This window comes from Antechinus flavipes, chromosome 2, assembly GCF_016432865.1.
Source record: "Antechinus flavipes isolate AdamAnt ecotype Samford, QLD, Australia chromosome 2, AdamAnt_v2, whole genome shotgun sequence".
NCBI lineage: Eukaryota > Metazoa > Chordata > Mammalia > Dasyuromorphia > Dasyuridae > Antechinus > Antechinus flavipes.
Window position 1 is genome coordinate 404,031,738 of NC_067399.1, and position 72,089 is coordinate 404,103,826.

A 72,089-nucleotide genomic window follows, 5' to 3' on the forward strand; every position below is an offset into this window, starting at 1 on the left:
GAATTAGCTAACCTGGGAGTCCTTGTATAAATCACATTTGGTGATTTACACAGAAAGCTCTGCCTAGCCCAGTACATACACAATGTCCCCCACAGAGAGCTGTTAGGGAGACAGGCCTCCTCAGGAAAGTGGAGATAAGACTGTTATATCCTTCTACTTACACAAGAGGAGAGGAGCCTGGGCAGGGGAAAACTGATCTGAATTCCTGATTGGAAGCCCCAGGAATTTACTCTCAAACTCAATTTAAAATCTTATTTAAAATATATTCAAAATTTAAAAGTTCCTTTATGGAACGAACTGGCATTCTTATGTAGACCTGAGTTCAAGTCTCACCTTAGCCACATACTAGCTGTATGAGGCAAATCACTTATCTTTTCGGTGCTCTGAGCAACTCACTAAGACTATGATTGGCATAGAAGGTGCCAATCAGGATCAATAAAGAGATTTTCCTCTCCTGGCATTTTCCTCTATCAATGAAATAACAAGTCTAGTCTCTTTCTCATTCATTCAACGTTAAGCCCTTCCTGTATACTAAGTACATAGAAACAGGGGAAGATGTTAAGTGAAGATAATATATAGTCCTGCCTTTATGCAGCTTACATTCCTGTAAAGGAATAATAAATGCACTCTAATCCATAAAAATTAAAATCCATGACTCTAACAGTATGTTGTAAGAACACTAGGGAAGTACAGAACAATATTTGGTCTGAGAAGACAGGTAATTTTTTAAAATGGGGAAATGAGGAAAACTTCAGAGAGGAGGTAACCAATGAGTTGAGTTTTAAAAGATGGATTGAACAATAAAGAAAGGAAAGTGGATCAGGAGCTGGAAGAAGGAAGGGTGTAGTGAGAAAAAGGGAGAGCAATTCAATTTGGCTAGAGCATAGGTTCTATGGAGGGGGATTGAATGAGATAAGGCTGAAAAGATAGTGTGATATAAGACTGTAAAGGCCCTTAAGCTTGAAGGAAGGGAAGCTGAACTTTAATAAGCCATAGGGAGCCACTGAAGATTTTTGAGCAAAGGAATAACATAACCAAATTTATGCTAGAGACAATAAGAAAGATATATTACAAGGAGGTAGAGACTAGAAGCAAGAAGACTTGTAAAGAGGCTATAATCATTGTCCAGATAGCTGGTAAGTGGGTTGGCTGTAAAATAATGACATTAGGAACAAAACACTGAGATGGAAAGGAGAGATACCACTAAACTAGAAATTAAGGAAGGACTGACTAGATTTAAGAAGTTAAGGAAATGGGAAAAATAAAAGATTTTTTCAGAAAGTGGTGCCATTGACTAAAAGATAAAATGAAAGGACAAGAGGTTTAGAAGGAAACATAATGACCTGACTTTTGAGTATACCAAGTTTGAGATCCTGGCTGGGTGTTCGCTTTTGAGCAGTTGGAGATGTGGGTCTGGATCTCAGAACAAGAGATAAAGATTTGGGAATTGTTTACATAAAGTCATCTGCAACAATTCACTTCTCAATTCCTTGAGAACTTCTGTCCCTCCCACTCAACTGAAACCCACTCTCTCCAAAGTTAAGTTTAACTTAGGAAATGTAATGGTCCTTCTTCATCTTTCTTAACTTCTTGGCAGCTTTTGACATGACCACCACCACTAATCCACGACCCCTCTCTCTTACACTCTCTTCAATGGCCTAGAAGATATGGTTCTCTCTGATGTCTTCTTTGAAGTCTCTTTCTGGATCACCATCCCATTTGCACTCGCTAAGTGTAGCCATGACCCCCAAACCCTATACAGGTTCATCTTTTTTTCTCAGTGATCTTATTAACTCCCATAGCTTTAATGATCATCTCCATAGATGTAACTCCTAAAGTCTATATGTCCAACTCTAATCTTTGTCTTTAAGCACCATTACTAATTGCTTTCTGGACATCTAGATAGCTCATCCTATCTCAATCATGCCTAAAATGGCATTAATGATATTTTTCCTAAACTCATTCCTCCTACAAATTTTCCTTTTTCTGTTGAAGGCATCACAACTTTTAGTCTCCCAGATTCTCAATCTTTGACTCTTCCTTGATTCTTTCCTTTTCCTCACCTCCTTTATCTAAGGAATAGGGACCTAACTTGTGATTTCATTGGTATAACAAATTCCTAGATGAGAACACTCCTTCTGGCAATGCAAATTGGCACCTCCTCAGCAACTAACTTACATTCTTAGAAAGTTTCCCAGAATGTTGAGAGGCCAAGTGAGTTGCTCAGGGTCAAAAAGCGCATATATGTCATAGGTGGAATGTGAACTCAGATCCTCCTGATTCTGAGGTTGGCTGGTTATCCACTACATCAGAAATGTCAAATTCACAGGCCAAAACTCTGCAGAGGGGCTAGAACTAGATCAAAATGTAAATTGGAAATGGCTAACAATAAATAAAAATACAATACAATAATACAATATAATATTAATACATAGTTCCCTATGTCAATATAAGACCCAAAAGAATCCACTTCTAATTGAGTCTGACACCCCTATACCACTCCATACTGTACGTAATAATAAGTTAACAAATCTGCTTGATTTTACTTCAACATTTTTTGTTCCTTTCTCCTACTCTTTTCTTATGTAGCTTCAACTTTGATTAAACCTTTTCACTTTCCCATTTGGCCTATTAAGGACAAAATAAAACAACTTTTGATCTGTTTTCTTTTTTCCATTGTCACTCCTCTCCTATCCAACTCCACACAGATGCCAAATTAGTATTCTTAAGCACAGACCGAATCATATCATTCATCACCCCCCCAAAAAAAAATCTTTCTTTACATGCTTCCTATTTGCCTCTAGACATCAAATAGACTCATCTTGGAACTTAGAGGCCTCCACAATTTGGCTCCCACCTACCTCCAGTTTTATTTCATATTACTTTCATTTACATGCTCTCTATTTTATTTTATTTTTTGCTGAGGCAATTGGGATTAAGTGACTTGCCCAGGATCACACAGCTAGGAAGTGTTAAGTGACTGAGGTCACATTTGAACTCAGGTCCTTCTGACTTCAGGGCTGGTGCTCTATCCACTACACCACCTAGATGCCCCACATGCTCTCTATTTTAATTAAATAGTCCTGTTGGCTGTCACCTATGTAAAACATTCCATTTGCTGTTTTGCTTAAAGATAAATGGTTCCATGTGTCTATAGCATATTCCCTTTTCACCTCTATCTTGTAGAATCTCTAGATTTTTTCAAAGCACAGTTCAGGTACTGTTTTCTACAAAGGGCTTCTTTTGGTCCCTCTTTCTCATGATACATTGTTAATATTCTCTCCCTCTTGGAAATATTTTGATTTTGTATTTGTATCTCTGGCACCTGTAATAGTATCTTATACAAAATAGGCTCTTAATAGTTTGTTGAATTTAATTAAAAGAGAGAAGCTGAAGTCATGATGGTGAATGGAATTACCAAGGCAGGGAGGATAAAGAGAGAAGAAAAGAGAATCAAGAAGAGTGCTTTGGCTAACAGCTTCCTAAGGTATCAGGAAGAGAATGAAGTCAGAAAAGTAGATAGAAAAGGAGCAGTTAGGAAAATATGGAGGAAAAAATAGGAGGAAAATATGTTTTACTTGACTTCACATGAATAAGTATCAAATTGCTTGCTTTTGCAAGATGGAGGTGGAGGAGGAAATAGAGAGGGAGAAAATTTGGAACTTAAAATTTTTTAAAGTAAAATGTTTTTACATGTAATTGGGAAATATTTAATGAAATAAAATATATTAAAAAGGAAAAAGGAGGAGAAATAAAGTTGAGGGGAAAGAAGATAGTCAACAGAATTTAAAACTACACAGAGGTCAAAGAAAATGAAGACTGAGAAAAGGTCTCTGAATTTGATGAATAAGAAGTTATTTGTGATTATTGGAAGAATAGTTTCAGGAAAGGTTGGAATGAAAGCCAGATTACAAGGAAATGAAGAGAGTACATAGTAAAGAAGTAGAGGAACCACGAATATGCAACTATTTCAGAAATTTAGCAGAAAAGGGAAGGAGAGAAATAGAATGAAGTGGATGAAGTCCAGCTCTGACATTACTAAAGGTATGCACATCGGGGCAAATAATTAACTTCTCCACACTTTATTTCTCTCATGTGTAAAAGGAAGGGATTGAATTAGATAACGCATAAGGTTTCTTCCAAAATCTTAATGTAATAGCCCTCTTTGGCCCATTCTCTAATCTCAATTTGAACTGGTAGACTGGGTCCCTATAATGGGACGTCTCTTTAAGGTACTAGGATTAATTAGGGTTCTAGAGATAAACCTGAGGGATCGGAGCTTCTAGTACTGTTGTTCATGAGCCCCCATCTGCTATGCTCTCTATTGGTTATTAATCAGATTTAACCAGTTTTTAGAAAAGCTATTTATTAGGCAGTATAGGAATGATAGCGATTATATAAATATTCCCCCATACCAAAGATTTATCCTTCTCTTGCCCACAAAGGTCCCTGGGAAGAATGGACTAAAACTTAGAAAGTAAATAAAACCAGAGGGTAAACTCATAGCTCCAAGCTTACTTTTCTATCTCCATGAAATCTTTATTAAGTTTCCTTTAAAAGTAGTTTTCAGCTGAGCATTGAAGGTTAGTGTCTTTGTTGAACAAGGCCTAAAACTACTTTTCCCAATGTGTCTAATTTGTCTTTGATGTGTCTCTCAGCAACTCAAGCAGATGCTGCCATCAACCATTGATGCTCTGGAAACGGTGCTACCAGCTTTGGGGAAACTCTAAATCTTCTGATCTTTTGAAGTTTGTAAAATCATCACCTAGTTAATGGCAGGAGGTGGGATACTGGAGCAAAAAACCTCGATCTTCCCCCAAGTCTCCATGAGTAGTTCCTCAGAGAAGTCTTTTAACACTAGATTAAACTACCATTCAACTCATGGCTATTAGAATACATAATTTTAAAATGATTTGCTGTGCTATGCTTGGGCCCAAATTCTTCCAAGCAATTACAAGATATTTTCTATAAGAATTCATTCAATAATCAAAGCACTTTGTTCCTCTCAAATTAAGGAACTTTTCATTTTTTATTGATTGAGTTGAGATGTCTGCACCTTCCATGATTCTATTAATTGTTGTGAGGGTTTCCATCCTCCACATTTATTCCCTTACACTATGATCCTATGTAAAAACAAAAAGCATATTACATTTTTATGACATCTTTTGGATTGAATGATCTCTCAGGTTCCTACAAGACAAGGTCTTGTCCTTCCCAAGTTCTTCCAAGTTTCATTCTGTTCTGATATTCTGTGACAGCATTCTAAGTTTCCTTCCAACACTGAGATTCTTGTTCTATGCTGGAATCCTAAGATTTCTTCTTTCATCTCTGGCATTTTTTAGTTTATCATTTTATATTCCAAGGATCCTTTCAGCTCTAATATTCTATAGTCTATATTGTAGCATTTATTCTACAACATACATAATAGATATTTAATATATGATAATAAATTAACACCTGTAGATCTCTTTAAAGTTCAGAAAATGTTTGCCTCAGGGCAAGTACATGTCACAAGTATTTTAATCTCCATCTTAAAAATGGGAAAAAACAATACTTTAAGAGGCTGTGACATGTTCACATAGCAGGTGAATAGCCAAAGCAAGATTTGAACCCAAGTCTCCTGACTTTATGTCCTACGCTCTGTTACTAAATTGTATGTGAGAATTTAAAAAACTAATTTCACTGGATCCTCAAAATATACCCTATGAGATAAACAGGAAAGAAATTATTACTGCTACTTGGCAAGATGGATAATTAAAAAAAGGAATTGATTTATCCAAGCTCACTCCATGAATGACAGAGACAGGATTAGAACTCAAGTACCCTGAGATTTTATCTCTGTTCTCACTGAGGATCTGCAATCCAAACCAGTTCTTCTTCCCCTCCCTGGACTGACAAGTTTTCCAGTTTAGGATTCCTGCATGGATTTTGCCTATTGACCTCATTCTTAATTGGTCCAACAAATTATCTAAAACAGGAATTCTTAACCTGGGATCCAGGAGATAGAAAGATATTGATATAAATACACACACACACACACGTATACATACACACATACATGTGTGTATATATGTATATATACATATACAAAAGTTATATGTGTATATATGCACATACGTATTTGTTTATATTTCTGTATAATGTGCATGTGTGTACACATATACATTTGTATATGTACACACATGTATGTGCATGTGCACATTGTGTGTACCTGTGTGTAACCAAATTTCAATATAATTAGTTCCTTTGTAATCCTACATATTTTACTTTATGCACTTTAAAACAGATACTGAGAAGAGATCCATAGATAATACCATACTGCCAAAAGGTACAGGAAACAAAGTCAAGAATGCTTAATATAAAATAAGCATTTATTACTGTTCCACCTATATCTTGTTAGGAATGTACAAAGGTCATCCCTGCCCTCTGTGAGCTGTAAAACCAGAGCAGTAGAGGAAGTACCTGAGTATTCTGGGAAAAAAAGTCAGAAAGCCTGTGGTAGGGTCCTGATTTTACTACCGACTAGTTTTGGGTGACTTTAGCAAATTCCATCACCTCTCTGGGATATTAGTGAGAAAGAAGACTCAGTCTGATGCCAGAATTATACTCAAAGACTCCTGTTGTTTGTAAAAACTAAAGATTTGTGCAGATAGGTGGTACAAGAAACAGCAAACTGGATCTGCTATCGGGAATATCTGAGTTCAGCTTCTTCCTTGAACACTTACTGTCTGTGTGATTGTGGGCAAATCACTTGATTTCTCTTGGCCTCAGTTTCCTCATTTGTTAAACAGGAATAATAATACTATTTATCTCACAGGAAGACCAAATAGTATAACTTATGTAAAGTGCTTTGAAAACCTTAAAGTGCCATATAAATACTACCAAACTATGCTAACTTAAAATGAATTTAAAATTTAAATAAATATGTTGAAATAAAAAGATATTCATTCATTGGGGATTATATTAGGCTAAATGGCTCTCAGTAGACCCTTCCAATAATAAAATTCTAGAATCCCTTGAAAATATAGTCTTCAATAGTACAAACAATGACTAAATTATCAATATGAATCTAGAAAGAGGAGGAGATGGCCTTCATGAATCTAGAACAAAGTATATGAACCTTGAGCCAAAATGACTATCAAGAAGCTGATGCCCAAGAGAAGAAATATAGTTTTTAAAAAAAAGTACCAAGTGACTTAAAATCACTTGACTTGTACCTCTGGTACTATGAAAATCTGGATATGATTGTTGAGCTGCTGTGCATGACATTTGAAAAACTCTAGAGAATGGGGAAAATAGCACAAGGCTAAAGAAAGGAAAATATCTCAATATTTTAAAAAGGGGAAGAGAATGAACTCTGCAGAATGCAAGAAGTTTGCCTTCTATACATTGGAAAATTCTGCAGAGAAATGATTAGTAAATGTATAGGAAATGAAGTGATTTTAAAAAGCCAGTGGGGCTTCATTAAGAACAGTTTACCTAGGAAGATTCAAGATGGGGAGAAGAAAGTTGCTGCTTGTGTAAACAACTCTAAAGGAAAAAAGATAATAAAATTTTAAAAAAATAGGTTATTGCAGACTAACTTTTCTGTCTTCCTTTTGTTCTTTTTTTCTTTCCTTCCTTCCTACGTACTAATCTGGTAGATCAAGGGAATATTATAGATTGTTTACCTAGATTTTAACAAAGATTTTGATAAAGTATCTCATGGTATTTTTTTTTAAATGGAGAGATGTAGGCTAGACCATGAGGGATGGACTCAAAGAGTCATCATTAATGAATCAATGTCAACCTGGGAGGAGGTATCCATTGAAATACCTCTGGGATCTATGTTTGGCCCTATGATTTTTAACATTTTTTTCATCAAAGACATAAATAAAGGCATGTATCGTTCATAACAAGCATTTATTACATTCCTACTATGTGCCAGGCACTATGATGGAATGTTTTTCAAATTTGCAGATGACATGAAGCCAGGAGAGATAACTAATATACTGGATGTCAGAAAGGATCTACAAGGACTTTGATAGAGGGAAACATTGGTCTTAATCTCTTTAGGTGAAAAGAGACAGTAAAATTTTTACACTTGGACTCAAAAAATCAATTTCACAAGTACAATATTAGGGAGACATGATTAGAAAGTAGCTTGTTTCAAAAGGATCTTTTGTATTTAGTTCTGGAAAAACCTCACAGAATAATCAGGATAGTGAAGAATTGAAGGAAATGGAAATGTTTCAACTGAAGAAGAGAAGACTTAGGGTTAACATGATAACTGCCTTAAAGTAGATGAAGGGAATTTAAGGCATTATCCTAAGAGCTTTACAAATGTTATTTCATTTGATTCTTGAAACAACCCTGGGAAGTGGGTGCCATTATTATTCCCTTTTTTACAGTTTAGGGCCAGAAAATGGCACCATGAAAAGAGCTCTTTAAAATTTAAATAAATATATTGAAATAAAAAGATATTCATTTATTGGGGATTATATTGGGCTAAATAGCTCTCAGTAGTCCCTTCCAATAACATAATTCTAGAATCCTATGAAAATATAAAGTCTTGAATAGTACAAAAACTGAATTATCAATATGAATCTAGAAAGTGGAGGAGATAGATGATCTGAATTCAAGTCTGACCTCAGATATTTTACTAGTTGTGTGAACCCGGACAAGTCATTTAACTCTGTTGGCTTCAGTTTATTCATCTGAAAATTAGTTAAAGCAGGAAATGGCAAACCACTCCAGTACCTGTCTCTGCTAAAAAAAAAAATCCCAAATGAGGTCATAAAAAGTCAGACATGACTGAAACAACCAAACAACAACTATTTACATCTATGGTTGTATAGATAGAGACATATCTCCCTGCAACAATTATCTATGTCTTCATCTATATATGTATGTCTATATCTATATCTATATTTATTTATGTATATATGGATGTGTATGTATATATATAAAACTATACATGGGTGTACATTCCTCTATGCCTTAATCCAAGTTGTTGATAAAAATGCTAAATAGTAGTAGATGCCCAAATACAAATCACTGGGGCTCTCCATAGAGCTAAGTTGGTATTCAACAATTTTTATTTATGTATTTATTTATTTTTGCTGAGGCAATTGGGGTTAAGTGACTTGCCCAGAATCACATAGTTAGGAAGTGTTAAGTATCTGAGTCTAAATTTGAACTCAAGTCTTCCTGACTTCAGGGCTAGTGCTCTATCCACTGCATCACCTACTGCCCCGTTTCACCTATCTGCCCCCATTCAACAAATTTTCAAAAGAAAACTTGTAAATTACAAATACCCATATGAAAACATGTTCCAAATCACTAAGAGAAATACAAAGAAAAACAATTCCAAAGTTTCATTTAATTCTATGAAAATAGACAAAGATAGGAGCAGCTAGGTGGCACAGTGGATTGAGCGCCAGCCCTGAAGTCAGGAGAACCTGAGTTCAAATCTGGTCTCAGACACTTAACACTTCCTAGCTATGTGACTCTGGGCAAATCACTTAACCTCAATTGCCTCAATAAATAAATAAATAAATAAATAAAGGAAAATAGGCAAAGGTAAAAAACAAGAATGGAAACAGTCACTTTTGAAGAAACAATGGGAAGACAGTCATACTAATGCACTGCTGGTATAATTAGGAAGTAGACAATCCATTTGGTATTTCAGTTTAGAATTTTTTTTAAAAAGACTTAATTGTCCATATCTTTTGATCTATCCATTTTGTTATGGATATAGACTCCAATAAAATCAAACAGCAACAAGTGCTGGCATATGCCAAAATATTCATAGCAACATTTTCTGTGGCAGCCAAAAAAAAAAAATAAAAGGAAATAAAATAGGTACCCATTGATTGGAGAATGACTAAAAAAATTATGGCAGATAAGTGTAATATTATGCAGCAAGAAATTTCTAAATGTGAAAATTCAGGAAAGGGTGGAGAAGATTTATGTGAATAGCAGTAGAGCAAATAACCAAAGCTAAGAAAATATACATAAGTACAATGCAAATGAAAAAAACATTAAAAAAAAAAAAAAAGTCAAACTGAGGAATGGGAAAATAGACCAGGAGTAATAGTGCTTGCCTGTGATCCCTGCTACTGGAGAGGGGGTGGGCACAGAGACTGGTGGATTGCTTGACTTAGTTCTGAGCTGCATTAAGACTAAAGCTTATCCGGTGTCTGCAATATATCCAAAATGGTGAGCCTTGGAGATCAGGGGGATACCAGGCTCCATAGGAGGGAGGAACCAGCCCAGGTTAAAAATAGAGAAGCTCAAAATTTTAGTGCTGATCAGGAGTGAAATCAAACCTGTAAGCAGTTGCTGTACTCCCAGCCCAGGTAATATAGGAAGAGTGAACTTCTAAAATGTGTATGTGGGGGAAAAAGTGAAGATATTAGAGATGAGCTTATGAAAGATGGAATTATGATTTTAAAACTAAAAGATACCAAATGAAGACTCTCAAGGATATTGTGTTTTTCCCAAGATCACAAAGGTAGTGAGTATTAGAGGCAAGATTTGAAGTTAGTCTTCTGACTCCAAAACTACTGGTCTTTTTACTGTACTCCACTTCCTTCCCTCCCATATTACAAAGAGATGGGAGACTACAAAGACAGAAAAGGGTATACCTTAGCAGATAAGGTTCCTGTCCATAGTATTGTCTTTTTGTTTTGTATTGTTTTTGTTAACTTTGTCATAAGGGAAGTTAAGTCTGGGATGGGCAGTCAATAAATATTCATTAAGGATCTTTTATGTGCCTGGCACTGTACAAAATGCTGAGGTTGTAAAAAGAGGCAAAAGATAGCCCCTGTCCTCTAGGGACTCGAAATTGAATGAGGGAGGAGGGAAGAGAACAAACAAGCATGCATAAGCAAGTTATATATAGGATAAGAAAAGGAGGTTCCAGAATTCAATGGGGTTGAGAAAGGTTTTCTGTAGAAAATGGAATTTTAGTCCAGTTGAGATGTGAAGAAAGCAAAGGAAGCCAGCAAGCAGAACAAAGGAGGGGGAGCATTCCAGGCATGGGGAAAATGCCCAGAGCAGAGAGATGGAATGTCTTGTTTGTGGAACCGCCAAGACGGCAGTGGTGGATTGAATAACAGTGATAGGGAGAAAGTATAAGAAGACTGAAAAGGTAGGAGAGGGTGAGGTTCTGAAAGGTTTTGAATAGCAAGCAGAAAACTGTATTTGATCCTGAAGGCAAGAGGGATCTGCAGGAGTTTGAGTGTGGGCTGGGGCAGGGTGGGGAGGGAAGGGGAGGGAATGGGGGATGGGAGACAAAGGGGCGGGGCAGGGACATGGTTGAACCTGGATATTAGGAAAATCACTTTGATGGTTGAGTGAAGTGGGGAGAAGACCTGAATCAGGCAGATCCACCATTGGGCTATTGCAGTCGTCCAGCTGTGAAGTGATAAGGGCCTGCGCCAGATTGGTGGCCGTTTCAGAGGAGAGAAGGGGACATATTTGAGAGATGTTAAAAGATGAAATATATAATTTTGGCAACAGATTGGACATAGTAGGAAAGAGCACTCTGTGAAAATTAGTAAGGAGTCAAGGATGATACTTAGGTTTCCAGCCTGAGAGACTAGAAGGATCAACACTATCCCAAGACATCAAGAAAACATTGTTGTTGTTTTTTTAATTCTGTCTAACCATTCAGCAAATATTCCTAAATTTTGTAATTCAAAAAACCTAACCAGGAGGATATTCTAAAAGTTTATATATGAAAAAAAAAAAAGGAGGATGGGAAACTAGGTGAATGCAATGATTCTGAAATTTTTGTTCTCGATAGCTTTATACTATTAAAAATTATTGAGGATCTATCCAAAGAGGTTTTGTTTATGTGGGTTATATTCATAAATATTTATCATATCAGAAATAAAAACTAATTTTGAATTTGTGAGCCCTCTGAAAGGACTTCAGAGATCTTCCAGTATTCTTTGTACCATAGTTTGAGAACCACTAGAATAGAGAGCACTAGTCCTATAATCAGAAGGACCTGAATTCAAATTTGCCTTTAAACACATACTAGTTGTGTGACTCTGGGCAAGCCACTTATCCCAGATTCATCCAAAAAAAAGAAAGAAAAGAAAAGAAAAGTTTATGTACTCTAGTTATGTAATGGAGATGTAATCTCATCTCCCATTAACTATGCTTTCTTAATAAGTCAAACATTTGAAAATATCTAACACTATGGGGGGGAAAAGGGGGGAGGAATATTGTCATTAAAAGCTCAAATTTTTAGAGAAAAAAGTCACACTTTTCATTTAAAATAAAGCACCTTCTTTCTCTTTCAGGCCCCTTGCACCAGGTAGCAAGCAGTAATAGGTAGGAGAGAGCTTCTAAGGAACAAGAAAGATGAACAAATTTTTTTCCTCAAGCAATTTTTATCAGAATCTTTGTGAGAACATGTCTGTCCCTTGGAGTCCCAAGAAACAAAATCTCAGTAAATCTTCGTAGATACAGTATCGTTTAAGAGAAACAGTGTACTTTAAAAAAAGTAAATAAACAAACAAACAAAAAAAAAAAAACAGCAGAAGTAGATTTGGAAGCAAAAGGCCTGAGCCTGAGTCCCTGCTAGTTCTGTAACAATCTTTGGAGGATTCTGGGAAGCCACTTTGACTCTCAGTCTCAGTTCCCTCATTTATCAAATGGAAGGGATATTAGGGGCTGGGATGGAGATGAACCATTACACTCCCTGATTCATTTCCCCCAACTTTCTGTAAGGAACTTTGGTATATTCTGCCATTTTTAAGTTCCAAGAATGGCAGGGCTGGAGACTGGAACAGTGAACTGAATAAATTAGTTGAGACCAATTCCTAAGTGCAGGGGCACAAGCCAGAGAGTAATAGCAAGAACCAGGGATTGGTAATAACTAAGTCATTGTATGACTTTAGGCAAATAACATCCTCTTCCATTTCTCTTCTATGTCAAATGAGATAGATTAAACTGGATCAGTGGTTCTCAACTTTTTTCTTTCTTTCTTTTTTGGGGGGTGTGGGAGGTGGGAGGTAGGGGAGTGGGGCTCATGGCACAGTGTTATTTGCTCTTTACACTCATGTATAAATTCCATATAATATATGACTCTTCTGCCCAGGCACACCCTTTGATTACTACTAAACTAGATAATCTCTAAAGTCTCTTCAAGATCTAACATTTTGTGATCAGCAATGAGGTAATATAAGGAATGAGTTTCAGTGGAAGTCTGCAAATAGAGGCTGAGTGAACACTTAAATGTTATAGGTAAGATTTCTACTTAGTGCTTGGTTCATTCTACCTCAGATAATCTATGATTTTAGAGTCTTATATAATTTTATTATTATAGTTATTGTTGATGATTATTATAACTATTGTTGTTGCTTGTTTATTATTATAATTCTTACCATTATTATTATTACTCCCATTCCATTTCCTTTTTCTTTTCTGAAGTACAGTGTTAGTATGAACCTTGGGACATGCTAAGGGTCATGGGGAACCACAGTTGTGCTTTGTTCCAGAATGTGAGGGGCACTGGAGAGATCCTAGACCTTCCACCTCTCACTCAGGCTCAGCTGAGTCAGAGGGAGGGAGGGACAAATGCTTTTCCTCCTCCTCCCGGTTTAGAAGTACCCACCCCATCAGGCCCTTGATGAATGTCCAGGCCCCCTGGGTTATGACTGGCTGCCAGATTTGACGCTAACCATCATGCCCCCGCCTGGGTGTTTGAAGAAAGTGGGTAAATGCCGCTGGGGCTGATTTGGGAGATAGCAGGCTGAGGAGACCTCGCTCTCTCTGGCCTTTGAAAGCACTAGGCTCAGGCCGGTTCCAGCTGTTTAGTCTACCAATCACAATGGTGACAGGGAGTCTGGGACACCCATTTTGGCTGCCTGCGGCTGGGGAGGGGACCATGGGCCTGGACTAGGGGAGCAGCTGAGCTCACCCCCTGAGCTCCCATGGGGTATTTTCTTTTCTTCTCCCCTCCCTATTGCTTTTTCGATGGGAGGAAAGGACTGTAGTTCTGGAGGGGAGGATGGAATGGGATAGTTGGTGTTGTGAAGAGATTATTGCTAATAATGATCATTTCTTCCATTTATAAAATAGTTTATCACATAGGATTTGAAAATAGTGGGGCTTAGCAATCACCTGGTTAGCAATCAATCATCTGGTAAGGGATGGATTATCTGTTTCAACTATCTCATTTTAGAGAAGAGGAAACAAAACCCTAGGAAGTTTAAATGGTCTGCCCAGAATCATATAAAGTTGCAAAAATAGGATTGAAGCTGAGATCCTGTGACCTCAAATCAAAGGCTCTTTATATTACCCTACCCCCATGACTCCCTTTAATGCTTCAAATAATTACTCATTTCATTGTTGTGGGCAGTTTCTTCACTGGATATCTGCATTTCCCTTCACCCCCTGGTGAATGGTGTTCATGAGAGACTATGGCCAAAACATTTGTCACCAAATGGTCAGCTCTCTTTGTAGATGACAAACTATTGCAGGGCCTGTTTGTTAAATGATAGTACACTATCTCATGAGTCTATAAGGACTCAAAATTCACAAGAACTTTCTTTATAGAGTTCTTTGAGGTGTGTAGCTGCAAATATTGTAAATCTTAATTTATAGATGCTAAAACCAAGAAAGAAGGTTTCTCAAATGTACATGATATATATAGAGCTGATAGAAGCGACTCCCAAAAACCAGTGTCTTGGATTTTTTGGTTTTAGTTGTTGTTGCTCTTTTTTCTTACCATGTAATATATAGAATGCAAGATTTAAAGTCAGAAAGATCCGGATTCAAATTCCAGGTTAACTGAGAGATTCTGACACTTATACAATCCCAGCCTCACTTTCCTTAAATTGGAAGAAACAGTGAAGCAGTCAAGTGGATGGAATGCAGTCCCTGAACTCAGGAACACTCAACTTCCTAAATTCAAATCTGACCTCAAACACTTATTAGCTGTGTGACCCTGAGCAAATCACTTAACCCTATTTGCCTCAGTTTCCTCATTTATAAAATGAGTTGGAGAAGGAAAGGTCACAATCACTCCAGTATCTTTGCCAAGAAAATCTCAAATGAAGTCATAGACAATCAGACAAGACTGAAATGACTGAACATCAAAAAGGCAGATTGGAAGATTGAAAGAGAAAAAATATATATAAAGAAATTTGCAAATCTTAAAGACATATATATAATATCATTATTTTCCATTGTTCCATGATATTTATTTCATAGCTAAGTTTCTTAACTTTTGGCCCAGTGTTCTTTCTCTTTTTAAAATGTTTTCTTAATAGTTTTGGTCTTTGCACTAGTCATTTCCCCATCTCTCTAGACTCAACCCTCCCATGTGACAAACCAAAAACATTCTGATACTATATACAATATTCTACCCTATGTTTAACTATCTCTTCTTGATGGCCTTTCTGGATTTCTCCATTGCTCAGAGTTAGTTTAGTGATCTTTTCATTCCAATATTCCTTCCAATCATCTTTCCCACAGTCTTTTTGGTTCCCCACCCCATCACTTGCCACCACTAAAGGGCTTTAGAATAATGGTTTGGAGCACCTGGAAAGTGGCAACAAAAAGAGGATCTACCAAACTGACTCGGGTTAGTAAATTGATCTCTCTCTGGAGAGATAAATAGCCTATACGAGAATCATCCTAGTTCTCATGCCAGAAATTTCCATGTCCAGAAACATCTGGATATGATCCATTCTGACCATGATGCTATATGATAGGTATCCATTAGGGGAAAAGTAAGGTTAGACTCCCTTACCAGGTGAAAATACCTAAAGTGAACCTTTTGTCAAGAAGAATTTTTTAAAGTTTTGATCAGATTGAAAGATATAATTTTCCAAAGTTCCAACAGCATGAGATAATCATAGAATGATAAAAGTCATAGAATTTTTAGATCTGAAAAGAGCAATAAGCATCAAATATCAGAGCTAGAAGGGAGCTTAAAGCCCACAATCTAAAATGTCAGCTGGAAGGAAAAAATATAGACTGTTAGAATTATAAGGGGTCTTAGAATATAGATTAATAAGAACTAGAAAATGTTAAAAAAAATTAAACCATCTAGGCTCAATTTTTTATTTTACAGAGTAGAAAACTGAGATCCATTCCTAAGCTTCCATATTCTCAAAGATTTGCTCTCTTGCTATTTCTTGCTTGCAGTAACTCTTCTAGGTCTCCTCTCCACCCACATAGCTTCCATCTAGAAACAGATGCTCATCATCTCAATCTTGGAATATTGCCATGGGCTTCTGTTTGCTCTTCAGCCCCAAATCTCTCTTCATTCTAATCCATCTTTCCACATTCTTGCCCAAGTGATTTTTTGAAAGCATACTGACCATGTCACTTATCAATTCAAAGAAGTCCATTGTCTTGCTATTGCTTCTAGCATCGATCTCCCCAGTTGAGCATGCATAGCCTTCACAATCCTGTTCCAACCTACCTTTATTATCTTAATCTACATTTCTCCTTTTCTCTTCACTCCAGTTTTGTTCACACCTGGAATAAACTCCTTCATCCTCTTGGGATCTTGTGTTTTCTTCAAAATTCTGTTTCCTTCAAAATTCTGCTCAAGTTCTAACTTCAGCATGAAACCTTCCCTGATTCATTATGCTACTCCCCCCTTCATAATAAACTTCTATTTTACATATATTTACTTATGTGTATGTGTTATGTGTATATTTCCTTTATATGAATTTTTGCTTGTTATCTGTCTAAATAGTAGAAGATTCTTAAGGATCTGAGGGGAATGTTTTCATTTTTGCTTTGAAAATCTTTAGACCAGTGCCTGGAGTAACATAAATACTTAATGAATGCTTATTTATTGATTGAGCTGTGGATTGTTTTCTCCTTTTTTTGATGGGAAAATTGTGCCTCTGAGAAGGGAAAGGACTTCCTTTGAGGCTTCCCACTCTAAGACCCAGACTCTCATGTGAGTTGCCACTCATCACACCAGAGAATTGTCTGGAAACTTCAGATCATGTCCAGAAGTTGTTGAAAATTCAGGGATTCCCACTACATACATCTCAGATTAGCTAAAATGATGGGATATTTTATTTTGAGAGTGTACCATGAAAGCACAGTAGTCCCTCTATTCTATTTTTGATTGTTTGGATTTTGAACTTATTTTAAAAGATGGAAATAGAATTAACTAAAATTTGTAGTCAGATTAGCTAAAATGATAGGAAAAGATAATAATAAATGTTGGAGGGGATGTTGGAAAACTTGAATACTAATACATTGTTGGAGGAGTTGTGAACTAATCCAACCATTCTGCAGAGCAATTTGGAACTATGCCCAAAGGGATAGCCCTTTGTTCATACTAGTAGTATCTCTATAGGATCTGTAGAGCAAAGATATATAAAAGGGGAAAAGATCCACATGTGCAAAAATGTAGCATCCCTTTTAGTGGCATCTCTCAAATGGTGACAAGGAATTCAGAAGCTAAGGAGATGCCCATCAGTTGGGGAATGGCTGAACAAATTATGGTATATGAATATAATGGAATATTTTTGTTCTATAAGAAACGATCATCAGGCTGATTTCAGAGATACCTGGAAAAACTTACATGAACTGATGCTAAGTGAAATGAGTAAAACCAAGAGAAAATTGTACAGAATAACAACAAAATTATGTGATGATCAACTGTGATGGACTTGGCTCTTTTCAACAATGAAGTGATTCAGGTCAATTCCAATAGACTTGTGATGGAAAGAGCTATCTATCTGCATCCAGAAAGAGGACTATGGAGACTGAATATGGATCACAAAATAATATTTTCACCTTTTTGTTGTTGTTTGCTTGCTTTTTTTTCTTTCTCATTTTTTTCTTTTTTATCTGATTTTTCTTGTACAGCATGATAAATGTGGAAATGTATTTAGAAGAATTGCTCATGTTTAACTTATATTGGATTACTTGCTGTTTAGGGGAGGGTGATGGGGGAAGGGAAGGGGAAATTTTGGAACATAAGATTTTGCAAGGGTGAATGTTGAAAACTCTCTTTGCACGTATTTTGAAAATAAAAAGCTATTATCAAAAAAAAAAAGAAAGAAAGAAAATTCAGGGGTTCTCCATCTAATCTGGAGTCAGATTGGTATTCCCATTTGTATTCCGACTTCCCCCAAAGTAAAACTGCCCCAGCAACTCTCCCTGCCAGAGCAAAAAGACACTATATAAATGCAGCAGATGGTGATCTATCTCTCTTCCATATTCATACCACCTCTTTTCCCATCCAGTCTAATCCACCCAACTGGAACTTCCTCCATACAACTGGTTAAGAACCTTTGATTTCTCCAGACATTCCCCCTTTAGGTTTTAGAGTCTGAGGCCTCTTCCTGGATGAGCTGGGAGTGGCAAAGACTGTTCATCAAAGGACTGAGATAGGCAAAGGGAGATTAACCCTAAAGATCCTAGATTTCTTCAGTCAGCCATCTCAGCTCAATCAGCTTGTTTCTCACTGGGTTTCTGATCTGTAAGGGCAGCTGGGAGGCAGGCAGTCCCCAAACCCCAATGGAGAAATCTGGAGACTCTTCTGGGGATTCAACTCCAGCTAATCACCTCAGTACCAGATTAATGGAATGTTAAAGTTGGAAGGAAATTTAGAACATAGAATGTCAAATCTAGAAGGACCGGGCCTTAGAATAGAGTTTGTTAAAGATAGGAGGACCTTGGAACACAGAATGTTAGAAGTAGAGGGACTGATAAGAGTAATGAAAATTAGAGTTGAAAGGAATGTTAGACTCCATCTAACTAAATACTTGCATTTCACAAAGGAAAAGGAAGGAGGGAATAAACATTAATTAAGCACATAAAGGGTTCCATGAAAGAAGCAGCCAGGTGGATCAATGGAATGGACCTGGAGTTAGGAAGATCTGAGTTCAAATATGGCCTCAAGACACTTACTATCTGACCAAACCATTCCAACATCTTTGCCAAGAAAACCCCTTGTGCAATCCACAAAGTCATGAAAAGTAGGGACGCAACTAAATGAAAACAATGTGCTAATATATTGTGCTAAGCACTCTACAAATATCTCATTTGATTCTCACAACAACCCTGAGGCCAGATTAGAAATCATTGTTCACTGTGATCAAGCCACCTAACTTATTCAGGCAACTGAGACACAATGAAGTGAATAGAACTTAGGTCTTCCAATTCAGTTCAGAACTGTTTTTCTACCATATTAGTAATCTCTTATATTATATCATTAATCAAATGCTGTGTGGAAAGAGAGTACAAAGAAATAGGATCACAAAATAGATTCTCAAATCTTATCCAGCTCTGCCCCTTTCTATCATGAACTTGAGGGGGGGAAGTACTTTATTTCCTTGAACCTCCATTTCCTTAGCTGTTAAATATGGGGGAAAGGCTATTGCACTTCTTTGAGAATTCTCTGATTAATTTTTCCTCCATATCTCTGAAATCTCATCATTAGGAAAAACCTATCATCAGGTAAGATCTCATAAGCCTTATTACTCTACCCCACTACTACTAATTCCTCTCTGGTTCTATGGGAAGCTGAGACCATGAACTCCAAAACTCTGTTTAAAGATAGAGTTCAGTTCAGATAAATCATCTTTCTCAGCGGCTTGAACTACTTTGGGATTTCTCTGATTGACTTTTCCATGGTAGCCCTTTGCTTTTTCCTTTGCCTTTTTTTCCTCCTCACACTACTATCCTTTATAGATTTTTGTGTTTGACATCCCTCTATTAGATTGTAAGCCCTTTGAGAGCAGCAGCTATTTCTTCTTCGTCCTCCTCTTTCTGCTTTTCCTTCCTTTTCTTTCCCCAGAGCTTAGTATTGTACATTGCACATAATTAGAAATTTAATGAATATTTATTGACTAGTACTAAAATATTCTTTGCAATACTTTCTGTTGCAGGAAAAAGAAAAGAAGCAAAATACATGCCCATTCATTAGGAAATGGCTGAACCAGCTCATTGCACTATGAGAAAGGAGTACAATAAAACAACCTGGGGAAACTTATACAACTGATGAAGAATGAATCAAAGCTGATAGAACAATACAATAGTATTTACTAGATTATCTTTAAGATTCCCTGTCAGCTCTAAATTCTAAGATCTGGGCCAAAGCCAAGTGTGACCTAGGAAAAATTACCTCTTCAAGACTCCAATTCCACAGATAAAATGGGATTTGAGGATCACAGAACCAGATTTGAAAGGCCATCTAGGCCTATATTTTTATAGCTGAGAAAATTGAGGCCCAAGAGATTAAGTAATTTGCCCTCAGTCACAATGGGAGTAAGCATTGAAGTTGGGATTTGAACTCAGGTCCTCTAACTCCTGAGTATGTCTTCCCACTATACCCACTGTTTGTTTTACTCTCATCACAAAGGTTCATGAGGCAAATACTTTACAAACAGCAAATCAATATAGAAATGTAAGTTGATGTTATTATTACATGTAAAGCATTATACCTTAAAAAAAAAAAAAAGCATCCCCCCTAGGACCTTGAAAAGAGTAGTAGGAATCTAGTAATCAAACCCCTGTGAAATTTGGGACAGTTATCCCAGAGGGTGTAAGACAACAGTGTAAGTGCCTTGACTGACCTTACTGTGGGGCTTAAAATGAAATAACATAAATAAAGTGCTATAAACTAAACTCTATATAAAACCAGATATTAATATTATTATTGATGAAAGAGATAAAAGCAGAGAAAAACATGCATAGGTAACTTGAGTGCTACACTGGTATCTGAGAAATTTTGAAAGAATGAGAGAAAGACTTTTAGCATAGTAGGTAAACCCTTTATGATAGATTTGTGCAAGTGACCAGGATTAGAAGGTGTTTGATCAACAATAGTCTGTACTGTTGGAGAGGGACAATCCATCAAAAAATATATAGCATTTCCAACTTTTAAGAATCCTTCTAATAATGGAGAAAATTAGGGTTGTCTATTTTTCTCTTATACTGGTAATCAATTTGAATGGAATTGATTTACTTCAGTGTTTAACAGTTGTTTTTTCTTTTAATAATAACTGTCAAGCACTGGTAGAGATACAAAATTGGAAAGAAAGGGATAGCAAGGTGAAGTGGTGACCTTTGAACTGCTGTGCATTTCTGTGTTTGGAACTCTCAGAGAATTCTACATTTAAGTCCTTGAGATTAACTTGCAAATTAACTAAAATTTTTAAGTAATTTTTTTCTATTGTAAATATTTCTGTAAATACTATCAACTGGAAATTAGAACAGTAGAGTACTTTTCTGAATCTAATCCTATTTTTATTTTATACAGTATTTCTCAGCTATGATTTTTGGAGCAAAAGCCAACAGCAGGAAAAAAAAATTTGTACCATGAAAAAAGTTTCATGAAGTATGTCTTTGGGTTTTTGTATATAATTTTAGCTCAAATAAAATTGCTACTTTCAGTTAAAAATAAAAGAATTCTTCAATGTACATTGACTCATTTGATCTTTGTACCACTCAGTAAAATAGGTAGAGCAGGGATGTTGTTTGACAGATGAGAAAACTGGGATGGGGACAGGTGGAGTATATTGCCCCATTGCTGGTACATGGGGAGGACAGCATTAGGACTCTGCCCTGCTGTCCCGGGATGGTTTTAGGGAACCTCGATGTCCCACTTACTCCATCACTGAGGTGTGGTAAATATAGGACCCATTTCACAAATAGACAAACTGAGTCCCAGAGAAGAAAAAGTTCCAAGATCACAAAACTGCTCTATGTCAAGGAAGAAGCTAGAATTCAAGTCTCCTGAGCAGTGTCCCATGTCAGGTATCCCTCTCCTTTGCTCAGACATTCTCAGCCTTCAAAATGTTCCCAGCTCAACAGATATGGGATGGACTCGTGTATTTTGAGTAGATCCCTTGAACTTCTATGGTTTGAGAGGGAAAGAAGAGAGATAAACGGCATTGGGATCTGGCCAGGACCTTCACACAGTTTTTGGCTCCCCCCAGCTTTGTTTCATCTTGCATTAAAGTTAAGAACTAAACAATAATCATTTTCTTAATACATTGAGATAGAAGAATGAGCTCTTCTGTCTGGGAGCTCAGAGTTTAATTAGGGAAACAATCTCACATTGAGAAAAAGACTAACATTAAAGGATCAAAGTGGCTATCCATATTGGAGTGAAGAGAACACTGAGCCTGGAGTCAGGAATAACAGGATTCAAATCTAGCCTCAGATACAGGCAGTATAACTCTGGGTAACTCACTTAATCAATATTTAATCTGTCTCAGCTTCAGTTTCATCAATTGTAAAACAGGGATAATAATAGCATCTTATGAAGATTGAATGAGATAATACTTGTAAAGTGCCTTAATATAGTGCCTGGTACATAGTAGTTACTTAATAAGTGCTTTTTTCCTCCTTTCTTCCCTTCATTGTGTGTAAAGGACCAAAAGAGGGACATTCATGTAAGAGCTACAGTTCAAAGAAAGGAGAAATTCTTTCCAAATAAAGGAGTCTGAAAAGACTCCCTAGAAGAAGTGGTTCTTGAGCAGAACTTGAAAAATTAGTAGGCTTTGAATGGAGGGCAAAAGTCCTGGTGGTAGAAATGTGCAAGACCTGGTGAGTAGATATTCTATCCACTGAGTAGATAGAATCAGCAGTGATAAGGATAAAGGCCTAGATGGTCATAAAGGCATAGATGACCTGGTTATCAGATTTGTAAATTACATGAAGCTTGGAAATTACCTAACATGTTATAATTCAAAAAGATTTTTGCCACATAAGAATGATAGACAGGAGTAAGTAAAATTGAGAAGGGATTAAAACTAGTTACCTTAGATTCTATAAATCAGCTGCACAAGATAGGGAAAACAACAATTGTAACTAGACAATGATTCCTATAAAAAAGAAAAGGAAGGCCTGCAAATTCTAATAAACTATAAACTCAATATGAATCATAAGATTTAAGTGAAAGCAAAATAATATCAATAATTAATGTTTTCTTGGGCTAAATTAATAAAAATATATCAAGACTCATGAACAAATGCAAAGTAAAATATATTTTGAAAAATAGTGTGCAAATTGATGTCAATAACATAAATGAAAAAAACAAAAAATCCAGACTGAATGGTGGAAAATTATATGACCAATGTTGGCCTTAAAGAAGAGAAATAAAAATGTATCTCCTTATCTTCTTGCAGAGATGGTGGACTATGAATGCACAATACAGGATGCAAGAATCAAACTTGTATGATGTGTGGTTTAATTTTATTGATCTTTTCCTTCTCTCTTTTCTATTCTCACTAAAAGAGGGGGAAAAGAAGAAATATAGTTGGAAACAAAAATGATAAATAAGATACAATAAATCAATAGTTTTGTTTTGGGGAGTTTTTTTGTTTTTGTTTTGATTTGGGTTTTGGTATTGTTTGGGTTTGTTTTGTTTGGATTTTTAAAATTATTTCATTTTATTTTGATGGGTTGAATTTATTTTTTAAAATAGTTTTTTTTTCAAAATATATGCAAAGATAGTTTTCATCATTAACTCTTGCAAAACCTTGTGCTCCCAATTTTTCTCTTCTTTCCTCCACTCCCTCCCCCAGATAGCAAGTAATCCAATATAGGTTAAACATATGCAATTCTTCTATATATATTTCCACATGCTGCACAAGAAAAATCAGAGCAAAAGGAAAAAAAATGAGGAAAAAAAAGCAAAAAGCAAACAAACAACAAAAAGGTAAAATTACTATGTTGTGATCCAGATTGAGTCCCAACAGTCCTCTTTCTTGTGATGACTCTCTCCATCACAAGTCTAGAAAAACTGGCCTAAATCATGTCTTTATTGAAAAGAGTCACACTCATCAGAATTGATCATCACATATTCTTGTTGTTGTTGTATACAATGTTCTCCTGGTTCCATTCACTTCACTCAGCATCTATTCATATAAGTCTTTCCAGGCCTTTCTGAAATCAACTTGCTCAATGTTTGTTATAGAACAAATAATATTCCATAACATTCATATACCATAACTTATTCATCCATTGCCCAGCTGATGAGCATCTACTCAATTTCCAGTTCCTTGCCGCTTCAAAAAGGGCTGCCTCAAACATTTTTTGCATATGTACATCCTTTTCCCTTTTTCATGATCTTTTTGAGATATAGGCCCAATGACGGCACTACTAGATCAAAGAATATATACAATTTGATAGCCCTTTGGGCATAGTTTGGTTTGGTTCTTTTAAGGGGAGGCATGTCACACACAAAGAAGAGAAAAGACTTATTTATACAAAAATATTTATAGCAGCTGTTTTGTGATAGATAAAAACTGGAAATTGAAGGACTCTCCATCAATTGAGGAATGGCTAAATAAGCTGTAGTATATGATTGTAATGTAATATTATTGTTCTATAAGAAATGTCAAGCAGGGTGACTTCAGAAGAATCTGGAAAGACTTACATGAACTGATGCAAAGTGAAGTGAGCAGAAGCAGGAAAATATTGTACACAGTGACAGCAATATTGTTCCATGAAGAATTGTGAATGAATTGGCAATTCTCAGCAGTACAATGACCCAAAACAATTCCAAAGGACAAATGGTGAAGCATATTATCCACCTACAGAAAAAAGAAGTGATACTGTTTGAATACAGACTGAAGCATGACATTTTTCATTTTCTTTCATTCTTTTTCTTTTATTTGATTCTTCTTGTACAAAATGACTAACTTGGAAATGTCTTAAGTGATCGCACATATATAATTTATTTTGAGTGCTTACTCTCAAGGAGGGGATGGGGAGGAAGGGATAAAATTTAAAACTCAAAACTTTTTTTTATAAAATATTAAAAAATTGTTTCAAAGTAGTTGGGGGAATAAAATATTATATATTGGGAGCAGGTAAATAGAGACGCATGTCAAAGTAAGAGATTTAGTTGTTTTATTGCTTTCAGATTCCATTTGCAATACTGTATACAATACTAAGGACAGCTAAGAAGCACAGTAGATAGAGCCCACAGCCTGGAATCAGGAAGACTCATATTCTTTGAATTCACATCTGGCCTTAGAAATTTATTGGCTGTGTGACCATGGGCAAGGTTGCCCCAGGTTCTTCATCTGTCAAATAAGCTGGAGAAAGGAAAACTGTTCTAGATTCTCTGCCAAGAAACCTCAAATGGGACCACAAAGTCAGACACAACTGAACAATGACTGAACAACATCTAGTTCCAAATACTACTCTGTGGAAATGACAAGGAACAACTGACCTAAATTCAAATCTAATCTCTTACCAACTCAGCTAACTAGCTCATCAAGTCACTTCAGACCCCATTTGCCTCAGTTTCCCCAACTGCAAAATGGAGATAATAATAGTGCTATTGATGAGGCCTGGGATAGCTAGATGGGTGTTGATTGAACCTGAACCACTATAAATAATCTGGAAGCCTAGTTATTCCCTGAGTCAAACAGGGAAGAGCACTGTTAAGATTATAAATGGACTTTTTGATTTTGATTAGGCCTTTTGTTCAAGTGAACTTTTATTAAAGTGGGACTCCAGGTGGAGATCTCTGGTAGAATTCACAGTTACTGTATACAATCAGAAGTGAAGTTAAATGTTAAACCCCTGACATTTAAAAGGACTACTCTACAGTAATTCCCTTGCTAACTCCTTTTTAGAGTTAGCCTAAATCAATGCAATACTCCTGCCATGTCTTTCTCCTTATTGTAGCTAACTCTTTTAGTATGCTAAATCCCTTTTGGGGTTAGCCAGTCAGTCAATGGAGTAATGCTCCTCCTCATCTCATTCCTTTTGGGGGTTAACCTGCTTGCTAAGTGTCACAGTAGCTAACATCTACTAGGACTCTAAACTCCTTTTAAAGTTAGTCCTAGAATCCCTCATTTGCCAAACATTAATGGCATTTCTCTACTAGGGAACTTGTCTTGCCAAAACCCCTTTTCCTTACTAAAAAACAAACAAACAAACAAAAACCCTTATAGGTTTAACTTGCTCTTAACAGCATAACATCTTTGCCCCTTGATTTGGAGGAGGTCTAAGTCTACAAATTCTTTTAAGATAACCTCTGACACCGATCATAATCCCAATATACTTTTGGAGTATCACTCCAAACCTCATCATTTTAGTGAATCTGTATAGGGAGAGTCTAACTGCACCCCATAACCTCAATGCTACCTCTCAGAGCTTTTGTGAAGATCAAATGAGATCATATTTGTGAAACTCTTAGCCTATCACATAGATACTACATAAATGTTAGCTATTAGTAGTATGCCAAAAAGAGGGTGACCAGGATGGTGAGAAGACTGGAATCTGTGCCATGTGAGGATCATTTGAAAGAATCCAGCATGTTTAGCCTGGGGAGCCTTTAAGCAGGATCTGATACCTCTCCTTAAGTAGCTGACAGACTGCCATGTAAGGGATTAGTCTTGTTTTTCTTGGCCCCAGATGACAGTGCTAAGACCAAAGATGGTGGTTACATAAGAGAGAGACCCTTCCTTAATAAAAGGAAGTTTTCTGACAATTAGAATTTCCTCAAACTTGGGCACCCCAGGAAGAAGTGAGTTCCACTTCTCTAAAGGTGTTCCAATGGAAAGAAGATAATTACTAGACTGTGTTTGCCTACTTAAGTATGGATTGGGCTAAATGAATTCTGAGATTCTACAATCCTGTGATTTTTGTGAAAATCTTACTCAAGAAAAATTACCCTGGCGTGGATTCTGTCAATAAAAAATTATAAAATAAAAAAAAACCTTACTCAAGGAGAGTGATCAAAAAATAAGACGAGAGAGAGAGAGAGAGAGAGAGAGAGAGAGAGAGAGAGAGAGAGAGAGAAAGAGAGAGAGAGAGAGAGAGGTTTGAGCTACACTGTTGAAATGCCAGGCTATGAAGTATGGCCTTGCCCCTTGAAAGAGCCATTTTAAATTTTGACCAGGTGGCTTCCCCTCCTCATGTCCACAATCTGATGAGTCTGATGTCTGGATGTATCTTGGAGAGAAAAACCTGAAGATGCCCGTCTGGGAGTCTCCGTCGAGGAAATCTTTCACACTCTTAAGCTATTCAAAAAATGGGTTTAGGAAAATTAACCTGGAATAATGGAAAGTATTCTCCTTTGGGAGTTAGGAGGCCTGGGTTCAATCAGAGTCAGCCTCTTGCTCTTTGACCTATGGCAAGAAATTTCTCCTCCCTGGGCCTTAATTTCCTAAACTATGAATTGAGGGGATTGGATCAGATCTCTCCCAGTTCTTACATTCTCAGTTCTAAGACACCTCTGTTGGTTCCCTGTTGTTCCTAGAATGAAAATACAAATATATTCATTTGGTTTCTAAAGCTCTTTACAAGTTGGCTTCAACTACCTCTCAGGCTATTATCAGTTCCCCTGAGGCACTTTATAATGCATCCAGCCTTTAACAGCATCCCATCTTTTCTCTATGCTTTTGCAGGCTGTTCCCCTATGACTGAAATATACACATACCACCACATGCACTTAGATTCCCTAACTCCCTTCAAAGATTAACTTAAATGCCATTTTTTATACTAAGCTTTTTTCTGACCTCTCCCTCCCAAATGCCCCCAATTACCTTATATCTGCTTTAAATCAAACAAGAATTTGTTAAGTACCTACTATGTTCCAGACACTATTCTAGACACTGAGAACATAAGAGAGAAAGATTCCTACACTCAAAGGCTTTATATGGTCAGGAGGAAAAAGGAGACAACTTGTCCACTGTATATAAATAGGTATCTACAAAGTATCTTGTATGTATCTATAAGACACAGGCAAAGCAGACACAAGGTAACTGCAGAGAAGAAGGAAAGAACTAAGCCAAGAGGTTTAGGAAAGGCCTCCTATAAAAAGTGGAACATAAGACAAGACTTAAAGGAAGAAAGGGAATAGCAGGAGGGAGAGGAGAGCATATTCTAATTGGTGAAGTGAGATACAAAGGCCCAAACATAAGAGATGTAATTGGAAGTTAAGAATAGCTAGAAAGTCAGTTTCTATGTAGCACAGAATTCTTAGAGAAGAGTAATATGTAAGGAGACAATAGAGGAAGGGCCATTTTGTAAAGAGATTTGGGCAGTAATAAGGACGTAGAAGTTTATTGCGTAGGAGTGATGTGATAAGACCTTACTTCAGGAAAATCACTTTGACAGTTTTTTGGAGGATAGCTTGGAGAGAGAAAAAACTTAAAGAAGGGAGACCAGTTAGGAAGTTATTTCAAAGTATAAGAGAAGTGATGAGAGCTCAATTAGAATAATATTTGTATATATTTTCAATTTACTTATATGTGCAAATATAGTTTCCCCTGTCATAATGTGAATTTACTGAGAGCAAGGAATTTGATTTTTATCTTTTTATTCCCTCTTTGGGAAATAATGCCTCATAATAAGTCCTCAAGTGATTTTTGATTGATTACTAAGTTCCCTCCCATCTCTAACATTCTATGTTCCAAAGTCTCTAACATCTTATATTCTCTGTTATGAAGATCCTTCTAGGTTCAAGATTCTAGCGTTTTAGAAGTCTGTATTTCTGTCAATCATTCTTGGTGCAACTGGGGAATGAGGATACGACAACCCTGGTCAATAGCACCATCTATTGGCTAAAGAGCAGAGCAACCGCTACATCAGCCTAGGAGAAGGGACAAATACTTTTGTCCTATTGCAGTTGAGGCATTTTTAAAAAGACAGAGAGAGTCAGGGTTCTGTAGCTGGCTATGTTAATGATTCAGTGGTTGATCTTGGGAAAGTGACTTCTCCATTTGTCAAATATTTTTTAAAATAGTAATCTCTACTCTGTCTACCCAGGAAGAATATTTGAAGATAGAATGAGACAATTAGCATAAAAGTGACTTTGGCTTAGTTAGATTTTGGCAATCTAAAAGGATCATGCAAAATAAGGGTTTTTTTTTTTTGTTTCAAGCTGAAGTGTGAGGAGTTTCTTTAGTGATGGGGTAACATGGTCTGCAGTAAATCATCTTCCTTACTTGCTTCTGGTTAATCCCATGTGAATAAGAGGAAGAATTTGGATTTAAGTGGGTTCCTTTTTGGAAGAGGAGCTATTTTCTGGTCATTTAAAAACTGTAAACAATAAAAAAAAAAAAGAAAAGAAAAGAAAAATACACCCAAAAAACATTTTTAAAGATACTTCTCATAAATTCCTAAACTTCACATTTTAAAAATTGTTTCAAAATCTGCATAACTTTTACAAAATAACAAAAGTAATTTGTTTGGTTCTTTATTCCCTTCTGGTTTCTTTCCTCATATGAATTTGTGGAAGGGAAAGCATTTTGGTCTAAGTTCCTTGAGGGGAAGGATTGTCTTTGCCTGTTTTTTGCTTCCCTGGCACTTAGCTTAGAACATAGTAGGTACTTAACACATGTTTATTGAATGAACGACTCCAACACTTTTTCCCTTTAAAATTTTATTTATTATGGTCAAGATTGGGGGCAGCTAGATAGCGCAGTGGATAGAACACCAGCCCTGAAGTCAGGAGGACCTGAGTTCAAATTTGACCTCAGATCCTTAACACTTACTAGCTGTGCGATTCTGGGCAAGTCACTTAACCCCAATTGCCTCAGCAAAATATTAATAATTTTCAGATGAAGAAATTTTTTATTATAGCTTTTTATTTACAAATATATGCATAGGCAATTTTTCAACATTGACAATTGTAAATCCTTTTGTTCCAACTTTTTCCCTCATTCCCCAACCCCTTCCCCCAGATGGCAGATTGACCAATACATGTTAAATATGTTAAGGTATAAGTTAAATACAATATATGTATACATATCCAAACATTTATTTTGCTGTATAAAAAGAGTCGGACTTTGAAATAGTGTATAATTAGCCTGTGAAGGAAATCAGATGAAGAAATTAAAGTCATTTCTAGTCATATGAAGTTACTAAGTTACTATTGATTAGAGAAATGCAAATCAAGACAACTCAGATTGGCTAAGATGACAGGAAAATATAATAATAAATGTTGGAGGGGATGTGGGAAAATTGGGACACTAATGCATTCTTGGTGGAGTTGTGAACTGATCCAACCATTCTCGAGAGCAATTTGGAATTATGCTCAAAGGACTATCAAACTATGTATACCCTTTGATCCAGCAGTGTCTTTACCGGATCTGTGGCCCAAAAAGATTATAAAAAAAGAAAAAAAGGGCCCACATGTGCAAAAATGTTTGTGGCAGCCCTGTTTGTAATGACAAGGAACTGGAAACTGAGTAGATGCCCTTCAGTGGGAAATGACTAAGTCATGGTATATTGAATGCTATGTAATATTATTGTTCTATAAGAAACAATCAGTAATCCTGACACCCATTTAGCATAGCCCACCAAAGCTTGGAATTCCTCAAAGCAAGAGATCCACTCCATTAGCCTCAGGAACTCCAGCAGCAGAGATTATAGGAATGCACTACCAATGACACAATGATTTTAAATGCTTAAAATGAAACACATAGTATTTCAAAGAAGACCCATTATACTGAAATACTGTTTAAATATAAAAACAAGTTCATGAAATCTTAGTTTATTAACTCCTAAAGGGCAAGTGGCAGGGGAGTTAGGGGGAAGAAGGAAGGAAAAGGGAAAACAAACAACAAAAATAAATCTATTTTTTAAGAAGATCAATTTATAGCAGAATATTAAATTGCTATGGAATTTTAGGCATTATACTTTTTAAATGTTTTATTTACATCTTTTGTTTTTATAGCCTTTTCATTTCCAAATATTTGAAATGAATAAGAATAAAAAAAAAAAAAGAAAGAAAGAAACAATCAGTAAGATGATTTCAGAAAGGTCTGAAGAGACTCACTTGAACTGATTCTAAAGTGAATAGAATCAAGAGAACATTGCACATAGCAACAACAAGACTATGTGATGACCAACTGGACTTGGCTCTTTTTAACAATGAAATGATTCAGGCTAATTCCAGTAGACTTGTATTGGAGAGCACCATTTACATCCAGAAAGAGGACCATGGGGACTAAATGTGGATCACAACATACTGTTTTCACCATTTTTGCTGTTGTTTGCTTGCTTGCTTTGTTTTTTCCTTTTTGATCTGATTTTTCTTGTGCAGCATGATAAATGTGGAAATGTGTTTAGAAGAATTGTACATATTTAACTTATATTGGATTGCTTGCTGTCTGGGGAAGGGTGTTGGAAGGAAGGGAGGAAGAAAAAATTGGAACACAAGGTTTTACAAGGGTGAATGTTGAAAATTATCTTTGTGTGTATTATGAAAATAAAGTTATTAAAATATTTTAAAGTAAAATTTTATTTATTTTTAATACTCATTTTAAATATAAAATCCAAGTTTTTTCACATCCTTTCCCTTGTCATTTTTTGTAGCACAATAGTATTTTATCACAAACATATACCATAACATGTTTAACCTATTTCCCAATTGGTGGGCATTTCCTCAATTTCCATTTCTTTGTCTCCATAAAAAAAAAGTGCTATATTTTTGTATACATAGGTTCTTTTCCCTTTCTTTTTATCTCTTTGGGATACAGACCTGGTGGCAGTATTGCTGGGTCAAAGGATATAGTCCTTTGAATGAAGTTTCAAATTGTTCTCCAGAAAAGTTGGGCAAGTTCACAATTCTACTAATAGTTCCTATTTTGCCACATGCCCTTCAGTATTTATCTTTTTTCCTTTTCTCTCATATTAGCCAATATGATAGGTGTAAGGTAATGCTTCAGAATTGTTTTTTAAATCATAATAGCTTTTTATTTTTCAAAATATATGCAAAGATAGTTTCCAGCATTCACCCTTACAAAAGCTTGTGTTCCAAAATTTTCTCCCTCTCTTCCCATTTCCCCCCTTTCCTAGACAGCAAGTAATCCAATATAGGTTAAGCATGTGCAGTTCTTTTCTACGTATTCCCACATTCATCATGCTGTACAAGAAAAATCAGATCAAAAAGGGAAAAAAAAAAACAAGCAAGCAAACAACAATTAAAAAAAAAAAAAAGGTGAAAATATATGTTGTGATGCACATTCAGTCCCCATAGTCCTCTCTCTGGATGAAGAGGGACCTCTCCATCACAAATCTGTTGGAATTGGTCTGAATCACCTCATTGTTGAAAAGAGCCAAGTCCCTCACAATTGATCATCACATAATCTTGTTGCTGTGTATAATGTTGTCTTGGTTTTACTCACTTCACTTAGTATATATTCGTGTAAGTTTCTCCGGGTCTTTCTGAAATCAGTTTGCTAATCATTTCTTATAGAACAATAATATTCCATTACATTCATATACCATAACTTATTCAACCATTCCACAACTGATGGGCATCCCCTCAGTTCTTAGTTTCTTGCCACTACAAAAAAAGCTGCTATAAACATTTTTACACATATGGGTCCTTTTCTCTTTTTTATGATCTCTTTGGGATACAGACTCAGCAGGACACCTCTAGATCAAAAGGTATGCACTGTTTGATAGCTCTTTGGTCATAGTTCCTAATTGCTCTCCGGAGATTCTAAAAATTTTAAAAATAACTAGTTAGTATATATATATATATATATCCTTATACTCTGTACATCGTCATATGATCTCCCCCATTTCTTTGTATTCATCATTGTCATTATTTCTTACTATGCAATAGAATCATAGATTTAGAGTTGGAAAGGACCTTTGAATACCTAGTACAACTTCCTCTTTTTAGGAAGGAAGAACCTGGATTTCAGAGAAGTTAAGTAACTTTGCTCAAGATTACATAGGTCAGGACTTGAAATCAAGTTTTCTAATGCCAAGTCTTGCAGTCTGTCCACTGTACAGAAATGTCTCCCATATTCCAATAGATCCTCATACCTCAATTTGTTTAACCATTACCTAATTGCTGGATATATGAATAATTTCTAAGGTTCTGTTCTTAAAAATTCACCTACTATTAGCATTTTTGCAGACAAAAGGGAAGTGGATAAGACTTGCTGACTAGGATTTGATCCTGTGGTTAGGAAAAGCAAATTTTGATTCTTCTTCTAATACACCTTCTGAGAGTGAAGAATAAAAGCTGAATTATTTCTCTTTGGTGCATTCCCTTTTGAACTCTCTCTTCAGGTTTGGTTCCTTATGTGTAAACCCTCCCACTGGCCCAAATATTTGGGGGATTGTACCAAAGCAATCCACATCCAGGGGCAAGTTCACACTTCAACCCTCATATAAACTTCTTTACTGAAATAGTTTATTTATGGATCTTAGGACCTTGCAAGATATAAATGGACCATGGTTAGCTTAAAAGGGACACACCTAAAATCTGTACATTTGGCTACTCAGTGATTGAAAGAGCTTCACATCTCATTATCTCTGTTATCTGCTCTTTACATTCAGAAATGTCATCAAGTAAATCAAGAGGCCTTGACTGACTGGGGATTCCCTGAACAACTTTCTCTCTCTCTCTCTCTCTCTCTCTCTCTCTCTCTCTCTCTCTCTCTCTCTCTCTGTTTCTCTCTCTCTGTCTTTCTGTCTCTCTCTGTTTCTCTCTCTGTCTCTCTCTCTCTGTGTCTCTGTCTCACTGTCTCTTTCTCTTCCTCTTTTTCTCTCTCTGTACATATATGTGTGTGTATATACATGCATATATACATACACATGAATCTCTTATGCACCTGCTTTTTCACACTCTCACATAAATTCTTAAAATCTCCTTTTCCCTACAGCTTAGAACACACATACTTGCTCTTTCTCACATTCATACTCAGATATATACATCTTCTCTCTCATTTGTATACACTTATCTGGTTTTCATCCCCCTAATAATAGGTAAGGTCTAAGCCTGAATGGCCAAGTCTGCTTCTGAATAATGAGAAGAAAGAAGCAGAGCTAGGGAAGCTCATGGATCCACAGTGACAGGCCAAAGAAAAGATTTTATGAACTTGGATGCTGTACATTTCACCAAACAAATCACAATGTTCTCTTTTCCTTTCCTGGGCATTTCTTCTTTAAGTTGTAACAACACTTTCAATTGAAGAATTCTTTCCCCACTAACCTTTCTTTATTCTCTCTTGGCTCTTTCTAATTAAAATCCCTTCACCTTTTTCTTCTACTATTCAATTCACATTAGATCTTGAAACATTAGCCAAATTATAGGCCTTTCTTCTAGAGGAGTGGGGGAAAGAAAAGGGGATGATTTCTCAATGATACTGTAAGAACTGGATGAGGGTTCCATAAAGTTATGAATTTTACAATAAAATTGAAATCTAAGAAATGGAGGCTAGAATGAATAACAAGGAAACAAAATTAATGAAAGGAAAATGTAATTAGGGTTAGGGGATTCAGACTTGAAAATGGAAGGAAAAAGTAATCAGAAGTGGGGATTCAGAATAAGAAACACATAAAATATAATCAGAGGTGGGGACTAAAAATAAGTAAAATGATTGTAAAATATAATCAGCAGTAGCTACTTAGAAGTGGAAGAAAAAATGTAATTAAGGACTTACACTGGGGGAAGGGGAGAAGTTATGATGTAATGAGAGGTGGAGGCTCTCCTGAGAGGCTGAACCATTGTAGTGCTCAGCTAGTAAGGAATCAGGGAAAGGAATGAACTATATCCAAATAAGGTGAAGGCTAAGGGAGAAGTATTGATATAATCAGGGTGGAGATACGGGTAGGGGCTGATTAAATACTCTGAATAAATTATGATCTCTGTGGTAGTCAATCTATAGGAAATCAGGGGAGGATACAAAAAAGATGTCTATTGATTCTAAGTGTTTTATTCTATAAGATATTCTATAGAATACACCACTTCCGCAGTTGGGTAATTAAAGCTTTTAATTTCACCCCTCCCAAGTCCAGTGGAGTCATTTCTCAAAATATGAGACCAAATTTAGTATTTGAGTTAAAGTTGCGGAATGAGAAGGCACTGCTACAAAAGAATATAGTGCTTGGAGTCAGAAGATTATGGAGACGGAGAAGTGTAATGGGAAAAAAATTGGATTTGAAGTCACAGGTTCTCGGGATGAAGTCTGAATCTGCTATTTACTAACTTTGTAATTTTAAACAAATCTCAACCTCTCTGGACTTTATTTCTTTATCTGAGAAATAAGGAGATCAAGCCAGATAATTTTCAAGGAAAGTTCCATTCAATCTTAAATCTACAGTCTTTAAACCTAGATCTGAATCCTGACTGTAAGATTCTTTCCAGTTCTCACATTTCTGGAGCACCATCCAGTTTGCATTTAATAAAATGACACAGTAGGAAAAACAGCAATAAATCATCATTCCCCAAAAGCTGGGGTTCATAATCCCTGAAGTACAACCAACAAGAAAAAAAGTAGACAGAAATAAAGAAGAACACTTGTAGAGAATATATGTAGCCAAGGTACATAAAAGGAAAAATAATTCATATTAGAGTTAGAAGGGTGCTGATATTCCCAATTTGGTCCAACTAAAGTTAGTTTTCTCTCTTTGTATTTCCTAGTCTAGGATTTAGACTCCAGAGACATAGTTTGATGATAATTGTCTTATACACTTTCCAAGTTTCCATTTCTGAAGGTTACACTAACTAGATAAAAGTTAATTAACAAGTAAACAAAGTTGGTGATGTCAGACCAGAGTATGAAAGAGATTAGGGCGAAACAGGTCTGGGAATCATTTGTACAGAAATGATAATTGAATCCTCTGGTGTTTATGAAATCAAGTGAAATAGTATATAGCAGGTTCTCTTAACCTGGTGTCAGTGATCTTTCTAAAAAAATATATTTTGTTAATTGCATTTTATTGTAATTAGTTTCCTTTGCAATCCAATGTGCTTTATTTCATGCATTTAAAAACATTAATCTGAGAAGATTGTCAATGTTTTTTAAATGGTTAAAAACCCTTAGTTTTCAAAACAAAATGCTTTGAGCTAATTATGTTCTCTGGTTGACTTAAAGATAAAGCCAAGGGCAGAGTCTTAAGGAACACCCAGACTTAGTGGGAGTGATATAGGCAACAATCCAATAAAGGAGAATGTAAGTTCTTTGAGGACAGATAATTGTTTTATTTTTGCCTTTGTTTCCCCAATGTCTACCAAAATGCCTGGCCTAAAGGAGCAGCTTAAGAAACATGCATGTTGAATTGAATTTCCAATGTGTCACATTGCATCTTTTATTCTTATTATTCCTATGATATAAAAATTTTTTTATCAGTCAAATTCAGGCAGTGTAATAAAAATTGGAATGTTAAACAAAGCCATATTTCTCATTTTCACTAACATTCCCAGGGCACAAGCTCCTTTGCTAGCAACATCCGGGCCAAAACATCAGTCTACTCAACTTTCTGCACTGATGAAGTGTAGTAGTAGTAGCATAGATGATCCAAGCCTGAATAGAATCCAAAAATTCTCCCTATTTAGCTTTGGAATGGAGATTATAAACTTTTAGAATAACAGTGCTGGAAAGGACTTTAAAATAGTCCATAGAATGGTTGAGTTATTTTTAAAAATATGTGTATTGTTTTAATTTAAACACAAAACTTGAGACACGGCATATACACTTGAGAAAAAGTAGCAGAAAGAAGGATTGGAGAGTTATTAAAAATCTCATTCCCTGTCACAATTATTAAATATATTTGGAGACAACAGAAAGGAGGACAAATACTGTTGTGGAGTCTTAGGGATAAGGCAGAATTTCAACTAGTTGCTGGGAGAATCCAGCTTCCTCCAACCAGAAAGAAAGAAAATCTGTCAGTTTCAGTGGGATCTGCACATCCTAACCCTTCCCTTACTGTGCTAAATGAAGGCCTACTCCTTTTTTCACCTCTTCTTTATTCTCACTTCATTAATACTCCCCAACTATATGACAATTAATCAGTCAAAATAGCACTTGTTAAGTGAGAACTATGTGCCAGGTTCTATGCTAGGAGCTAGGAATTAAAGACAAAAGACTAAGTCCCTTCTTTCTTTTTTTTTTTTTTTTTTTTTTTTTTTTTTTTTTTTTTTTTTGGCTTCTTACAATGGCTTCTGGATAATGAGCTCAGTAGTATGGGAACTAACTCTTCACTTTGCTTCTGGAGGGAAGACAATCTAGCAAGGTGATTTCCCTTAAAAGTCTATCAAGATATTGTGACATATTTAACATGTATAGGACTGCTTGCCCATCTGGGGGAGGGGGTGGAGGGAGGGAGGGAAAAAGTCCGAACAGAAGCGAGTGCAAGGGATAATGTTATAAAAAATTATCCAGGTATGGGCTCTGTCAATAAAAAGTTATAATTATTAAAAAATAATAATAACAAGAAAAAAAGAATTGCATCAAATTAGGAAATTTAGATTAAAAAAAATAATAACAAGAAAAAAAAAAAGAATTGCATCAAATTAGGAGATTTAGATTAAAATACCAGCTTTGTAATCCTGGGAAAATAATTTTTTCACAAATCAAATAAAATGTACATATATTTCAAAAAAAAAAGACTGACTGTAAATCAATATTTACTATATTAAACTCTGTTTTTTTTTTTTAAGTCTATCAAAAGTATTAGGAGGCAGATACTATTCTAGCCCCTTCACAGTCTTTCAGGAAAGTCCTAGTAAGGAGAATAGTTATTAGGGAGATCAATCCTTCTGATAAATTACAAATTCCAAAGGAGAGAATTTTTGCCTATGTAATCCCAATGCTTGGTGCATAGCAGATATTTGATAGATGTTTATTAAAGAAACCTAGACCCAAAGAGGTTATTACGCTCACATTGATATTAGATGGTAGAGAACAATTAAGCTAGATTTTCTGACTCTAAATTCACTCTTCCCGTTGTTTGCATTTCATCCAGGTCATTTTCTGTTCTGTCTCCAGTACTATTGAAACTTCCCTTTTCCTCTCCCTCCTAGCCAATTTTGGCTGTGGAATTAAATCAATATTACAATAAGCTCTGAAAAAAAACTTATCAATGGACTGCCCAATAATGCCACATAGCATCTTTGTGACATCCAAGGCCATAATTTCTTTCTCTTGAACACCACTCCCCAAAGTGTAGCATTCCCCATTCAGACAAACTCCAGCAAAAAGAGATTATCAGTTTTGCACTTGTATTCCCATTGCTTAGGACAGTGCTCTTAACTACAAAGCTCTGAGCACATTGTAAGCATTCATTCATTCACTCTTAATGACCTCTTTTCAGAGTTATCTGCCTTATCTCCTCTCCAAAGAAACCACAACTGTTTCTTCAGGCCATTCTAATTTTGTTCCTTCTCCCTTCCCAGTTTCACCACTTTTAATCAACAGTAGCTCTCCTCTTCCCCTTCCTCCCAACACCAATACATTGTTCTGAAGAAGTGAGTTTAAAACAGAAGTCTACCCAATTGGGAACTATGTTCAAAAAGTTATCAAACTGTGCATGCCCTTTGATCCAGCAGTGTTTCTACTGGGCTTATATCCCAAAGAAATGCTAAAGAAGGGAAAGGGACCTGTATGTGCCAAAATGTTTGTGGCAGCCCTATTTGTAGTGGCTAGAAACTGGAAAATGAATGGATGTCCATCAATTGGAGAATGGCTGGGTAAATTGTGGTATATGAATGTTATGGAATATTATTGTTCTGTAAGAAATGACCAGAAGGATGAATACAGAGAGGCTTGGAGAGACTTACATGAACTGATGCTAAGTGAAATGAGCAGAACCAGGAGATCATTATATACTTCAACAACGATACTGTATGAGGATGTATTCTGATGGAAGTGGATTTCTTCAACAAAGTGAAGATCTAATTCAGTTCCATTTGATCAATGATGGACAGAAGCAGCTACACCCAAAGAAAGAATACTGGGAATGAGTGTAAACTATTTGCATTTTGGTTTTTCTTCCCGGGTTATTTTTACCTTCTAAATCCAATTCTTCCTGTGCAACAAGAAAACTGTTCGGTTCTACAAACATATATTGTATCTAGGATATACTATAACATATTTAACATGTGTAAGACTGCTTGCCATCTAGGGGAGGGGATGGAGGAAGGGAAGGGAAAAGTCAGAACAGAAGTGAGTGCAAGGGATAATGTTGTAAAAAATTACTCAGGTATGTGTTCTGTCAATAAAAAGTTACAATTAAAAAAAAATTTATTCATTTCTTTGCCTTGTTATTAAATTGACAAAACTATTCCATGAGACTTTGATTATACAGTGACCACCTCTCCTCCCCATTAACTTAACTACATTTCCCTGGTTGGGACCTAACTCCCTAACTAAAGTCTAAAAATAATAATTCTAAATTCTATAATGTTTTCCTCACAACAGCCCTGTGAGGCAAAATAATAAAAGCATTATTACTTTAATTTTACAGATAGACAACTCTGGTTCAAAGAGAATTGATTTACCCAAGGTCATACTTACTATGTGACAGAACCAGGATTCAACCAGATCTCCTGAGATCTAGTTAAGGTATCTTTCCACTCCCATTTTCTGTCTTCCACTAAACTAAAAAAATTAACCCTTGAGGGAACCCCCATTGGCCATTCGCCAAAGATCTATCAGAAAATGAACAACTTCAAGAGAAATCTGGCAAGATTTATTTGAATCTACTCAGAATGAAGTGGAAAGAATTGGAGAACAATTTCAACACTGATGACATTTTAAAGCCTAACAACTTTGAAAGCCTTAAGTATTTGGGTCAATGTAATGACCAACCTTAATTCCAGAGGACCAATTAAGATGTTAAACTACCTACCTTGTGAAGAGAAAGTTTGGATTCAACATGCAGGATGAAACATAGATTTTTGGAATGACCAATTCAAAGATTGTTTTTTCTTGATTATTCATTTTTGTTGCAAGAGTTTTCTTTTATTGTTGAAGGGGGAAATGATAAAAAGATGGAAGCAATAATAAATGTTTATTCATTAAAAAATAAATTTTTTTAAAGACTCACTACTCATCAGAGTTCCATAGATATTCAGTGCTCACTCTTTTCTTTGAGCTACTAGTCTATACCATACAGCCCTTGTTTCATTCATTTAATTCATTTTTTTCTTGCATACTTTTACTTCATCTTATTTTATTTCAAATAATTAAAATCTATCTTCTTTCCTTACCTTCTGTCCTGTCTCCTTCCTCCATTGAAAAAAGAAAGAAAATTAAAAGCTTGGAGAAAATATGTATGTTCAAGCAAAACAAATTCTAGCATTGGTTATGTCCGAAAAATATGTCTCATTCTGTACCCTACTCCATCACCTCTCTATCAGAAGGCAGGTAGATTGTTTCATCACAAGCCCTCGGAAATTGTAGTTGATTATTGCGCTGATCAGTGTTCCCAAGACTTTCAAAATTGATTGTCTTTATAATATTGTTGTTATTATATTAATTGTTTTCCAGGTTTTGGGCACTTAATTCTGCATTAGTTCATGCAAGACTTCCCAGGTTTCTCTACAATCATCCATTTCCTCATTTCTTACAAAACTGTAGTATTCCATCACATTCAGATACTATAACTTGTTCAACCATTCCTTAATTAATGTGCACCCTCTCCCTTAGTTTCCAATCCTTTACATTACAAAAAGAGATGTTATAAAAAGTTTTGTATAGGATCCTTTTATTCTTTGGTTGCTTTGGGATATAGTCATAGTATTGTTGGGTCATAAGGTATTCACAATTTAAAAGCTTTGTGTACCTACTTCCAAATGCCTTTCAAAATGACTAATCTAATTCACAAGGCCACTAACAATGTATTGAGATATATATATATATATATATAGATTTTCCCCATAATCCCTTCAGTGTTTGCCATTTTCAATTTTTGTCAACTTTGCTAATTTGATGGGTATGAGTTGGAACTTCAGAATTGCATCATAGTTAGTGATTTGGAACATTCTTCATATGGCTATTGATAGCTTGTATTTTCTGTCCATGTCCTTTGACCATTTATAAGTTGGGGAATGACTCTTTTTATAACATAACATGTAATACAGTAACATATTAGGAAATATGTTATTAATATGTAACTTTCCTTATATTTATATATATATGAATCAGTTGCTTATATATCTTTTAAAGTAGACCTTTGGCAGAGAAACTTGCTGCAAAGATTTTTTTCCCCATATATATCTACTTCTCTTTGCATTTTAGCTATATTGATTTTGTTTTGTTTTGGTTGGTAGATTTGCTTTTAATTGTTTGTAATCAAAATTGTCCATTTTACTTTCTGTGATTCTCTTTATTCTTTGTTTATTCATAAATTCTTCCACTATCCACAGATATAATTTGCTTATAATGTCCCTTTATGTATAAATTATGTTTCCTTTTAGAGTTTATCTTGGTATAGGATGTGAACTGTCAGACTATATCTAATTTCTATCAGATTAATTTCTAGGTTTTATAAGCAGTTTTTGTTAAACAGAAACTTCTTAACCCAATAATTGGAATCTGTAAGTTTATCAAACATTAGACTATCATGTTTGTTTGCTTCTATATGTTGCATACCTAATTTTTTTTTTTTTTTTACCAATAGACCTCTCTATTTCTTACCCAATACCAAATTGTTTTGATGATAACTAATTTGTAGTATAATTTGAGATCTGGTACTGCTTGGCTCTCCTCCTTCTCACTTTTTAAACATTATTTTCCTTGAGATTCTTAATCTTTTGTCCTTCAAGATGAATTTTGTTCTTATTATTTTTCTAGCAGTATAAAGATTGCTTAATTTTATTGGAATAGCATTAAACAAGTAAACTTATATAGATGATTTTGTTATTTTTATTATATTGATTTGACCTACCCATGAGCTACTAATATTTCTCTAGTTATTTAGATTTGCTATTTATGTAAAGAACATTTTGTTGTTAAATTCATACAATTCTTGGGTGCATCTTAGCAGGTAGGATTCCAAGTCTTTGATATATTCTGCAGGTATTTAAATGAAATTTTTCTTTCTATCTCTTTAGGTTGGATTCTATTGATGATAATAGAGAAATGTTGACCATTTGTATGGAATTATTGCATATTCTATAATTTTTCTAAAATTATTCTTTGCTTAAATTTTCAGTAAACTCTCTAGAATTATCTAAGTAAACCATCATGCCATCTTTAAAAAGCAATAATTTCATTTCCTACTTTATTATGCTTAAGCCTTCAGTTTCTTTTTCTGGTCATTATTATAGCTAGCATGTTAGAAATTTATCAAATTATAATGGTGATAATGGACATCTTTGCTTTACTCCTAATCTTACTGGAAAATCATCTACTTCATTGGTATCACACTCAAATAGATATAGGACTTATTTAATCATATTTAGGGAAGCTGGTGACTGCATATTGACTTAGAAAACAATTCTTCATAATTCCTTTATTATTAATACAGCAACACATTAAAAGCATATAGAAATTACATTTTAATTTAGTTTAGGCCATGTTTTCTGGCCCATTTCCTGTTGTCTACAAATCTGCCCGCGTCTCTCCTGCCCAAAACAAAAACAAAACCCCTTCCTTGATCCTTCTATTCCCACTAACTCTTTTCCTATATCTCTTTTGCCTTTTAAGCTAAACTCCTTGAAAAGGCCAACTACAGTAGGTGTTTCTATTTTTTTCTACTCTTACTCTCTTTTTAATCCCTCGTTCATGACTGTTCCATGAACAAGATACTCTTATCTTTTAGCTTCAGGAATTTTGTCTGGCTATCCCCCATGCTTGAAAAGTTCTCCTTTCTCCACTTCATCCATTGACCTCTTTGGCTTCCTTTAAGTTCCAACTAAAATCTTACCTTCCACAGGAAGCTTTCCCTAAACCCTCTTAATTCTAGTGATACAGAGTCAATTTTACAAAGGTGCCATGAACAGCTGAGAAATGTGTAATCATTTTTTGTCAGATTTGTCTAAATCTGAAGGAACAGAGCAGTCTCCCACTATTATAGTTTTACTATCTAGTTCTCCCTGTAATTCATTTAACTTCTGCCTTAAATATTTAGATGCTAAGCCATTTGGTATATATATACATTTAATTTTGGTATTAATTCATTTTCTTTTATTTCTTTATTTATCCCTTTTAATGATTTATTTTTGTTGTTGCTTTATCTGAAATATTGCTCCCTTTGTCTTTATTTCTTTAATTGAAGCATAATAGATTTTGCTCCAGTACTTATTTTAACTCTATGTGAATCTGTTTCAAAGTATATTTACTATAAATAATATGTTGTTAGAGTCTGCTATCTAATCTATTTTATAGAAGAATTCATCCTATTCACATTCATAGTGATGATCATTCATTGTATACATCTCTCCATTTTATTTGATTATATTTTTCCTTCTCTTTCTTTTCCACCTTCTCTTTATATAGAAAGAAGGGGTTAAGAGAGGAATGTGCTCAGCACTAATGCTTTAAGTTTGATGCAAACTGCTTCTACGTCCCTGTCTTCTTTCTCTTTCTCTTAGAGCCTGATCACAGGTTCTTATTCTTTCTTTCTTTTTAAACCCTAATTCATCCTCCGCCCTTTGTAGCTAGAGTTTGTTTTGCTTAGAACTAATCCCCCCTTAATTTACCCTCCCTTTAATTCTTCCCTTCTGTTTTTCTTTCTTTCTTTTTTCTATTTTTCTCCTTTTTTGTGTGAGGCAACTGGGGTTAAATGACTTGCCCAGTATCATACAACTAGGAAGTATTAAGTGTCTGAGGTTGGATTTGAACTCAGATCCTCCTGACTTCAGGGTTGGTGCTCTAAACACTGCACCATCTATCTACCCCTCTTTCTATTTTTCTGTCGAGAGAATGTATTTTTGCACCCTACTATGTGCATATGTAGTCTTCCTTGCTATGACCAGTTTGAATGAAAGTAAGGCTCAAATGTCACGTTCCCCCTTTTCCTTCTTTATACTCTTTTACTCCTGTAACTTTATTATGTGAAATAAATTTTTCCTACTCTTTATCTCTCTTTTTTGGAATTTCAAATGGAATTCCTGGAAGTATTTTTTTTTCATTAAAAGCCCATTTCACGTTCCCCCCTTTCCTTGTTTATATAATCTTTTACTCCTATAACTTTATTATGTGAAATAAATTTTTCCTATTCTTTATCTTTCTTTTTCCTCTTTCTTGGAATTTCAACAGATATGCCTGGAAGTATTTTTTTCTCATTAAAAGCCCATTTCCTCCCCCTGTAGAATTATACACTTGTGCTAGGCAAATAATTTTTGGCTATAACTACATATCTTTTGCTTTCTGAAATTTTGCATTATAAGATCTCTACTCAATTATGGTTGTGGCTGCTAAATTTTTTTTATGATTCTGACTGTGGCTCCTAAGTTCTTAAATTCTTTCTTTCTGACTGAAGACCTCTCATGAGAATGTGGCCTTGAACTATGCTGCAATTATGACTTGAGACTGCAATAGTTAAAAAGTTGCAGATTTGTCTTGGATGAATATTTCCTCTCCAGCTGCTGCCCTCCCTCCCCCAATCTCTTAATTAGTATTTAAGCACTTCTTTTAAAGGAGATGATGGCTTTGGGAATTCAGGTAATAAAATTCTCTCATCCAAGAATGTCAGCTTATATAGCAGTTTTCCAGGGAAATTTGAATTATTCTTTTGTTTCTGGGATAGATTTCTGGTTTGAGTGTAAGCCTGGATTCCTCCAGACAATAGGAAAAAGAAGGAGGGGGGAGGAGATGGGCTTCCATGTGTAGGGTCTTTTTAATCTTGTGTTTTACAGTTTGTGCTTTGCATTCTTCTACTGACACCTTGTCTGTTGAGAGTTGCCCTTTCTTGGAAGATTGTAATAATTTTTTTTTTTTTTTTGCTTTTTACATTGAGAGTCTCTGATTTTAATTTGGGTAAGGTTTACTGTCCACACAATGGCTGCTTGCAGTATTTTTTTTTCCTTTAACCTAGAAGCTTTGGATTTGGGGCTTTAATATTCCCATAAGTTTTCATTTGAGAGTTTCTTTTAGGAGGTGGTGTATTCTATTTTCAATTTGCCCTCTGCTTCTAAAAAGAGAGCTTTTTAAAATGACTTCTTGAAGTATGATAATAAGGCCTTTTTTGGAAATAGGTTTCAGGTAATCCAGTGGTTCTTAAATTATTTCTCTTTGATCTGTTTTCCAAGTTAGTTATCCCCTTATCATATTGCCAATTATTCCGTACAAAGCCTCAGCCTCAAATCATTTCCAGTATCCTCCACCTTCAGTCTTATACATGTGCTGATGGAAAAAAAAAATGGAGGATCATTCCAACTTGTTACACAATTGGATCAACTCACTATTCCACTCTCCACAGAAGCTCTTTCAAATTTCTTAATTCCTCCTCAAATCTTCCATGGCTTTTTCTCCCTACAACCTCTCAACTTAGAACCTTTCCTAAAAACAAAACAAAACAAAAAAAACCAACCTTTCCTGATATTTTACTGTGGGGGAAAAAAGAATATATTCACCAAGAGTTTCCTTTTCTTTCACTATTTTCTCTTTCATCCCTATTTCATATAAAGAGGTAACCCTATTCTTTGCCAAAGCAAACTCTTCTACCTACTGAAATGATACCATTCCATCTTGTCTTCTCCAGCATATTGCCCTCTCTGTCATGCTTACTGTTTTACTTACTTTCAATCTTTTCCTGTCTATTTATTCCTTCCCTACTGCCTACAAACATATCCATATCTTCTCCCTTCTCAAAAAAACTCTGAATTGATCCTTTTATCTCCACTAACTATAACCTTATGTTTCCCCTGTTGCTAAACTCTTTGAAAAGGCTAAATATAATAGATCTTTCAACTTCCTCTCTTCTTCATTTCTTACAATTTGACTTCTAATATCATTCCACCAAAACTTCTCTCTCTAAAGTTGTCAATGATGTTTTAATTGACAAATAAAATGGCCTTTTTTCAAACCTCCTTCTTCTAACCTCTTTTCAGCTTTTGACACTACTCACAGCTCTCTTCTATTCTATTCTCTCTAGGTTTTCAGGAATCATTATCTCTTGGTCCTCCATCTAGCTGATTATTTCTCATTTAATTTGTTGGATCTCTGTCTAGGTCTTGCCCTTTAACTGGATTGAGGGGTGGAGGAGAGATGTGCCACAGGGCTGTCCTGGGCCCTCTTCTACTTCACTTGGTGATTTCATCATCTATAGATTTAATCATAGTCTCTACTCTGATTATTCTCAAATCTAATTATCCATTCCCAACCTCTCTGTTAAGCTTTAGTCTGACATCTCAGTTGCCTTTCATATGTATTGAACTGGATATCTAGTTAACATCTTAAACTCATCACTTCTAAAACTGAAATCCTTTCTACTTGCAAACTTTACTGGAGCTTTCTGAGCAAGAGACTGACACCTGTGCTTTAGAATCTGCCACTAGGAGATGCTGTTGTACACATAGCTGGAAGGTCATCTGATCCAACCCTCTCCACAATGCACAAATTCCATTGACAGTATCCTCAAAAAGTACAGTTATCCCTTCCACATCTCAGGGATTAAGGGAATGGTGCTCCTACAATCTAGAAAATCCACATAAAATTTTTTGACCCTTCCTTCATATCAGAGAAGTCTGATTTTTTTTCTTTTATGGAAAATTCCTTATTGTAAAATTTGGGTTAAGTCATAGGGCTCTGTGTCATCTTCTGGCCTTTGTGTGTTTTCTATGGCTTCTGCAATCCTAAAATCCCCATTTAAATTCTTAACGTTAACCAATGATTTATCACAACTATGATGAGGAAAGTCACAATGTGGAAAGGATAATTGCAGTCATTAGTCTCTGACACATTAGCCTGTGATAGAGAACTCACTACCTCCCAAAACAGTTCATTCTATTATTAGACAGATCTAATTCCTTACAAGTTCTTCCTTAAACTGAGTGGATGCCCATCAGTTGGGAAATGACTGAATAAGCTATGGTATATGAATATAATGGAATAGTTTTGTCTATAAGAAATAATCAGCAGCCTGGTTTCAGAAAAGCCTGGAAATACTTACACGAATTGATGCTAAGTAAAGTGAGCAGAATCAAGAGAACATTGTATACAACAACATCAAGGTTATGTGATGATTGACTGTGATGGACTTGGCTCTTTTCAACAATGAAGTGATTCAAGACAAGTCCAATAGACTTGTGATGGAAAGAGCCATCCACTGTAGAAACAAAACTTCTGATTGCTGTTTTGTTGAGAGAGGTCTCCTAGAAAACTTCCCTGTTCACAGAAACTTGGGGGTGCTGCAACTTCAGAATGTTATCCATTCTATAAGGTGATTGAGTGACAGGTTACATTTGTTTACTATTGACCTAATCTGGTAATACTTTCCCTAAACTTAGCCATTTTAACACTAAGCAAAATTATTTTTCTTAAAGGTTATTAAAATAAAATGGAAAACTGTAAAAAACTCAAAAAAAAAAAAAAAAAAAAAAGGAAAGAGCCATCCACATCCAGAGACAGAACTATGGAGACTAGATGTAGACAAAAACATAGTATTTTCACCTTTTTTGATGTTGTTTGTCTGTTTAAGGTTTTTTTCCTCACTTTTTTTCCCTTTTGATCTGACTTTTTGGGGGCAGCATAATGAATATGGAAATGTTATTAGAATTACTTTAGAAGAATTGCACATGTTAAACCTGTATCAGATTGCTTGCTGTCTAGGGGAGGGGAAGGAAGGAGAGGAAGAAAAATTTAAGACACAAGGTTTTGCAAAGGTAAATGGTGGAAACTATCTTTGCATGTATTATGAAAAATTTTTTAAATGGTTTAAATTCAAAATATAAAAAAAAAATCTTAGTTCTCTTAATTCTAATGACCTCTCTTTGTTTATATTGTATATAGAATGCTTTGTACAAATTTGTTTGCATGTTGTCTTCCCATTAGTTTGTCAGCAACTTGAGGGCAGATACTGTCTTTTGTTTCTTTTTGTATTGCCAGCACTTAGTACAGTGTCTGACACATAATATTAAGAAGCTTAATAAATTTTTATTGATTAATTGACTTTAGTCCTGAAAAGTACAAAAGCAGAGGTGGATAAATTGGCTCACTACATGGTAGTTTGCTGACCCCTAGACTAGATCTTAAAAGCCCCTTCTAATTCTAATAAACTATTTTTAAAGTCCCTTCCAAATCCAATATTAGGTGTTCCAGTATTCTGTTTCTACTGGGACTATTTCCCTTAATGTTTGATTGGCGTTCCAAGAATAAAATGCTACGAGATGGTATTTTGTCACAGTGCTGAGATAATGAACAAAGAAGAGGAAGATAGATGGCATGAAATTGAAATGGCATCCACTAGTCATCCATTCAATGCCTTCCCTCTGCTAATTATTTTCCTGTTTATCTGATATATAACTTTCTTTGAATATATTTGTTTGCATGTTGTCTCTTCGATTAGATCACAAGCTTTTCAAAGACAGGAACTGTCTTTTGCCTCCTTGTAACCCCAGTATTTATCACAGAGCCAGGCCCATAGTAGATATTTAATAAATGTTTATTGATTGATTGACTCAGTTTCTGAGCAAGATATTCCTGAGAGCCACAGAATAAGAGGAGGAGTTCCTGGAGCAATTAAGAGCTGGGAACAAATTGTATATCATGAGATGTAACCTGCTGATGGGGACTCCGGTATACTAGTCTTGAAAGGACCCCTAACTCTAGTGAAAGAAACAAGTAGTACCTATTTCAGGAAAAAAATACTTTTATAGTGTCAATTTCCTGCTAATTACTAAAACTAAGTAGAAGGAAACAGAGAAAAAGAGAGACAGAGACAGAGACAGAGACGGAAAAAGAGAGACAAAAAGAGACAGAGAGGCAGAAAGAAAATCTCTTATTGTGACTGAGATGGTTTTAAAAAAAAAATCAGTTGAAGAAAAAGGAGAAAATCTTCCCAGACTTCATTCAGGGCAAGTGATAGATATTTTGCTAAGCTTTCCTCATCTCAGAGCATGAGTTTTTCAAGAAACTCTGTTCCCTTTCTCACCAGTACAGGAATTTAAAAGAAAGCATATTCATTTCTAAATGAGCCAAAAAAAGAGTTGAATTAACTATTTTTGTTGCTATTTACTATGCTAATCTGTCCTACTTAAATACTTTGCTATGTGATATTCGGTTCCTGCCCAACCTGTTGACAGAGAATGCAATAGGTGGGGCTTATAAATCAAATATTGACTTCCAAATTTACTCTAAAAAGCAGTAGGATGGAGTGAAATATGTGTTATATGTTCTAAGTAAAAGCTTCTTGAACTGTGGGACACCACTCTATCTGGGGTCTCCTAACTGAATGTGAGGGTCATGAAATTATGATTTATTATCAGTAAATGTTTGTATACCTATTTTATATATCTGGGGTTGCATAAAAATTTCTCAGGTAAAAAGGCATTACGAGTGAAAAAACGTTAAGAAGCCCTGTTCCAAATTGCCTTCTAGCCCTAATATTCAATGACTCCCATCTTGCTGGAGGTTTTCACCAATCTTCTCAAGTCCCTCCCTAGGCTTTTCCCCATCACTTTCTGACTAAACCTCTTCCACTTCTCCTCCCCTTCCCCCACTATTGAAGAAAGCTCCCACGTGCTCTACCCTGGCAGTGAGCCCTGTTTGGGCTCCATCACATTTGCTCTCTGTTCCTCCAAGTCCCTCACTTTCCCGGCTCCAGTAGCCATGGATAAGGGGGCAAGCACCCTCAAACCCCTGAGGGAAAAACAAATAAAAATAAAACAGTAATAACTGCCTCAGCCTGAATATAGCACACTGGCCACAGCTTTGGCCAATTAACATTCCTCCAAGAGTCGTTTCTTTTTTTTTTTTCTTTTTTTTTTTTTTTTTTGATTGGGGGTGGATGGGAGGGAGTTGAGACTAAGGCCCACCCCCTCAATCTCACCTCATAAATGTCAGGAGCCTCAATGGGAGCAAGCTATTACTGTCTGCGTAATCCCATCACAAACAGGGCTGCCCAGGGGCCCCCTCTCATGTCCAGGAAGGCCCAAACACAACCACCTCAGGGAGACTGGGGGGAAATCCAATGAATGCTGGGATTGTGCACACTAATCAGTGTCAAGTAGGCCAGGGAGATATTTACTGCCTAACTGTAACTTGAAACTTGGAGACCCTTTCAAGAGTTTAGCTAATAGTGCCCAGTATACAATTCTACCTTGCTGTCTTTCTAAGAACTAGGCCCGGAGCCCCTTGGTAGGATGATTCATTGCCCAGGTTGATAGAATCATATCAGAGCTAAAGATGAACTCATCTAGTCCGATTTCCTTGTTTTTAGTGGGCACAAGAGGGAAATGGCTTGCTCAAAGTCACCAGCAAACTAGTGGCAAAAATCAAGACTAGAACCCAGTTCTTCTGTCCTATGAATGAATGAATAAACAAATAAATAACAACTAACTAAAAAATAGTATGCTTCCTGAAGTTCCTAAGTTAATTATAGAATCACCCATCCCAAAGTTGGGAGAGACTTTAAAAAACTTCTGGTCTAGTCTCCTCATTTTACAGATAGAACAAATCCAGAAGGTGCTTTTTTTCACTACTTTTTAAAAAAATTGTTTTCTTTTTTTTCTGGTTATATACGTATATTAATTTTTTAAAGACACATTTCTTTATGAATCATGTCGGGAGAGAAAAATCAGAACAAAAGGAAAAAGCCAAAAGAGGAAAAAAAAAAGAAGAAAAAGGAAAAAAAGTGAACATAGCATATGTTGATCTACATTCATTCTCCATAGTTCTCTTTCTGGATATAGATGGTGTTTTCTATCCAAAGTTTATTGGGATAGGTCAGGTACTTTTAATCTTATATCACACCATCTACCATTTGTTCTTATTTCATTTCCTAAAAGGAACAAAACAAGGTAGAGTAAAGAGCATTATTATTGAGAGAATCAAAAGGGATTCGAGCTAAACTAATATGAGTCTTAGCTCAAGGGATTTATTATTTTTGTACATTTCCATAAATAATTATTACAAGATAGTTTATATCCATTCTTTTATCTTCATGAAATCCTTGTGAAGTAGTGAGGGAGAACAGTAGCTCCACTTTACATATGAGAATACTGAGGTACTCAGAGATGAAGAGATTTGACCAAGATCACACAGTCTGAATTTGAACTCAGGGGCTCTAACACCATATATATACTACCCTTCTTTGAAAATGACCGTAGGGAAAATTAGTCTTCCAGGATGGAATGGAAGGGCATTGAGAGGAGAGACAAAAGGGTATCTCCAACAGCTTGGTCTCTTAGCATTGCTAGTCCTAATCAGCCTCTAGGTGCAGACAGGAACAGATATATGGGGATATGGGGATATAGCAACAGGCAGGAGGACAAATTGCCCTTTTTGGAGCCAGGGCTTTGAACTCAAGGCTTGGAGGTAATGAGAATAGTAGATTTATGAGCCTAAAAGCCTGGCAAGACAGGGCAGGGAGTGAGGGGGGGATGTTTAAAGAATCAAAGACCCCAGTAGTAGGGGGAAGGGGCAGGCAGACCTTTGGAAGGGAACTGAGGAGGATTTTTTTTTTTTTGATTTCAGGGCAATACTGTCTTTTACACAGTTACCCTATGTCTATGGGTTCTATAGCAAAATAGGAAAATAAAAGATTAGATGCTTTCTATTTTCAGTGTATCCTCCAACTCATCCAAATTAAGCCCCTAGGTACCTAACATTCCTCAATACTGTGTGCTTTTTTACTTGGTGCTTCTATCTTATCTATCTTACCATTCTCTCATCACTATTCCCCCAAGTCACTACTGTGTCTTGAGTCAACAGAAGGGATTTCAAAGAGACTTTGTGACTTGATATAGGAAGTCCTGGGTATTATCTTGGTCTTTCATCCCAGGACATCTGCAAAGGAGAAGGTAGCTTCCAATAGGACAAACTACTAAGTGAAATGGTCTACTCATTCCACATTAAAAGGGAAGGACACCTTTGGCACCCTCTCTCTCTCTTTCTCTCTCTCTCTCTCTCTCTCTCTCTCTCTCTCTCTCTCTCTCTCTCTCTCTCTCTCTCATTCTCCAGGTAGCATTAGCTCTATGGGAATTGTCATCCACTAAAACACTTCTTAAAGGAGGAAACAACTAATGACAGAAGGATGACCCCAACCTCTGACCCAGCTTGTCAAAAGACATGGACCTAAATAGCATTTGGTAGACAGTGTAGAGCTGAAGGGAAATATGAAATGTTTATCCAGGAATTCTACAAACTGCAACAAATCTTGATGTTTCTACCTACCAGTACAGTATGATGATATTATATTCCTGGGATTGCTTATTTGAGTATTCCTATTAATTTATACTTTAAGTAACTTTCCTTGGACTTCTAGGATATGAATGTAAAGAGCTAAAAAAAGATCCCCCAAAAAAGAACTTGACCCATATTTTAGGTGAGTAGGATTCCCCAAATCTAAACCTAGTCCACATTTTTAGGCGCATAACAGAAAAGGGCTCTTCAATGGAGAGGGAAATGATACAGTGCCCCAGTCCCCTGGGTCCAGTAGTTGTCATTATTATTATACTTATTTTAAAACTTCAAGAGACTTTATGATTCCAAAGATTTGGGTTCTCCCCCCACTGACAGATTGTAGCTTCTTCCTGCCTTAGTCAAGGTAGGAAAATTTAATGTTTTTATAATAATATCACTATATAACATAGGAATAATATATGTAATAATACTGTTTGAGTTAAATACTAGTGCTAATTATTAATAGATAAGTAGTCCTTCACCTTCTAAATATTCTCACTCACCATTAAACTATTAGAAGGAAGAAAAGGAATAAGAGAGAGATGATGAGTGAAGAAACACAAGTAAATTGCTAAAGGACTCTGGCAAGAACTTATGAGACCAAGCCTCTTCACTACCTTACCCTCAGGCTATAGCTTTCTAAGAATGTTAATCTAGGGGAATGTGACTAACCTCAGATTACTCCCTGTGTGTATTAATTCAGGTTTGAGATTGGAACAAACTAAGACTTTTAAGGAGCATATATTATTAACAAAAGGATATTTATTTAGCTATAGTATGAAATGATACTTAACAAGGACACATCCCTTGACTCAGGTAGATGATCACCATCCCTACCATACTGTCTATTCTTTCCCCCCATCTTCATGTAGATTCATGTCTGGGGAACAGGACAGAGTGTAGTGACTATGGGACTTTTTTTAATCTGAAGTGCTCAGACTTGGGCAGATCTCTAATGTGTGTGTGTGTGTGTGTGTGTGTGTGTGTGTGTGTGTGTATTTTTTTTTAACCTAAAAAACTGGGTCAACATCTTGAGTCTTAGTGTCCTGAACCAATTAAGTTTCCTTATCTCTTGGGGAAGAACAAGATTGGCCTGTATGTCAGAGACTCTAGATACTGCTTTTACCACATGGGTGATCCATATATCACAATGAAGTATAAGAAGAGTATTTTATGAAGGAGATTTTTATACTACACAATAGGATAGGGTAGGAGAGCCTAGCCTGGTATAGGATAGGATAAGATAAGATAGGACAGGATAGGTTAGCATGGGATAGGGTGTGATAGGATAGAGTAGGATAGGATAAGATAGGATAGATATCATGGGATAGAAGAGGATAGAATAGCTTGGGATAGGATAGACTAGGATAGCCTGGGTTAGGACAAGAAATGGTATAACACGACATGCTATGAGATGATATAACATGACATGATATGACACAAGAGGCAGCATAGTGCGGTGAATAGAAAGCTGGCCTTAGAATCAGGAAGGCCTAGATTCAAGTTCCCCCTGCCATATATAGTATGTATGAGCCTTGAGTAAGTCATTTAATCCTTCAGTATCTCAAGGAACTCTCCAACACTTTAAGTTTCAAAGAAGATGCCAAAATGCATTAGTAAAAGTTCCTCACCAGGAGTAGCCCACACTGATGAAATTTCAAAGATTTCCCTTCAAAAGGGAAGTGACATGACATATGATTTGACACAATAATGCCCTATATTCCTTAAGTTAAACATAGCACTTTACAACTTACACTTAACACATTATCTCCTTTGAACTTCACAGTAAACTTGGAAGCTTCCAAAATAAAGCAGAGGGGATGAGAAGAGGTGGGAGAGCATTAATCAAGAGCAGCAGACATTTCTAAAAGAAACCTTCAACTATAGGTGAGCTTGGAAACTCCTTAAACCTCAGAGGATTTTTGTACCACCACAAATCATTATCATACTAGATCCTCACAGGAGGATGGCAGAACAGGGACTAGTCTATCCATTTTACAAATATAGAAACTAAAAACCAGTGATATTACTTGAGACAAGGTCACATAACTAGGAAGTGACAGAGCTGGAATCCGTCTAGGTCTTTCAATTTTATTTCTAGAGTTTTTCCTACTATAGTACAGCTGCCTTGGCATAGATTCTGGAAACTTACCACGTTCTTGGGTCCTCTCTAGCCAAGTCTTAATGAAAATAATACCTGTTGTAACAGAGTTCTCAATAGGGAATCAGAAGACAACCACTTCAGGCCAGCTTTACCACTTAACTTGATGTGTGACCATTGCATAAATCTCTTTCTGGGTCTCAGTTTCCTCACTGGTAAAATGTTGATCAATAAGGACAATGGCCACTGACATTTTATGTTCTAAGATCCTTCCCAGATCTATCATTTTATTTTCTGAGGTTCTTTCCAATTCTAACATTCTATCTAGAAATCCTTTTCTCTAGGTCACCTTCAATCTCTAATATTTTGTGTTCTATGCTCTAAAACAGTGGCTCTCAAACTTTTGTTTTCAGTATCTTTATCCTATTAAAAATTATTGACGAACTCTCCAAAGCATTTTTGTTTATCTGGATTATTTTTATAGACATTTACCATATTGGAAATAAAAACTATTTTTGAATTTGTAGACCCTCTAAAAGGGTTTCAGAAATTCCCAGGATTCTCTAGACCATACTTTGAGAGCCACTGCTCTAACAGGAATCTCTAACAGATTCCTCCCATCATTATTATGTTTTATAAAGATCTCTTCTGGGCTTACCCAGCCCAGATCATCTTACCTAGGTGGAATTCTTGCCCCACCAATGTTCCTAGTTCATTGACTGGGTGGAGGAGAAATACTTTTTACCCCAAACAAGGAGTAACAGGCCTAAGATGAGTCTCTCTTTGTCGATGAATGACATAATCAAAATCAAGTCCCCAATTCCTCATTAGAATAAGCTCACCTCTTAGTCTCTCATTGTTAACCAATCAAAATTGAATTCCATTTGTCAAGAACAACCACTCTTCCAAAGGTAATTAGTGTTGATTGGCTTCCAAGATTTGACTTTGGTTTAGAAGAAAAAGCTAACTGATCCTTTTATTATTTGCTAGTCAGAATTAATAAAATGATTGTTGATTGTCCAGAAATTAAATCTTTTAAGCTTTTCATATTTAACAACTGTCTCTCAAAAAAAAAAAACTGGCTGCTGGACACACTTTTTCATTTGCATTATTGTTTCCTCCATCACTTTCTTATATCTAGACCATCAATAAAACAGTAAAGCAAGACTTGATTTGTTGTGTTTGCCACAATGTAAATGTTCACACTGAAAATTTTAACAATTGACTCTTGCAGAAGACTGGGTCTAACACATCTTTGCTTTTATTCCCAACATTATGTGTTCTTTGTTCCTCCTAATTTTACCAATCCAAGCCTTCTATGTATGTGTAAATGCTGAGGAGACATAAATTCAAGGACTGATGAGAATTGATTGAGGTTTACCATACCCAGCTTCCTGAGGGAAGTGGGTTCTGAGGCAGGTGATGAAAAGTATATGTAGGGCTTTCCCCATTGTGGCTACTCATCTGTGAAGTCAGTTGTGTTCTTAAGAGGAAAGAATTACAAGTGAGCTGGGGATGCTGAGGTCATGAGCAGTTCCCAGCTCAGGAGTGAGAATCTGCTCTACAACAATGGGTCCTTCTCAGCAGACACCTCAATTTTCCAATAACTCTGTCTCTTTCATCTTGAAATCCTATGCACTAGAGGATAAATTAACCAGGATAACATCGTGGCCCTATCCTAGTGGGGGGAAGAGAGGAAATGACTTGTCTTCCCTATTCCAGATCACTCATGGTTTTCAGAGTGTCAGGTCACGATTACTCTGTCTTTTACTCTGTCTTACAGTAAGACACTGAAAAAACATCCAAAGACTACCCATCTTCCTAAACCCCAAGTCAATGGGGAAATGTCAAATGTCCTATTCCAGCCTTGTGTTTGAGTCCTGATTCTGCCATTAGCTGTATGACACCTGAAGTAAAGAGATGAAATGATTTTCATTTCATTTCATCTCTTTGAGCCTCACAGGGAATTATTATTATTGCTATCATTTGATGACTTCATTGTTTATTCAGTTTCTCTATAATTTAAATTGTTAGACTCCCCTGAACTGTTATAGGATGGAATAAGGATGACTGATAGAAAGAGATGCAAAATATAGAAGTAAGATTAAAGTAAGGTTAGGAAATTCCTAGAAGATTAAAAAAAAAAAAAAGGTGGATTCCAGCTAAGACTCCACAAGTGGGATAGTGATCATCTCTTTTCCCTTAGATGAAGAATATACTTCAATCTCTTTCCAGGTCTTCTCTCCCTTAGTGTACATGTGCAGAGAGAAGAATGAGAGATACCAACTCTTTTTGTGGTGAATTATTTTTATGGTAAGTCATTTCCAACTAGGGCATTATGTTATTTTTTTATTTTACTAATAATTTTATATCCCTGTTTCCCATTTTCTTCCTTTAATCCCTTCTTGGAGAGTCAACCAAAGAAAAAAAAGTTTAATAAAATTAGCCAACATATAAAAAAATCCAACATTATATACAGTGTTCCATATCTATGGTTTCTTATCCCTACAAAGAAGAAGAGAAAGGCAAGATTCAGCATTTTAAATGGAGAAGTAATTTAACAAATTTTAGACATTGGCTGCATTGAAATAAAGACAAAATAATATTTTATTTTATTTTAAAAGGGGAAATAATATTGGGGAAATAAGGAAATGACAGGGAAAAGGAAGGACTATTAGGAAAAATGAAAAGATATTTGGAAAAATCATTGGAATGTTGGTAATAGGAAAGAAATGCTGTGGAAATGGAGAAAAGGGCTGAACTGGGAAGAAGCAATGGAATGCTAAGAAAAAGGAATAGGATTCTGAAAAGAGGCATGGAATATTGGAGAAAAGGAAGGAATGTCAGGGAAAGGAAAGACTACTGGAGAAGAGTTATATAATGTTAGGAAAGATGAAAGGAGCACCCTACATTTTGCATGAATCTTTATCAGTTTATTTATTTTCCCCATTTCCTTGTCTCCCCCTAGTGGAAGACAAGTAACATTTAAAAATATTTCAAAACATAGAAAGAAGGGTTTTCCTATTTCTTATTTTTAACTTTCAGGATTCTAAAGATTAGTCTGCTTAAAATGTCCAATAACTCTGCTCAAGAACAAAACTAGCACTGCTCTGGAATTGAAAGATTTGGTTTAAATCCAGCCCCTGAAACATAATTCCAATGTGACCTTGGACTAGTCATTTAGTTTTTATGGGCTTCAATTTCCTCATTTGTAAAATGAAGGAGTTGGTTACAAAGCTTCTGGAGTCCTATGTAACTCTAGATCTATGAATCCTAACACATACATTCTTAGCAATTTCTAGCATAGTCTGTTCTAGTTGGAAAATTTCATGCCAAGGTATTTTTGTTAAATTAGGCCAATTTATTTTGTGATTTGAACTCCTGATTGAAAGGAAAGGTTGTTAATATGAGGTATTTTCTTTTTTGCTGTAATTGCTGAGACAGTTGGGGTTAAGTGACCTGCCCAGGGCCACACAGCTTGGAAGTGTTTAAGTGTCTGAGATCAGATTTGAACTCAGGTCCTTCTGACTTCAGGGCTGGTGCTCTAACCATTGCGACACCTAATTGCCCCAAGTTGTTAATATCAAACATTAATCTTTAGTTCTCTTCCACAGCCTGCATTTAGTGATTCCCTTTGAGATCTGCTTTTTCTCTACTTCAATTCAACTAGAGGATCTTGATCCCAGATTTGATCTTTTAAGGAACTAAAAGCAGCAATGAATTCAGTCCAGACTAAGGAGAAATTCTCCTGTCTCCAGTCAAGAGAATTATCTATCTAATAGTGGAATGACTGGACAATTGAAGTCAACAAACATTTATAATTGTACTGGGAACAGGCTAAACACTGGAGGTATACGTAAGGCAAAAACATGGTCCTTGATCTCCAGTATCTTATACTGTGATGGGAGAGACAAAATATAAACAATAAAAAACATACAATATATGTATAAAATGGATTGAAGGCATTCTGAAAAGAGAATGCATTAGTAACTGGAGGATTAGAAAAGACCATCTAGATGGGGTAGATGAAATTTAAACTCTTAAAGGAAGACAGAGGTAAGGGGATAGAGTATTCCAGATGTAAGAAAGACTCATCTCAATAGTGAAATGATAATTGATAGTAATTATTATTAATAAAATAATAATTTAAAAATGATCATTATGGTATATAATTGTAGTGGAATACTACTGTGTTATAGGAATGATAAGTTCATAGATTTTAAAGGAACATGGAAAGACTTGCACAAAATTATGAAGAATGAAAGGAGCAGAACCAAGAGAACATTGTACACAGTAATAGTAATATTGCTTTATGAACAACTTTGAGTGAATAAGTTATTTTGTCTATTATAATTACCCCAAAGGATATATGTAGAAAGACAACATCTGTGTCCAAAGAAAGAATTGATAAATAGAAATAAGTGTTGAATAATTTTACATATATATTTGTTTCTAATGGTAGTTCTCTCCAGGGTGTAGGTAGGAGGAAGAAAGAAAGAAAAAGAAGAAATTGTATATTTGAAAGGGATAGCAAGTTGTTCATACTTGATTTGCAGTTTCACATACAATCTCTTTTTTTGTACTATATTATGAGATGCTTTTTTTGATCCATAAATTTAAAATAAAAAATTTTAAAAAATAAATAATTGAAAGTATGAAAAGATATGAGACTACTAAATGACATAGTATAAAGGGGAAAGAAAAGATAACCCACGACAGAGATTAGATTCATCTAGCAAAAGAGATTGAGAAAGAGCTTTTTAGACAAAGAACATAAAAACCAGGAGAGAGTAATTTCAGAAGAATCTGTAGAGAAGACCATTAGACTTCACAAACAAAAGATCATTGATAACTTTGGAGAAGGCAATCTCAGTTGAATAATAGGGTTGGAAGCCGAACTCCAAGTGTTTTATTAGAGAGAAAGAGAGGAAATGAAAGTATGAGATATGTGGCTTTTTCAAGGAACTTGGCTGAGAAAGAGAAGAGAGATATAATATAGAAGCAAGTTAGATTAATTTGGTAAGGGTTTTGTTTTTTAAGGATGAGGAAGAGATGAGTGTGTTGGTAGGCAGCTGGGAAGGAATCAGTAGAAAAAGACTGGAGATAAGAAGGAGGAGGGGCAGGGGACTGAAGGTCAGGGCAATCTGTTGGAGAAGTCAGGAGGGGACTAGATTTGGCAAGAAGGGCCACAACATCAGCTGGTTCAGGAATGAAGCAGAAGACAATGAGGGAAAATGCTTGAATTGTCCTGTGAAATGAGGAGGAAAGAAAAATGGCTCCAGTTTTGTTTGGGGATTTTGGGAGCATAATTATATTGGTATTGTTGTTTTTTAGTGATTGCAGTTATAGCTCTTTGTGACCCTATTTGGGGTTTTCTTGTCAAAGATACTAGAGTGGTTTGAGGTTTCCATTTCTAACTCATTTTTTAGATGAAGAAAATGAGATAAACAGGGTTAAGTGACTTGCCCAAGGTTACACTGCTACCAAGTACCTGAGGCCAGATCTAGTACCATTTAGCTGGCCCTATGGAAAGATATTCAATATACAAAGTAGATCAAAAATAGAACAGCTATTATTATTTCCACCCCAAAGGAAAGACTTAAAAGACAATTAAAAAACAATTCATAAACACATTGACAAATACTTAAAATATATCATTTGGAGAATCATGGGTCTATCAAAGAAATTTCATTTTCACCTCTGTGCGAGTTCTCTGAGAAGTTGTTTCATAAATTATTTCCTGGTGAATTACAAACACCCGGAGCCAGGAGATGCTGACTTTTCAAAGCCATTAGATTAATAATCATCTATTCTTTTGTACTATGTAATGAAATTTCTTGGTTTAGTACATAAATTAAAAGTAAAATTTTTAAAAAAGAAATAATTGAACCTTTGGAATGAAGGGACATAGTATAAAGCCCCTCATCTAAGGGTCTCTGGTTACCTGTGCTCATGAAAAGAAACACAAAGAAGAGGCAGTATGGCACTTGAAATCCAGATTCAGACTCACTTAGATGAGTACATACATGTACTGCCATGTTTGTGCAATCACAATTACTGCCAAAGTGAAAGGAGACATACTACCTTTCACCCATATTACTGGAAGTCTGGGAGAGGCTGCCTGAGTCCTAAATAATATGTTCCTAGAAGAGGAAAAGAGAGTGGGAGAAGGCATTGAATCATTCTTCTTAGAGTCTCTTGAACTCTTCAGTGGCCAAGTCTCTCTGATTCACCAAAAGCCTTTGGTTATATATGACCTTTTTCAATGGGCCTGAAGCTAGGCCAGTACTGTGTGGGATGGCACCAGTCCAGTAGAGAGGGGACCTCTTCTGACATCAGTCTCTTTCATTATATTTTTAATATCTCTTTTCACTTTGTTATCTTCAATAATAATCTTCTATCTATTCTAAACTTTTATTTCTTCATTCATGGTCCCATGTTCCTCAGAGAATTGAAGCTTTTTTTTTCTTCTTTGGCAAGATAGGTTAAAGCAGATTCATATGTTTCAATTCTGCCAATTATTTCTCCTATACAAGCCATACATTCTGCTTTAAAGATTCTTATTTCTCTCTTGTACCATTTTGAGTCATCCTGCTGTGTGATTCCATACTCTCTTGGGAATCCAAAGTTTTTATTGACTCATCATGTATTGCTTCATTTTTCTTTATCCTGTTATATTTACTCAGAGATTTTTGAGTTTGTTTAGAGGCCATCTTCCCTTCCATTATTAATAGCTAACCTGTTAATTTATCTGTGTGCATTCAAGTTTTGTATATACTAATAGCTCTTATTTTTTCAAAATACATGCAGAGTTTTCAGCATTTCACCCTTGCAAAGCCTTGTGTTCCATATTCTTCTCCCGCCCTTCCCACCCTTCTCCTAGATAGCAACTAATCCAATATAGGTAAAGCATATATAATTCTCCTAAACATATTTGCACACTTATCATGTTACACAAGAAAAGTCAGATCAAAAGGAAAAAAAAAAAGCAATCAAATAACAACAACAACAAAAGATAAAAATACTATATTGTGATCACATCCAGTCTCCATGGTCCTCTCTCTGGATGCAGATGGCTTTTTTCCATCTTAAGTCTATTGGTATAATCAACTCATTGTTGAAAAGAGCCAAGTCCATCACAGTTAATCATCCCATAAACTTCTTATATACGCTCAAGTTTTTAAACAGAATTTTCTTCCAGTATCTTTGATAACATCAGTCTCTTTTTTTTTCTTTTATTCTCCTATCATTCCTAGCCCAAACTTTATGAGATCATTTAAACTACCTTACATTCAGTTTATTTATCTGTAAAATAGGGAGCGGAGTGGACAAAGACTTGATTTTTTAAATCCCTTCTTCCAAATGCTTGGGATGGGAGATTTGGGGGAAGGAATAAAGGGGAACAGTGCATTCCTCCATGTGCCCACGAGATGGCAGCAAAGTCAGGCTTCATAGCTTTCCACACCTTAGCCCAAGGGTAAACCTCAGGTAAAATGATTAGCTGGGGAAGCTCAGAGATTCAGCATTCCTTGGGGAGTAAGCGTCAGGCATCTGCTGTTGTGGTTCTCTCCGGCCTGCTCCCCGCCCTGGGCCTTCTTTGGCTTTTCTGATGATCCAGGAGCAGATCTGAGCAGTTTGATCTCATCCCTGGGGGACAGAGGAAGGAAGATGGTGCCTTTTTGTCTAGTGGGAGAACAAGGAGCCAGGCGCTAGCCCTAGCACTATCACTATTCCTTTGTGTGGCTTGTTCTGTCTGATTCCAGCAAATGGAACTTGGATCTGTGGATAGACGTGACAAAGAGGTAGATTTGGGCTTAATGGAAGAAAAACCTGTGGGAACTGATAAGGTCACCAATGGAGACCTTTTTTAGAGAAAAGGGGTCCTGGGATAGATCCATCCAATACATTTGACAATTGGGGAGCATGACATGGCTGAGGATCAAACACAGGATGATTTGGAGGAGGAGTAAGAATAAGGAAGCAGTGTCATGAAAACCCAAAGAGAGGGACAGCTAGGACATGCAATGGATAGAGCACTGTCAGGTAGATCTGAGTTTAAATCTAGCCTCAGACACTTACTAGCATGTCACTTAATCCCAACTGCCTCAAACACAAACACACAAAAACAATCACCCAAAGAGAACATTCAATCTATAGCTTCAAACAGTGCAAACAGGTTGAGAAGAGACTGAGAGAAAGTCTTTGGTAATTTTGAAGAGAATGGTTTTAGCTGAAAGATGAAATGGGAAGTCAGATTGCAGAGTAAGAAGAAAGAAAGTGGAGACATTTAGTATAGACAGATTTTTCAAGAAGCTTGGCTGAGAAATGGAGGGGAGACATAGGACAATAGCTAGCAAATGGTAGGATCTTCCCAATGTTGTTGTTGAGTAGAAGTCGGTATGTTTTTAGGCAACAGGGAAGCAATTTGTGGATGGCAATTTAGGAGTTAGTGGCCCTACAATTGGATTTTGTATCATACTAGCTGTAACCCCTGGCAAATTCCTTTACCTCTTGCAGCCCATCCTGCAGTCCATCTCCTTGTTTGCCCGGTTCCAGGAGAAAAAAGGACCCCCGATTCAATTCCGAGTGTTGACTGGCCGCATGAAGGGCCAGGTCTTCATCACCTTCCCCATTATGGAGATGGCCCAGCAGACATTGCTGCTGGTGAATGGATACAACCTACTGGGGAAAACATTGGTGATAGAGTTTGGAAAGAATAAAACGCAGATGTCACAGATGTCGAGGCTTCAGTCAGCTTTTCATTTATAAAATGGAGATAACACTTGCATTGTATTCTTTTTTTATGTATATAGCTTTTTATTTACAAGTTATATGCATGGGTAATTTTACAGCATTGACAATTGTAAAACCTTTTGTTCCAATTTTTCCCTTCCTTCCTCTCACCCCCTGCCTCAGATGGCAGGTTGACCAATACATGTTAAATATGTTAAAGTATAAATTAAATACAATATATGTATACATGTCCAAACTGTTATTTTGCTGTCCAAAAAGAATTGGACTTTGAAATAGCATACAATTAGCCTGTGAAGGAAATAAAAAATTATATTGTATTTCTTAAAGAGGTTTTTTTAAAGCACTTTTTAGTTTCTTCCATCCTATATTATCAACTGCCTATTGGACATTTTGAATTGGATGCCCTATAAGCATCTCAAACTCAGCATGTTCAAAAGAGAAATCATTATCTTTTCCCAAAAATCCTCACCTTTTCCCAGTTTCCTGACAGTCCTGTCAAGGGCACCACTACTCACCAAATAATGCATGTTTGCAATGTTAGCTTCATCCTCTACTCTATATTGTCACTCACCCCACATATCCAATCAATTATCAAAATTTGGTTTTGTTTTCATATGTTTCTCATTCACAGAGCTATCACCCTTGAGTACCTCTGAAATGATTATAATAGCCTCATAATTAGTCTTCCTGCTTCAAATCTCTCATCATTCCAATTCATTCTCTACTAAACTGCTAAAGTAATTTTTCCTTAAGTATATGTGCATGACCATGTTACTCCCTTAATTAATTACAGTGGCTCCCTATTACTTTTAGGGCCTAATACAAACTTCAGTATTCAAAGCCCTTCATAAAAGGATACTGTCCTACATTTCTAGCTTTTTTATACATTATTCTTCTCCACATAGTCTCTAGTTCAACAGAGTTAGCCTACTTTTTGGTCCTGATGAAGATCAAATGAGGTTCCAGTTCCCATCCCTGTGCCTTTGCATTATCTGTCTCCCAGTACCTAGAAAATTCTCCCTCACCACATCTGCCTTTGAAATCCTTCAAGCCTAAAAATTCTCAGGCTTTTGATTTGGATCTTGTTTGGTCCCCTCAGATATTAATGAATTTCTCTCCAAGGTGACCATATATCAATATGTTTTATATGCTTTCACATATAGCTGAAGTAGAATAGGTCTACTCAGTAAAGTATCCTCAGAGTTGCCATTTGAGGTTCTTGTTGATCACATTGGAGCTTTGGAGCTGGCTTCTGGCCATGTGTGACTCAGGACTAAATGACTTGTCCTTTAAGATGATAAATGTCCACTTATTGGCTGAAGAGGCAAAAGAGCTGATGACTCAGTAAATATTTAAAAAGAAGTGACCCCACTATCCGTACTCTCTTTCTTCCCAACTGATAATTCTTGCAGGACTGTTTTGAGCTCCTAACTGAGAGAAGTTTGGAGGGGGAGGAGGCAGCTTGCCCTACTTTCTATTCTGGCCTCCATATACCTATGAGTACAAGGCATCTAAACCATGTGTCTTGTATAGGCAATCCTGAGCTTGATTTTGTGCTATTTTTTTTCTCATCTTAAACAAATGAGTACCAATCCCTAGATAGACGTGTCCAGACTTAGAAGTGACCTTGGGAGTTCTGGAGGTCTAAAGGTTCATTCCATTAATTTGGAGGAAAATGACAATAAAGAAGAGAAGTCCAAGTCTGGATATTTTATTAGCAGATGTGTACCAGGATCTGTTTCCACAATGCAGTATGAAGGTGAATGTAAAATGCCTAATTAGGAATCCTGCAAAAAGCTTTATATTTTGATGAATTTTAAGTAAAACTTTCTAGAAGTTTGTAATAGTAGTTATGTTACTGAATTCTGTTTTAAGTTGTTTGTAAAATGCACACTGTGAGACTCAAGTTTAGCCCTTCTTTCAGGTACAGGAATAAAATACTTGTCCCGAACTTATTTCATTTTGTACAATGAGTATGTTTTTATTCCTCCCCAACTTTTTGAGATAATAAATTTAATACTATAAATAATTTTTTCCAGGCGAGGGAAAGGGTTCAAGGTGAATGATTTTTGTTTGGTTTTGCTGAGGCAACTGGGGTCAAGTGACTTGCCTAGTATCACACAGCTAGGAAGTATTAAGTGTCTGAGGCTGGTTTTGAATCCAAGTCCTCCTGACTTCAGTGCCAGCACTCTATCCACCACTATCTAGCTGCCCCCAAGGTGAAAGTTTAATGAACTAAAGGGTATGAGAAAAGGGAGCCTGATCACTCTCATTAGAAGTCAGTTTCCACCAAGACTGAACCCTGTCCGAACCTGCTTGGGTACCAACCCATGGAATCCAGCAGTGCTTCTTCAGGGTTAGAACATATATATGCATACATATATATACATATATATATGTATATATATATATATACACACACACATATATATGCATGTGTATATATTATATGTGTATAAATATAACTTTTGTATGTATGAATTCACATGCCTATATAGACATGTATATAGCACCAATGTATGCACTAATGCATGTAACATATATGTGTATATAATATCTGCTTATTCACATATAAATATATGTACATGTGCACATCTATAACACATATTTTATATTGTATGTGTATGAATGTATATGTTGTTGCCTCATTAGAATATAAGCTTCCAAATATGTATACATATATTAGATTTAACATATTTAACATGTATTGGACTACCTGCCATCTGGGGGAGGGGGTGAAGGGAAAGGGGAGAAATTTGGAACAGAAGATTTTGCAAGAATCAATGTTGAAAAATTATCCATGCATATGTTTTGTAAGTAAAAAGCTTTAATAAAAAATAATTTAAAAAAAATTTTTTAAAGAATATAAGCTTCCTGAAGCCAAGAATTGTTTCATTCACATTTGCTTTGTATTCCTAGTGTCTAACAAGGTGCCTGGAATATAGTAGAAACATTATAAATTCTTGCTTAATTCAACTCCAAATTTTGCACTATTTCTATTATGTAATCTAAGCAAGATAAACAAGTCATTTCACTCTCTTGGTCTTTAATTTCCCAATCTGTAAAATGTGGGAATTGGACTATGTGAATTCTAAGGTTCTATTCAGTTCTAGAATTTTTTACTGGGTGTGTATGATGTAGGGACTTATGCATCTTTAATAGTTCAAAGTTGTAATTTCATCATTTTCAGTCTCCATTCCTTCACTATCTTATTCAGTCTATTTCAGTCATGTCTGACTCGTGACCCCATATGGGGTTTTCTTGGCAAAGATACTGGAATAGTTTACCATTTTCTTCTCTAGTTCCTTTTATAGATGAGAAAACTGAGGCAAACAGGGTTAAATGACTTGTCCAAGGAAACAGATATCTAAGGCCAGATTTTAAATAAGGGAAATAAGTTTTCCTAAGTTAGGCCCAGCATTCTATCACTGTGCCACCTAATTACCTCTCTCTATATATATATTTTGTATATGTGTATATTTATGTATGTAAGCTAACTCAGTGATCTTCATTTCCAGATACATATAATTAGTTTTTCATCTATTTTATCTCTCTAATATAGGTGATGATTTAGCGCGTATGGTTTCTTGACATATGACTGTGAATTTCACTGAGAAAACCTGATAGCATTTCAGGGTTTGATTCAATCAAGTACAACATCATTTGTGAATAGAAATAAGTAGAAATAATAAGAAGAAATAAATAGAAATAAGTTGTAGAACTAGCACAGCACAACAGAATGTTGGGTTTAAAATGATGAATGAACTGTTTCTGAACATCCCAGCTTTCTCTAAATTCATCCTGGGCCATTTTCTATAAAAAAATCCCTTTTGAAATATACACAAGAAATGGGAGAACTAATACCTGATCCTTTCCTGAGGGAATTTGTAGGAAAATGGACTTGCACAGTGTTTGAATGTAACATAATTAAATATACAAGTCTTGGAGAGATGATGAACATTGCAATTCAGCTCCTCAGGTAGAATTTCCTGGAGGTAGCATATTCGCCACAAGCTCTCCTGGAGTTCATGGCAAGTTCCCAGAAGCTTGGGAGTTGTTTGTACACCTAACCTCACATCTGTCAACCCTGTGGTCCTTCCTGGTGTGTGGATGTATAACCTTTGAACACACAAACAAGATAAAGTCTCTGTTCCTATCTGGCCCTAGGCCCTCACAGCTCAGTGTGTGTGTGTGTGGATATAGTGAGATCTCTACACTTCTATCTCCCTTTCATCAGTCCTATGATGTGCTTGATTTCTGAGGTGGGACCTAAGAATAGCTGGCACTGTGTTAGTCTATCTTTTGTTTCTAGTGAGAACACCAAAGGATTACTTGGGAAAGGACCAGGTTCCATAGTAGACAGATTACCACCTTAGGAATTCTTGTCCTTCCTTTACCACTAATTCATTCAGTTGCCTCATCTGTCAAATGGATATAAAAGCATTTTTCTTATATATCTCACAGGCTGGTTTGTCAGAAGCCCCTTCCCTCATTACCTTACTCAACACAAACATCTTGAACTCTGGCCCATGACAAAGGAGAAAGAAGCTCCTCCCCACCCTCTCAGAGACCCCTAAACTCCCAGCCCTTACTTGTCTTCCCATCTCTGCTCTCTGGGCAATACTTCTTATCTCTAGTGGTCGGTAGCTCTGAGATCCCGGGGGCCTGCCCAGCCAGGCTAGCTGCTGGTTGCTGATACCACATTCTGCTGAGTCCCAGGATCTTATCATGAAGCTAAGTAAGGAGGATTTCATGCACACATTAGTCTGGGCTCTTGAGCTGCAGAACTCTCGCAAGGAGTCACCGAGACCTCCATATTGTCAGATGAGGGTAAGGTAGCTTCCAGATAGAACCACTCAGAGAACCAAGCAGAGGTTGAGTGGGAGAAAATCCAGATTTTCCATTGTCCAATCTCTAATGGTGCATTTATTTATCCCATGAATGAAGGCGAGGTGAGGTGCTCCACCTGAAATCTTAAGTCACATTAGATGGCATAAAAGAAAAATCCTGGATCTTAGGTTTAGGAAGTCTTAGTATTAATCCTGGCTCTGTCGGCCATTAAGTCCCTGTAGGACTCTAAGCAAGTCCCTTTTCCATCTCTGGATTTCACCTTTCTCATCTGTAAAATGAGGGGAACTAGACTTTATAAATTCTCCCAGCTTAGATATTCCATGATTTTAAGCTTGTTTTTTCTCAGGCTTGGAAAGCCTAGGGTGTTCTTCTATAGACAAAACAAACAAAATAGAACTTTTGGCTCTGTTCCCCGAAAGGGGGTTGGGAGAGGCGGCTTGCTTTCTTCCTGGGCTGGTCTGTGATGTGTTCTTAGCTCTTAGTCTGTGTGACTTTGGGTAAGGTACTTAAGGTAGGCAGATTAGCCCTGGGCCTTTTCTGGTTGTCAAGGGCTTGAAAATCCTTAAAGGAAAGACTGTGGTAGATGCCTACCATTCATAGGATTCCACAGCACTTGGGGGGCAACAGGCATCCCCGAGAAAAAGGTGTAGCAGTGGAGTAGGGGGCCTGTGTTCTCTTCTCTTTAGAAAAATGAAGGAAATCTTGGTTAGTAGAAGGAAGGGGAAGGTTCACTGGAGGGCTAGAAAAAAGGATTGTACTAGCATGTTTGCTATTGGGCCCCAAGTGCTGCCTGTTCATGAAGCTTTCTATAATTCCTTTGGTTAAGGAAAGAGCTGGAAAAGAGGTTAGAAAGCTTGGAAGAAAAAAGGTTACAGTTAAATTGATTTTGCCTCAGGCCTTTATTGAAAATTAGCTCTAGCACATTGTTGGAAATAGGAAAATAGCTGAAAAAGAAGAGTAGTTCCCATAGTACTTAGCCCTGGATCCACATAAATTACAGGTTTTTATTTGGGATATTTGAATAATAAATGTAGCCCATTTGGTTTATGCCCCCATCTCAACTCAGTCAAAAATTTTTAAAGTCATATAAGCTTAGTTTTCAAAGGCTAACAGAAGAGAGGAAAAACATGTATTGAGAGGCAGCATACCATAATGGGAAAAAAGCAGGATTTGAAGCCAGAACACCTGGTTTTAAATCCCAGATCTGCACTAACTAGCCACACAAATAAATTCCTTCACTTCTCTAGGCCTCAATGTCTGTATAATAAAAGAGTTGAACTAGAAGATCATTAAGATTCCTGCCAGCTCCAAATCCGTGATAGGTCAAAATAAAGCACAGGAAAAAATAATCTTAGCCTCACACTCCAAGAAGTTAAGTCTCACCCCTGAGTGAACAATGTGAAAAATAATCTCCTCCAAAACCTACAGTTTAGTATGAAAAAGACATAGTCAAAAATGTCTCTGGTGCAGGTGGCCCAAAGGTTAGATTTTTCTGCCAGTAGTCTCGACTCTCTCACTTATAGAAAAAGGTACACAAGTTTCCCTCTCTAGTTCTCCTCTATCTTTTTTCAGCAACAGAAAAGAAACACTGCTGCTGTTTGTTGGCTATTGCTAAAATTGATGTACAGGCATTTCAGCTGCATCCAACTCTTCATGACAACATAAGGGGTTTTCTTGGCAGACATGCTAGAGTGGTTTGCCATTTCCTTCTCCAGTTCATTTACAGATGAGGAAATTGAGGCAAACAGGGTTAAGTGACTTGTCCAGGGTCACATAGCTTGTAAACTCTGAATTCAGATTTGAATTTAGGCCTTCCTGAGACCAGGCCTATTGTTCTATTCACTGTGTCAAAATACAAATTTACAGATTTAAAATATGCAAAAAATACAGATTTAAAATATGATTCACTTACACAACCATATGCTAAATATCTATTGTATACATAGCAAAGACTGTCCAGGATCTATAGATTGAGAGACCGATATAGATTATGAATCCAACTGTATAGTATCATCTATATGAATAGTTAAGTCAAAAGCTCTTAAGTGTTTATGGATTTCATTGAGGAGATTTTGAAGTTCTAGGGCTTCATGCAATCAGTACAAAATCACCCACAAGCAGCAGCACATAGAATATATCACATTCTTCTTCAATTTGGATTCTGTCCAGGACACACTTCATGATGGTGGAAAACATGTTTGGTAAGCATACCTCTCCCTAGTTTATGGATCTCTTAACATTAAGGAGAGAAGGCTAGCTTGCCTTTGGGAAATTGCACAGCAATTTTAATGACCCTAAGCTTTACCCTGAAACAAAGGCCCATCTTTTTTTTATTGCAATGCATTTTTCCAGTGATGCTATATGATTTTCAAGTCTTGGAATAACATAGCATATAAACAATTAAAGTTTAGGCTTACCCAAGTGACAAGGGAAATGATCATGATGGTTATAAATAGACTGCAACATATCACCAATAAAGAATTGTATTAGAATATATTGTATTTAACATATACTTTAACATATTTAATATGTATTGGACTACCTGCCATCTAGGGAAGAGGGTGGGGGGAAGGAGGAGAAAAGTTGGAACAGAAGGTTTTGCAAGGGTCAATATTGAAAAATTACCCATGGATATGTTTTGTAAATAAAAAGCTACAATAAAAAAAAGAATTGTATAAAAGAAGTGGACTTCATCATAAGAATATATGACTAAAAAAGGAGGTGGACCTATCATGTAGCAAGAGCTAAGGGTAACTGGTATGCAACCCATAGTGTCCACAAAACTGCAAGAGATCAAGAGGAACATTTTCAGTCAACCTCTTATATTTATGGAAGGACAAATGTGGAGGCTTTGCTCTCTATACCATTAGAAAGTATATGGATACATAAAAAACCGAAGTGTATAGAGCATCTTGCCAGGCATTGGAAGAGATACAATGTTCAAATAAGATACAATCTTCTTCTTATGGAACTTGTAGCCTAGTAGAGGGATAAACATAAATACAGGGAACATTCATACACGGCAGGGCAGAACATAAATTTTAGGAGAATCCAGATACATATAATTTGAAAAAGAGAAATCAATCCTATCTAGAGGGATAAGGAAAAACACAGAGGAGATATCAAAGAGTTGGGCCTTGAAAAGAGTGAAACTTGAGAAGGTAGAGATTTAGGTCTGGGTAGGTAGGGGTGGGGAAGGAGACCATTCTAGGCAAAATAAATGATCCATACAAATGTTGAGAGGCTGAAGACAAGATGAGATTGAGAATGGCTGATTGTCTCATGTGGGTTGAATGTAAAGTAGATAAAGGACAATACAGTGAAATACAGTTTGAAAGGTAACTAGAAGCCAAATTCAGATATATTAAATAAGTGAAAGAGTTCCTATTTTGCAATAGAGATTATGCACTCTGAAGGTTTTTGAGTGAATTTGGAAGATTATTGTAATAGCTATGTGAAGTACAGATAAAAGAGTAAGAACCTGGAAGCAGGGAAGCCAATCAAGAGTTTGCAACACTAATCCTAGAAAAAGGTAGAAGAGAAACCTATGGAAGTCAAAAGCATAGAAATTAGGGTTTGATAAGACAGCTACCATAAGCTGAGAACATCTTCTGAAAAGATCCATGCCCTTCCAAATAATTTTGTCTTGAGAATATTTACTTTTTTTCTTTACTAGAAAAGTTCCTTCCTTCCTTTTTCTTTCTTTTTTCTTAACTTCCTTCCTTCCTTCTTTTCTTCTTTCCTTCCTTCCTTCCTTTCTTCCTTCCTTCTATCCTTCTTTCTTTCTTTCTTTCCTGCCTTCCTTCTTTCTTTTCTTCTTTTTCCCCTCCCTTATCAAATTGACTTACGAAAGGTCATAATGAATTACTACTATATTCAGAATTCAGAACTCAAATTTAGGCTAGGGGTCTTTCCACATATGGCATTCACTATCTTGCCATAACCCTGTGCAATGGAGAACATGGCAAGCAAGACAGATAAAAAAATCCTAGCCAGAATAACAACTGAAAGGACAATACAATCACTGAAAGAGCCAAAGCCAAGAAAGAGCCAGTTCTGTTTGGAATGTCTCTTGGTAGGAAAGAAATGGGATAGGCAAGATGCCTTTGAAATTTCTTTTGCAACGCAGGATGAATACAGAGAGGACTGGCGAGACTTACATGAACTAATGCTGAGTGAAATGAGCAGAACCAGGAGATCATTATATACCTCAACAATGATACTGTTTGAGGATGTATTCTGATGGAAGTAGATTTCTTCGACAAAGAGAGCTAATTCAGTTTCAATTGATCAAGAATGGACAGAAGCAGCTACACCCAAAGAAAGAACACTGAAAAATGAATACAAGCAGTTTGTATTCATTTCTGTTCTTTCTTTGGAACACTGAAAAA